General features: G+C 35.7%; 3 protein-coding genes across 9 annotated transcripts; 1 reads left to right on the top strand and 2 right to left on the bottom strand.

Annotated features, from left to right (window-relative positions):
* Positions 1-9417: 9417 nt before the first annotated feature.
* LOC122311640 (histone-lysine N-methyltransferase, H3 lysine-9 specific SUVH4-like) lies at positions 9418-37046 on the bottom strand. Of its 4 annotated transcripts, none has more exons than XM_043126258.1 (16): positions 36885-37046; positions 36239-36736; positions 35408-35437; positions 34644-34712; positions 19635-19686; positions 19408-19514; positions 18901-19080; positions 15923-16021; positions 13441-13539; positions 12462-12511; positions 12186-12274; positions 11672-11831; positions 11063-11168; positions 10795-10977; positions 10293-10529; positions 9418-9789 (listed from the first exon to the last, which is right to left on the bottom strand). In XM_043126258.1, exons 2-16 carry the CDS (start codon positions 36623-36625, stop codon positions 9676-9678), a joined length of 1962 nt encoding a protein of 653 aa, XP_042982192.1. In that variant the 5' UTR covers positions 36626-36736; positions 36885-37046; the 3' UTR covers positions 9418-9675. The 4 variants fall into 4 exon arrangements, with proteins under 4 accessions (XP_042982192.1, XP_042982193.1, XP_042982195.1 ...); XM_043126259.1 differs by having other exon boundaries at positions 36239-36610; positions 36885-37035; XM_043126261.1 differs by lacking the exon at positions 36885-37046 and having other exon boundaries at positions 36261-36372.
* A 7226-nt stretch (positions 37047-44272) lies between these two features.
* Positions 44273-53249, top strand: LOC122311101 (protein MEI2-like 4). 3 transcript variants are annotated; one of them, XM_043125488.1, is made up of 16 exons: positions 44274-44725; positions 44844-44988; positions 45343-45562; positions 45769-45814; positions 46783-47070; positions 47277-47707; positions 47839-47997; positions 48188-48304; positions 48393-48541; positions 48884-48981; positions 49082-49492; positions 50092-50743; positions 51895-51979; positions 52118-52186; positions 52265-52444; positions 52557-53249. In XM_043125488.1, the coding sequence occupies exons 3-16, from the start codon at positions 45482-45484 to the stop codon at positions 52707-52709; spliced, it is 2919 nt and encodes a 972-aa protein (XP_042981422.1). In that variant the 5' UTR covers positions 44274-44725; positions 44844-44988; positions 45343-45481; the 3' UTR covers positions 52710-53249. The 3 variants fall into 3 exon arrangements, with proteins under 3 accessions (XP_042981423.1, XP_042981422.1, XP_042981421.1); XM_043125487.1 differs by having other exon boundaries at positions 44274-44988; positions 45326-45562; XM_043125489.1 differs by lacking the exon at positions 45343-45562 and having other exon boundaries at positions 44273-44988.
* Positions 53250-53574: 325 nt separating this feature from the next.
* On the bottom strand, positions 53575-59255 carry LOC122311102 (OVARIAN TUMOR DOMAIN-containing deubiquitinating enzyme 1). Of its 2 annotated transcripts, none has more exons than XM_043125491.1 (10): positions 59099-59255; positions 57613-57840; positions 57335-57400; positions 57174-57257; positions 56922-57044; positions 55127-55179; positions 54939-54988; positions 54755-54855; positions 54048-54331; positions 53575-53865 (listed from the first exon to the last, which is right to left on the bottom strand). In XM_043125491.1, exons 2-9 carry the CDS (start codon positions 57778-57780, stop codon positions 54068-54070), a joined length of 909 nt encoding a protein of 302 aa, XP_042981425.1. In that variant the 5' UTR covers positions 57781-57840; positions 59099-59255; the 3' UTR covers positions 53575-53865; positions 54048-54067. The 2 variants fall into 2 exon arrangements, with proteins under 2 accessions (XP_042981425.1, XP_042981424.1); XM_043125490.1 differs by having other exon boundaries at positions 59033-59233.
* Between the last annotated feature and the right edge of the window lie 3274 nt (positions 59256-62529).

Here is a 62529-nt window from a genome sequence, read left to right as displayed (position 1 = left end):
AACTTATATGATTATAATTAACCAATTCAAAGTTATAATATTTTGAATTCAGGACATAGTGTCGCTTTCCACTTATTTTACAACAAAAAATGTCATTTAAACCATCGTAACTCAACTCATTTGGATATATAAGAAGACAAAATATATATATTCGTTCAATATGTTTTTTTAATTCGCTCCGTTAGATTATTAAACTTAACTAAGATCAATTCAGTTTAATTTAATTTTAAGTCGAGTATAACATCTAAACATTAAATTTTTAAATTACTAAATTCATTTTAACTTAAAATTTCTTTACATGTGAGAGTCACAATTTTTTTCAACCTAATATCTTTTTATACGTAAGACGCACAATTTTTTTTAACTTTTCATAAATATTTATAATTTTATTTTAATATTCAAACACATATAAACTCATCTTAAATAATCTCGTATAACTTATTCGACTAACTCAATTCTTACTACTGATAAAGAATTTAATTCAGCATCTAAACTCAGCCTAACATCACACTTTTTCAAGGTTTTGACAAGTTGGCAGACAAAAAATAGATTTTTCTAGAATTGGTTTGCTTTCTCTTGAAGCTTTTTTCTATTTTGTATTTTCGTGGTTTGAAACAGAAGTAGATGTGATGTTACTTTTAAATGTATATGAGAAATTGTGTAAATGAAGTTATTTTGTTTTTTATAATTATTGATAAAATCATTATAAGTACATATCCCCTGACCCTATGTATAATTATATAAGATTGGGGTACTCCTGAATCCTTTTATGGTACGCATAATCTTGTTTAATTTAATTTTTCTTTAATCACCCACTTGATCTTCGGACCTGCAATTAGGACTTTAGTGGCAGACAAAGACTAAGATGACTTCTACGACTAGTTTAGGTGATTGATTGGTACGGTCTTTGACCTTTACTCTCTAAACTCTTTTAAGGAATTCATCCCTTTGTCAGTAGAGTACCAGGTATTCCCATTCCCAACACAAATTACAAACATTTCCATCCTTTTCGTTACGAGATAAAGATAAGTTATTTTTTTTTTTAAATTAAATAAAATATTATTATAATATAATTTTTTAATATTAATTTTATTTTAAAATTTAAAAAAATTAAATTTTTTATTATATTTTATATAAAAATTTATAAAAATTATAATAATAAAATGAGATAAAATTAAATATTTTAGATAAATAAACAAGATTATAGCAACTTTAGATCCTCAACTCACTTCAATTCATCTCATCTAATCATTATAATTTTTTTAAATTTTAACATAAAATATAATAAATAATTCAACTTTTCAAATCTCAAAATAATAATAATCTTAAAAAATTAATATTTTAATAATATTTTATTTAACTTTCAACTTTTATAGTAACTCAATGCCCAAAAGTAGCCTTATTATTTTCACAAGTTAATATTTTTTAAAAATTATATTTCAATCATTTGTAGAATAATTCTTTTTATCATTCCCACATATCACCCACTATGCTTATTTTATTATTTTTCATTTTTTTATTACAAGCATGTGGTGGTGTATGGATAATAAATAGAACAATTCAATTAATTTAATAAGAATAAAATAAAAAATTTAAAAATATGTAAAATGTGTAGTGTGAGGTGATTAGTAACATCCCTCTATTTTATTTTATTTTTCATTTTTCTTATAATAAATATGTGGTGTATGGATGATAAATATAACAACTTAATTAGTTTAACAAGAATAAAATAAAATAAAAAAATAATAAAAATAAAAAACATATAAAATATTTAGTGTAAGACGATAAGTAGCATCCTTGGATTTGAGAAAAACTTGCCAATTCTCCTTTTCAGCTTTTAATAGAAACTTGTGTTAAATTCAAAAGAATTTTAGGTACCATTACCAGGTTGAGTTTAACTCAATCCAACTTATCTAATCTAATCATTACAATTTTCTCAACTTTTAATATAAAATATAATAAACAATTTAACTTTTTTAAATTTTAAAATAATAATAATGTTAAAAAATAATATTCTAATAATATTTTATTTAACTTTCAATTTTTAATTTATCTTCAACTCAACTAGTCATCTAAACCAAGCCTTAAATCATCTTACACAATTTTCATATAATCAGCAATCAGCCTCATAACTTTTATTAAAAAATAATAATTAATAACTAAATTAACACCATTTCTATAAACGAATCCAATAGCTTTCACAAGAGTTTTGATACAATCACGTAGCAATTCACAGGCTGCATTAAAGATTTTTGCATTGTTTACATGTCCGTTTTCTCCGTCGTTTCCGAATCACCTTGCCTTTCACCAAATAAAAAATAAAAAAAAAATACCCTGACATGGTGTTAGAAAATGACATGACACAATAAAAGTCCAGCTCACAGAAGAATTTATTTGTTAAGGAGATTTTCGTCAAGGGCCTCAAAGTCGACGAAGGCGTTCCAGTTCCAATATCCAGTATGTCTCCCCTACCCTCGGGTAGCTTAAGGCGGCCTGATCCAAATTCACGAAAATCTCCCAGTTGTTCAATATCGACCCATGACCCGCATGGGTTGGATATAATCGCTAATAAGGTGTGCCTAGTCTTACATGTCGTGAATAGGAGTATAAAAAAAAATCGATAAACCGGTAAATCGGACCAGATCGGAATAAACCGGTAGCATCGGTCCGGTCCCGAGGTTAGTTCGATCCAGTACCGGTTTTAGTTTTCTTAAAACCGATCAAAATCGATCATGTTCCAATTTTTCTTTTTCTAAAACCGGACCGGACCGATTTATATATATTTTAATTTTTTATATTGTATATAATATTGTATATATAATATATAACTATATATAAAATAGTTTTATATTCTATGACAAATTACTAATTAATATAATATTAAATTTTAAAATCTTATATCATTTTGCTTATTGTATTAATAGTTATATTAATATTATATAGTGCATATTAATAATTATACTAAGACTATATCACTATATATTATAATATACTATATTATTATAGTCTATAATACAATTATAATATATATTATAATATACGACAATATATTATCACTATAGTATTATATACTATAATATATTATATTATATAATACATAGTGTAGTACATTAAAATCGGTAAAATCGGATCGAATTGGACCGGAAACCGGTAAAACCGGAATACCGGTTTAGGAAAATAACCGGTGCGTAATCGGTTTTGAAAAATACAAAACCGATACATACCGGTTTGGTCTTAAATTTTGTCTAAAACTGAACCGGTTACACCCCTAACCGTGAAACTCCTGAAAAGGCCTTGCACCTGCAACACAAGGCCTTAGGAGTTGAAAGTGAACAAGGCATCACTCAGACAAGTATTCACTCCTAACAAAGATAAGCAGACAAAGAATCCATTACGCTCAGCATGCTGAAGAGGCACCATCACAGAAGTATAGAGGGGCCGCAAGACACGAATCGCCTCAAAGACGAGCACAATGAAGAAAGGGCCGAAGGCAGCCTCGGTCAACTTAAACTCCCGAACCACACAATCGTTGAGGACAACCAAGGAGGGGGAACCAGTCTCAGTCAAAACCACTTCTACACGGCGTAAGGGCCTATACGAAAGTGACAATTAGAGGCCACCCCTCCGTAGACTCCCTTGAAGAAGGCAGGATAACAGAGAGCTCGAGTTGAAGGTAAAACCCTCTGCGGTCTCCATAAAAGCCCCCCTCCCTATTCGGCACAAGCGCCCCCTGTTTCTCCTCCCCTGGTCGGCGAGGAAGTGTTTGAGCCTGAGCAGGCTTAGAATGTCAGAAATCTCCTTTGATAACCAGGCCTGGGGGAGAAGCCTAGCTCCACCTCAAATAGGGGGCGAGCCGAGATGTAAGGACAGAACGTGAACTGCACGAGAAGTTCTGAGATAGAAAAGCCCATCGGCTCAGCTGCAAGGTTGAGAGCATGCCTTCTTTTCAAGATATCTCATGGTAATAAAAACATGACATAACTTTCGGAAAGACATTCTCTGAAAGTCCCAACAAACTGCCAAGCGCATGTCTCTGTAACCACCGCAGGATGCAATACCAGAAGGTTGGCCTAAGACCAGAAGATCCATCAGAACAAGAAACTTCCAACAATAACACAAGAGAAAAATAGAGCTTTGAAGCGCTTGGAGAACGGGAAGGGAGAACTGATGGTAAATGACAAGGCAAAAGGGACAATATATAGGCAGGAAATGACGATTCGCATCCAAAAGTTCAAGGAGCATTCTCATCACAGAGCTTCGTCTAATCCAACTCAAATCTCACGAAGAGCCCTGCACAAATCCCATAACAAACATGGGTTGTTATCCCATGCCACAAATACAAAATGACCAACGGGCGTACATTAAATGACTAACTGCTTGAGATCATTGCAGATTCACAAATGGCACATTGATCACCGAACTGTTCTCATGGGAAGACTAAAAGATAGCGTACGATAAAGGAACCAAATGGGTAAGAACGCGAGGCGTCTCCTCAAAAGAAAAGGTCTACAGTACATGGGCGGACAAACAAATAAACAATATGAAAAAAGAAGCACAAATATCGGGAGGCAATCAGGACATAAAAGAAAAGATTGCATTAAATCGATAAAGCATACAAGAGCAAAGGGACACGTGGTGTCCATAACATTGTTGTGAATACCATACCTTTACTCTCTCTCTCTCTCCCTCTCTTTTTCTCATTTTTTCAAACTACAAGTTTATTTTTTACTATCAATTCAGACCATGCTATTTATAATATATATATATTTATGTATAATTTATTCAAATATAAACTATTATTTTGGAATATAATTTTTATATATAATTTATTCATATATCGACTATCACGAAACGATACATGAAATGGTACTGGTATCAAAATATTTCGTTACAGTGCCTTGACCGATACGGTATTCAAAACATTGGTCCATAATCCCTACGGGCACAAACCTAGAGTAAAAAGTTACAAAAAGAAAAGAAAAAGATAACAATGTCAAGCGAGGTCAAGACCGAGAAACTCTGCGATCTTCTCTAGAGTCAGAAGGGCCTATCTTGGTGGAGGTTAGCCCCTGTCCAAGCTCGGCAAGGTAAACCACAACCTCCTCCAAGCTCCCTCCCCCTAAATCAACACTAGCATCATCTCCGGGAGGAAGGTCGGGGGGATCATCTGGGCAGAAGGCATCTAGGATTAGCTCCCGCCCTATCTCGCCAGCATGGTTAAGGGCAGCCGCGTCAGGCTCAAGGTATTTGAACTTGACTACTCATAAGTGTACCTCTAATGCCCCATAATTCTTTTGGGAATTGAAGATGACACGATCACGCATCCTCTCTAGGCCCTCCAAGTACCCATGGGACTAGGCTTCATCACGGACATAAAGAGCCTTCCCCACTTGCTCGCTCAACCGCGTAGCAACCTCTTGCACCTACGACAAGTCACTCCGCAGATCCCGAATGACCATATCTTGGGCAACAATGAGACATCTCCACATTTAGTTCTAGTGGCTCTGCCACCACTTGAATTTGGCAAGGCGCCTTATCTAGAAGAGCACCCCAAAAGTGCATGATGATGACGTTTGCCCTCCAAGAGACATCCTTCATCCCAGCAGTGATTCTGGGATCCCTTGGGCCAGGCTAAAAAACTTGAGCCATAGAAGGAAAGGGTGCAGCGGATGCACCCAGATTTGAGGACTCACTGTCCCCACGACGCTAGGCCGGCATCGCAGAAGAAGAAGGGACAAAGGGTTGGCTAGACCCAGGGCATCCAGTGCTGACGGCCCTCGAAGCCAAGGCCTTGGGGTACGACAGATCATCCACATTGGGCTTCCGAACAGACTCTCTCGCACTTATTCTCAGGAGGAGGCTCTGCAGTTCATTTCCTTGAAAAATCCAACAGTGGACGAATGACAATACCCCGTGCGAAAGGAGCAACATGAGCTATCAGAAGAAGAAAAGTATCGAGGCTGTCCTCCCCAAGGAGAACTTCCGAGTGTACAAGGAAGGAGTTTTTGGTTACCTAGTACCTAATGATTACGATACGACACATCTTGTTTTGGGTAGCCGTTGGACACACAATCTTGTCGCTCGACACGACCCCTCAAAAGGCCCTGATTGGAAACTTAACCTAGCCAACCTAGCCCACGGGAAACTCCCACCCCTGACAAGATATGAAGAAGAACTTGTCGGTCTAATCTAATACCTTGCAGTACCTCGACTCCAGTACAACCAGGATATGCATTCCCCTGAAACTGTAAATTTCCCTTGTGCCCCTTTTCACATGTGGGTAAAAAAAAATTCATGATAAATTCAGCATGCTCCGAGTCTAACTTCGATAGTACCCACCACCGCAAAATACGACAACATATCAAAATTCGCCAGACGTTCGGATAAAGTTGAGAGGGAGGCAAGCCCTAGCAATACAGGATTTTGTGAACCGAGCAAGGAAAGGCAATTTCAATCCACAGGAAAACATGCTTGGTTCACGATAAATTCAGCATGCTCCAAGTCTAACTTCGATAGTACCCATTGCCGCAAAATACGACAACATATCAAAATTCGCCAGACGTTCGGATAAAGTTGAGAGGGAGGCAAGCCCTAGCAATACAGGATTTTGTGAATCGAGCAAGGGAAAGGCAATTTCAATCCACAGGAAAACATGCTGGGAAATAGAGCAACCCGCGCTGCTGAGCCGTCGGCACTCACGACCCCTTCACTAGGCCTCAGAACCTCAAGAACCACTGAATCTGAGATATAGTAAGTCAGCGCCAGCGATAGGAGAAAGTCGAAAGCGGCCTCGGAATGCCAGGAGCAGCTTGCGTAGCTTGGATCTAAGGAACCAACATTGGGGTGACCATCGGAACTCGTGGGGTTGGCATATTTCTAGACCATTCGGGTGACAAGAGTCGAACTATAATGTGAGAAGCGCGAGGGGTTGAAGGCAAAAAGGAGTAAAAGAGAAAATAGGTAACAAGAGTGTTGAAGAAGTTACCGGTTCTTGACGTACCACAAGCGCAAAGGAGGAAGGATTTATAGGCCCTGTATAACAACACATTCTCAAAATGAGGGAACATCTAACAGTCATCATTACGAAGGTGGAACGACAACCCGCAAAATTTTAAGATTGTGTCTCAGGGAAAAGCAACGAAGGAATCAGAGTTGGGCACGTGGAATCATCAGACCCCTAATATTCTCATTCAACACCTAGAGGAGTAATTGGCAGCAATAAGCAGGAGCAAAAATGAAATTCCCATCGATTAACCCGATAAAAATTGGCAAGTTAACTGTTAAGGGGATTTTTGTCGAGGGCCTCAAAGCCCACGAAGGCCGGCTCAGGCCCAACATCCAGCATGTCTCCCCGTCTCCCCTACGCCAGGTAGCCTAAGGCAACCTAACCCAAACCCACTGGAATCTCCCAGTGGTTCAGCATCAACCCATGACCCACATAGGTGGTCAGGTATAATTGCTCATGTTGAGAAGGGACGTTGCAGAAGAAGCACAGAAAACCACATCAAATGAAGGGAGAGGAAGCAAGCTAAGGGGAAGAAACCGAACTATCTAGCAACGCCAAAAGACCACACCGCATTAAATGAGTTTACCAGATAATCACGCTGTATTAAATTACTGATTCCAGAGGGTCATGCCGCATTAAAGACAACATAACGAAAGGAGTTCTGGAAGGATTTTCCCTTCTCTTAGGTCGTAGGGCATGGTCATCTGACTCTCATAGCAACATATAAAAGGCCTATTTGACAACCAAGTAAAGGGATCGAATCCTTTGGCTAAACATATTAATGCTCATTGTTTCTTAAATTTTTCACTGCTTAATAAATTCAAACTAACTTAAGCATCAAAGGTTTCCCGGACCACCCCAGAGCCACCTTTCCAATCCTCTATTAGTTGCTACAGGTCCTTAAAATAGAAGACCTAGTCCAAAGGTATACGAAACACATCGTTAACATTATTGTCTCTTGCAAAATGGAAAATCTATGAATTAGGGGTGTAAAAAAAAAAAATACTATAACTACAAAGGGATTACACAAAAGTAAACCTACAAACTAATATGGATTGATGTGGCACGTCAGATTGTAAAATTATTTTTATTATAAACCAGATCTAACAGATTTCATGAAACCATGTCAGTTTGTGAGTTTATTTTATGTAATCTCTTCGTGTTTACAGTAATTCTAAAAAAAATCGAAAAACTAGTTAAACAAAACCACAATATGTAAGTGGTTCAATGTTGTACCTATTCTTAAGAGCCTAAACAGGCCTAAACCGATGTGGTACCAATTTTCATATTTTGAAAATCAATTTAAACCAAACCAGACCAATATATATATATATATATTTATAATTCTTTATATTATATATAATTTTTATATTATATTATATGCTAAATTATTAATTAATATAACATAAAATTTAAATATTAGTATTAATATTAAATTATTAATATAAACTTACTTTTGATATGTATATATCAATTATAAATATATTTTTGACATAACAATTTATAATATATATTGTTTTTATAAATACACTTTTACACATTTAATCGTTTATATTCCTAAAAAGACTAACTTATATAGATTATAATCAAATTCAATACTATACTAGTGTATGTTAATTATTATAAAATAATGTACTTATATTATAATATAAATAGACTAATAGTTAGTATATGTAAAAATTATATTATTACTAACATATATAATCTGTAAAACTGAAAAAACCAGACCAGACTAAACTGAAACTGGAAAAATTGAAAGTTCTAATCTTGGTAATGAATCGGTCCGATATCGGTTATTAAATTCTCAAAACCAGTATATACCAATTCAATTCTAAAAAATATTCAAAATCAAACCAGATACACTCCTATCATGACTCACTGGTCTTTGTTCCGTAACGCCGTAGTAAATATAAGAATACCACCATTGAGTCCAGATGCTCAATTGTTGAGGAATCATGTAATAGAGTTCAAAGACAGATCCACATACCAGCCCCGGCATTGCAAAAAGGATTAAACACACGTAGCTCTTATAATACTTTTTTTTTTTCCCCTCAAAAGCTCTTATAATACTTATTTAAGTATTCAATATTACTCACACCAGCACTAATAAATATTCATTTTGTGTCACAATCTCTCCAAAACTCTATAATTCCAGCAAGGAATTTATTGGGATCTCAATAAATTTCCAAGTATCTTCTACAGGATTATCAGGTTCCCAACTCGCATAGAAACATGATATTCGTGCTTCTTAATGGCACAAGAGATGAAAAACATACCAGAAAAGAAAAGAAAGAAAAGAAAAATGCTAAAACATGAATGTGCGTGCGTGTCTATAGATATATATATATACATATATATAAATATATATATTAATTTCTCCAAGAAGCGAACTAATAATGTTAAAATCAAAATGAGCAGAACGGTAGAAACTTTCTTTCAGACCAACGCATGTCATTTACAGTAATATGTCCTCAAAAGGCCATCAGATAACCAACCAAAATGGCAGGGGAGAAAATAACCACGAAAAAATATTAGTCCCGTACTTAAAAAATTTAAATACAGAACTAAACTATATATATATGTTGGACGGTAATATATATCCACATTTGACTTTGGGGGCACTACACAGAGATGGGGATAAATAACTAAAATGGTGAAAATTCGTCTGCCTAGTACAAACGCTTTCGACAGTCGCCTGCACCACAGTAGCATGGCATAGTGATTATTTTTCCATCAGGCCCAATAACACTATCAAGTTCGTATCCATAGTCATAAGTGAGTTCCTGTTTTTAACACGAAACACTGTCATACCAAGGAAGTTGTTGATCTATGCAAGCTAAAACATAAACTAAAGTTCCAGCTATGGACTGGGTTCAAAACCCAATCCCAGAAATGTAGCATTTACAAATTATTAACACGACAGACTCCCATAAGGATAATAGCCAAAAGTGAAACTTCCATGACCTACATCTAAGCACAACAGACATTATAAGGTACGTGATGGTTCAAACACAGGTCGTAAGTTTAGTTACAATGTGTTTTCTATCTTATGTTAGTTATAGGCAGGTTACAAGTTTAAATCGAGTTGTGAATGTATTGACTATATAATAAATTATGAAAATAGCAAGTCCATCAAGAGAGAGAGAGAGAGAGACCTTAAACTATAGTCATAAAAAATACACAAAACACCGTGAACATGAGCCTTGATGTCCACAATTTCATTATGCTTCAGAGGCACATAACAATGAGGTGGAAAAACTAAAAATAAATCACGAAGAACCTTTACCTGCATAGGGACTATGTCATCTGCAGCAAATAACATCACTCGCGCAAGTCTAACATCATGGTGAGAACTCAAAACACACTGAACAAAGAGATTAGGCTCGCAACCATGATTAATGAATCTGGAAACATTGCCAGAAGCACCTGCATCTATGCAAAATTCAGGCTCACTTTCAGATATCTGGTCATATATTTCCTTAGCATGATTACTTAAACGTGTAGATGCATCACATGATCGCCTCTGCAAAGAAAAGACACTTCAGATGAATACTTTGAAACTTTATCAAAAGTGACCTAATATAATAGTTTCTGAACAAGATCATTCTATAATAAAATTGGATGGCAATAATTTTCCTATTTTTACCATTTCTGATATACTTCAATTGACACAGAAATATAAAGCTGCCGCATTAGAAAAATAAGTTTAAAATGTTTAATACATCCTAACAAGACAGAACAGAATCGCACAGCCACAAATTCTAATTCCGACATAACTGTATTGGTACCTCTCTTCCTCCTATCCCGTTAATTGTTTGCCAGCAATCAATATCAAATATATAGTCATTCCCAGAGACACTGTCTAATTCGCAATTTTTCCTGAGAATTCCAACATATTCACAAACTGGTGCACCAGAAGGAATAAAGTCCCTAGACCTAACTGCCCAGCCTTTATTCTCTGTGCGATAGACCTGCTCAATGGAAAGAAAAAAGGTTTAATCATCTGTCACATAAGCTATATACTAAGGAAAAATTACTAGATTTTGGTTAAATGACCTCAAGTTGGTACTTCATTCCCTGCTGAGAAGTACGATTGACACAATTTGGTCCACAGCCACATCTTGGACCACATTCGTACACAACATCCCTTGGTTCAACTAATCTGAAAAGAAACCAAGGACATAAATGGCTCACACATAAAAGAAAGACCAAACTAGTATGGTTTGGTTACCAAGATGAGATGATCATTATCACTTTCCCAAACTCCCACATAAAATATAATAAACAATTCAACCTTTTTAAATCCCAAAACAAAACTAATATTAAAAAATTATATTCTAACAATATTTTATTCAACTTTCATCTCTTCTGTGTAACCAAATGAGGATGACTTAACATTAATAGTAAACACATATCTTTAAAAATTCAACTGGCATGCTATAACAATAGAAAAACATGAAATGTGGCATGTAAATAAGAAAAGAAAGAGAACTGTGCATAAAATTGGTTATGGTGATTCATCAGCATGAGTGATAATTATTAAGGAATCATGTCTCTGGCGGTTATGGTTATACTTCCTTTCAAACCATCCTCTAAATTAAATTACCTATTTTTCGATGGTTAACATTTCTGCCATCGACATCAAACCAACTGCACAAATCTCACCTGCCACCATCTTGGCGCACATATGGGAAATCACCGCCATTAAGTCGAGCACAATAACACTTCTCAGCATTGGTACATTTTCCTTTGCAATTGCAACCAGGAGCATTTGGGGGCATAGTTACATTGTGCGCAACTTTGATAGACTTGATATATTCAAACCCTGCAATTCCAGATATTTGTCTGAATTACTGGAATCCATAATAGGTCCCACAAATTGTTTATCGGTAAAGAAAAAAAAAAAAAAAAATACTTTACAGGAATAAAAACAGCAACACGGAAGGTGGACATCAAAATATGTTAAGCCAATATGGGAGAACTCAAGGATAAAATGAACCTAAATTAAATTAGATGTCCTTAAGATCAGAAAATGCACATGATGTCCTAATGTCATCCAATGGAGCACACTTTATGAAGAAACATATAATTTCATATAACCTGTATGTTTCTCCATGACATTTCCTGTGTCTTATAATTACACAAACTTTTAGGAAAAATATTACATAGGAGAATTTACCTGAGGGTGCAACTGGAGGAACATCATTTTCGTTTGAAGCAGGAATACATAAATTTTCCTGACCACCGCAGATGTCCTTGCACACCAATCTGGAAATATAACCTACTTAAGTTCAAACATTGAATATAATCATTATGAAATATGACACACTCTTCATTAGTTTTTTTTTTTTTTTCGTTTTTTAAATAAGATTCTATCAAAGACCAAACAGCTGTAGCCCTAATTCATGTGAAGTATTAGTTCATCATTAATGCAGTAGGCTTACAGAAGTCGTACCCATCTGATTCAGAATGACCTCTAGAGACTTGCTGCCGAGCAAAACTAACCTGATTTAAGAAAGTGAAACTAGAAGTGAGAATAGTAGTACTATGAACAACAAAGAGATTTCTGTCATCGACGGAATGACCAGAAAGAGGAATTTTTTTTTTGAGAAAAGTATGACCAGAAAGAGGAATTAAGTACTTAAATATGATATAAATGCAGCCTAGAAATGCAAACAAAAGATAAATTCAACATACGACTAAAAAAGCATGAACAAAGAAGAGTCAGAACAAGAAACATATAAGAAGAATAAATCTCTGTTGCACTACCTAAGACAAACGGTCCATACATGCTAAAAGAAGTGATAATTCAAAATCAAGATATGAAGACACAAGATTTCAAGTTTCAACAAAATCTTCAGGATCACTTGATAAATCCTATTTGTGTTCGTATAAATCATGTATGAAAATAAGAAAACCGGGACTCCATGAAACTACCACAGATCATATATAAGAAAAGGCACGAGAGAACAATAATTTGCAACAACCCATTACGAGTTTTCCTCCAGGTTATATATTTTTGAGGTTACAGCATCCACTCCATGCCCAGAGCACGCAGGTTTGAGCGTCCAGTTTATTTGAACCATTAAGTGCATGTGGGGATACCAGACATGTTTTCAACAAGTATTTGAATTACAGTTTAAGATGAAATACTTAACTAGTCACTTTCGACATTCTATAAGTGATATTACAAACTGCAAACAAATTTGATTTTAATATCAGATCTACCATATCCCCCAAAGCCACGTACTGGATTGCTTAAAAGTGAAATGATTCCATAGCAATAAATCAAAGTGCTTACATACGGTTATTATCAACAAATATAGTTTCCATGTTCTCAAATATGGCTAGAAGCTCTTTCCTATCTATTTAGGTGGGAATTTCGGTTGTGTTTATACACAAAGAGCACCTGAAGAAACTGAAAAAAAAAATACCAGATTTGTGAGCAATTTGGGCTGTCCTTCAATTCGCTTTAAACGGTACTTGAAAACAATAAATCCAGCAACACCTCTCTCTTTCCAATAATGATCAACCTGAAAGACAGAAAAAGAGATAGAACACACACTTGACATTTGGTCAATATAAGAATTCGATAAGAATATAGGATTCAATATTAAGTAATTTAGCATATGGTGGATTTTGGGGAGGATGGTGCTCGAATGAGGTGAGCAGACCTCATGGGGGGTGGGGCTTTGGAAACACATCTGAAGAGGCTGGACAAACATCCATTGATACACACATTTGGCAGTTGGGGATGGTTCCAGAATCAAGTTATGGACTGATTTATGGTGTGAAGATCAGTCCTTAAGGAAGCTTATCCAACAATAGACAGCATCACACGAAGAAAGGAGGCTTCAATGGCAGAACTCATGGATCTTTCTAGTGGCTCTCCCCAATGGAATGTCACGTTCGTTTGAGCTGGCCAAAGACTGGGAAATTGACATGTTTACAGATTTCTTTAATCTGGTGTATAATTGTAGAGCGAACGGAGGAACTTATATGATTTTGTGGTCACCATCCTGGAAGAGAATATTTATTGTACAGTCGTATTATAAGTCCCTTATGAAACATTCTACAAGATCATTCCCATGGAAGAATATATGGAGGGCCAAGACCCCCCTAAAAGCTTCTTTCTTTTGTATGGACAGCTTCATTAGGGAATATTCTCACCTTAGATAATCTACGGAAACGCCAAATCATTGTGTGGATTAGTGATTTAGTGTTATATGTGCAAGAACATTGGGGAGTCAGTGGATCATTTATTACTGCATTGTGACGTAGCCATGAGTTTGTGAAATCATATATTTGCTAGATCGGGGCTCCATTGGGTGACGCCACAAAAGGTTGTGGATTTTTTGGCCAGCTGGCAAGGCATCTGAGGTACCACTCAAATTGCTGCTATGTGGAAGATGATACCAATATGTCTATGGTGGTGCATATGGATGGAGAGGAATGGTCGAAGTTTTGAGAATCGTCAACAGACAATGGACGATTAGAAGTTTATTTTGTCATACTCTACTCCATTGTCGATTGTAATAGACTTTAATGGCATGAATGTACATGATTTCCTTGTATCTTTAGACGCTTATGCATAGGTGTTGCTCTTGTATATGTTCCGTGTACTTGGCTTCACCTATTTTAATAAAATTCTTATTTATTGATAATAAAAAAGGTAATTTAGCACAAACTTTCCAATAAATAAAAAGTAATTTAGCATATAAACATATGAAGAAATATATAGTCTGACTGTGCCTATTGATTTCATTAATACAATCCTTGAATACTAATAAAAAAAAAAGGTTCATCAAAAGATAAATTGTATTCTCAAGCTGGTGTGTAGAGCACACCTAGTAAAGTACTTACATGGTACAATTTTATTTGGAAGATAGATATTAAAATTTTAATCTTACAAATCAAATCTTACCATTTAAGTGCTGTGGATGGTGTGATCTACACACTGGCTTGAGAATAGAATAACTCAAATATTGTAGTTGTAAGGTAAAATGAAACAACCCAAGAAAAGCTCTAGTCACATGCATTATAACCCTAAGAAGATGAGTTATTTGACTTTTTCCTAGAATCACTTATAAAACCTAGATTACTTAATAAGTAGCCGATGGACTTATCACCCATGACTACTTTTATAGAGTGTCCACTTAATGTAAGTTATCAATATTTTCAATGTGGATCTGAGATTTTATAAACTCCCCCCTCTTAAGTTCTTGATGTCCCCGTAAAGGACATGTCATGCAATTCTCCTGTATCACACGGTTGGCCTAACTAGGTAGCTCTGATATCATATGAAACGTTCCAAGGAAAGTGCTAACCACATCTGTCCTAGAACCTCAAAAAAGCTAAGTCAAATTGAATCTTCCCTAGAATCACTTATAAAGCCCAAAATCATTTATTAGTAGCCAATGACTTAGCACCCATAACTACCTTTATAACCCACCCACTCTATATAGGTTATTCATATTCCCAAAATGGGATTGGAGTATTACAAATAAGTTTAGTTTATCATGCATGCATCCTAATTTATCCATTAAGAAATAAGGCATGAGCACTTACAATATGATTTTCAAAACAAACATATTTATTAATTTTGGCAACTTAAATAAGGAATGTTGTTGCAAGTGGTGAGAAGTATCAGCGGGTAAGTGTACAATATGGAAGCATCACATATAAAAGATTTGCGACAATTCCCAACTCTCAAAATCCAAAACAGTGTAGAAAGAGTGGATATAAATTATATGGCCTAGGTCTGTACAGCCATTGAACACAAAAAAAAAAAATCATAAATATGAGCAGACATTAACAGTGTATTTTCAATTCACATTAAAACAATATCCATGGACTTCAAAAATCTTATAGATTCTTTCATTACAAACAAAAATTATAATCATAATTATGTTCTACCTTGTACAAACCATCATATGTGTAAACTTTGCGAATATTACCACTAGCACATTTATGTCCACGGATCACTCGAACAGATACATCTTGATCCATGCTGTTCTGCAAAAGATAATTTTTGTTTTTGAAGTATAAAAGATAAAACTACATACAATAAACATCAGTTAAGAAAAAACATCCTGCATTCCAAAAATAATATCATTCTAAGGTAAATGTTGGTAAAGATTTATCAAATTGCTCATTGCCAAACACAACTCAATAATGTGAACTTTATAGCCAATATACGTATCTCCATATACAAGTCAAAATTGCGATTAATCACAAATCACGGTACTATAAATAGCATTAGACTCTGTGCAAGTTTGCCTATACCCTAGCATTATATTCAGGGCTGTTGGCACAATTATATTCTCTTTGATGAAACTATGGGTTCTAACTTAAGCATTTGCCAATTATGCTACAAGCCTAAGTCGGTTAGCAAATCTATGATCGACGATACATTGTGCCAAATTGACAAAAATTCTACTTGTATGATTCACAACAACAGAAGGAGTAGATCAATAGAAATGATACATGAATTACTCTTATTTCCATCTCTAATGATGTGGAGCTAAAAACAATCTTGCAACAACCCATGGAAGGCCCAAGCTACATCTGGACCCATACTTCAAAAAGACCATTGAAGGTTACAATCGGAGTCCCTTGGAATCATTATAAAGGACTTGAACTTCTCGCTACCAAGTAATGTGGAGTTTCACTCGACGCTTTCCTATACTCAATCCAATTTGGGATATCACAAGCTACCCCCCTAAAATTCCCCGCATCATCGTCAGGTCATTGCATCGTAGGTGGCATCGCCCAAGTCCCATACTTATGTATGGATTTGTCTGTAATACAATTTGTAACAATCCAAGGAATGTCCAAACCACATATGAGCCCATACTCCAAAAGGACTAGTCACAATTACAATTGGAGTCATTGAGAATCATTATAAAAGACTTGAATTTTTTCCTCCCAAGCAATGCAGGATCACATTCACCCCCTTCCCATACTCGATCCAATTTGGGATGTCACAAATCCATTGCTTTATTTCTCTTAAAAAGTTATTCCTAAATTTTCTGAGTCCCCTTATTTCAATTGTCCTTTATGCTCCATTTGAAAATTGAAATCAATTACTCATTTCATTAAATTGAAACAAATGGAATCTAAAATCAATGTCTTTCAATTCATGAAGACCAAAACTAGGAGTTCATCTTCAATTCATCAATAAAAAGAAATGAGTTGATTACAGACTCCAATTAATTTGTTTGGCATGCACATAGTTTGAAATATAACATTATTTCATTAATGAGTACAATCAAGCAGAATTTCTACCACCACTCTGGCTAAATGTTGATTTACCATGTAAACTTATGCCAGATATCTAAAGAAAAATACCTTATTACAATCAGTCATTATAAACATGATGAAATATGGGGAAATATGGGGTAATATGGGGAAATTACACTTAGCCCCTCAAAACTATCAATCCTTTTTGCAATGGCACCTCCAAACTACAAATTTCGTTACTTAGCACTCAAACTAGTCACTTTTATATCAATTTGCACCAGCTGTCAAATTCTGGCATAAAAATGGATGTAAAGTAGATCGCATGGCTCACACATGCCATGTATCGAATTAAAATGACCAGAGTGGCCCTATTGCCCAAGATTAGTGCCAATAGTGCACATAAAATTAGTCATTTTAAGTCAGAAAATGGCACATGCATGTCACTTGACCCCATTTCAATCCGTTTTGACTTCAAAATCTGATGATGAATGAAAATTGAAATATAAGTATTAAATTGGGGTGCTAACTACCAAAGTTGGTAGTTTGGAGGATAATTTGAGAAGGTAAAGCAAAATTTTCTCAAAAATCAAATAAAATTTAATCACCCACATATTTTTTACATAAATAAAAATAGAGTGAGAGATAAGAAAATATGTGTTTTCAGGTGTGTGAAGGTAATTAATACATAAGGATAAAAAACATAGATAATGATATCTTTTGTGTTTGGCAAAAAAAAGTCTTATCTGAGATTAAATGAATAGGGAATCAGACCAATTTTGATGTGATCTGATCTTTTGTTCCCAGTTCAAATAAATTCTACTCCACTCATTTTAGTTGAGGTTCTGAAAAATGGTTGTAAATATAATTCAATAAAAACTTTATGGGTTACTGATATACCTTGAGATATTAAAGTACAAAAACAAATCTACAAATTGAAAGTATCACTGTTTTCTCCAATTCTCTTTACTTTGATGTACTACTAATATAAAAAAGTTCAAATTGCTAAATAACTGCAGAAATGGATTGGTAATAGTAAAATCCAACAACCTGAAATAGCTTACTATTTGGATCACACTAAACATAACGTATTTCACCGACAAATATTTCAATATTCTATTTGATGGTGAATAATCCAATTTAATCTTGGCACATTTTGAAAATCAAAGATAAACATAATAGTTAAAAAAGAATATTTCAAGAAGATCATTTGGAAATATAGAATGTTTAAATATCCCTATGAGTTTGGTAATATTTATTGCCTAAATAATCAAGGAAAATTACAAATGCTAAAGAACATGATACATATAGAGAAACATGTTTTTTTATATACAAAAACATGCTAAAGAGTAAGATGCAAATAGAGAAACATGTGAAGGGTTTCTCTAAAAACACATTTGTATTTGTAAGTACTATATCAAGGATGAACTCAAAAGTCAGTAATTAAACATAATTTTTTTTTTTTTTGGATAGGTAATAAGAGATTTTATTCCGAGTAAACTTGGTTTGATATTACTTTGACATTATGAGAATAACTTATCAAATTAATCACCTGAAGAATTACCAAGTTAAATACAAGTACTACCCATGTAATCAAACAAAAACATGAGTGAATATATAAGCAAAAAGTATAACTGTATTTTCATATTACACACCTTAAGAGCCAAATTACCACGACACATAACTTGATCTTTGATTTGACGTTTATTTCCAAGCAAATCATTTCCACCTTGACCCGTATACACAACTTCTTCAGAATTATCAACATCATCTTCATATTGGCCAGACAAGACAATTGAAACAGCAAGTGGCAAGGTAAAGTTCCTGTACTCCTTCTGCAATAATCCAAGAGACAATTATAAATATTTAGGTTATAGACACACGGTGGATTGCACCAAGAAACCATGAAGATAATTTGTTTTCAAAGTCACAACAAAAATTCACAATCCACCAAACAAAAGAGGATCCAAGACCTCTTTATTGATCATCACTACCTTGCCAGTATCATTTCCACATCCCATGCATAAAATTAATAATTCATTTATCAATAAATATATTTTGAACTCTATTTTAATTCTCTTTCTAAAAGGAGTTAAAATTGAATCAGAAATGCAAAAAAAATTAAATATAGAAATACCAGAAAATAAATAAAAACACACTACCATTTTACAAGATTCTCCAATATAATCAATTCCACTCAACCAGAGTCCATGAAGACCTACGGCCACCATTTCAACCCGTGAAAAGAATTGATGTCCAACATTAATACCTGCATTGTTAAAAGAACATAAAATTATATTTTTTACACAAGTCATATAACTATTAATATCACTCATAAAGGACCAGATAGCAAATATCTACAGCCCAATAGACAACTGAATTTACGAACCCGGTAGATGACCTATTTTCTTAGGGTACAAAATTTTATTTGACTTCACCATCTGCCATAAATCACAAAGCAAGAGTAAGGAACCGAAGTAATAAGCATGGGTCAGATTACCAAGGCTCCAATATATCAAAGTTCTAAATGCTCCCATACAGAAAAGAAAAAGAAATTAACCAGCTTCATTATTATATTCATTGCAATAATAAGAGCATGCGATGTGCACATGCAACAAATATATAGGAGCGGTTCCCCTCCCATTGACCACCAGTTTCCTCCCATTTTAAACCCAATATAAGATGTGTCCAATTTTGCACGTCGATCAACACTAATGGTTCAAAATCCTAAGCAATAGCATTAAGTGATGTTTGGATAGTGAGTTGAGATAAAAGTTGAAAGTTGAATAAAATATTGTTAGAATATTATTTTTTAATATTATTATTGTTTTGGAATTTGAAAAGGTTGAACTGTTTATTATATTTTGTGTGGGAATTGAGAAAAGTCGTAATGATTAGATGAGATGAGTTGAGATCAACTATGTTAGAATATATTGTCTATAATGTGTTTGTATAAGGGTATATGGGTCTCTTGTATTTAGGGCATATATATACACTTGTGTGTAAACTGTGAATGAAATAACAGAGTACTATTTCATCAAATCACGTCTACATGGTATCAGAGCACGATTCTCACAAATCTGAGTTCTGTATGGGTTGAGTATTTTTTGGGAGTAGTTTGTGAGCTCACTGTGTTCCTCGGCATGTTTCTGTGTGGTTTCTGTGTTTCCGGCGGCGGCTTGTGGTGGTTTGAAGTGCTTTCCGGTCACTTTCCGGCATCATCTCCGGTACTGGACACCAGGGGTGAACTCGCCGGCGAATTCTGTGGGTACCGAGCCTGGTTGCCGTCGTCTTCAGCCGCCAGAAGGGGTCACCGTCGCCGATCCAGTACTGTTTGGTTGCAAGTAAGCTCGTATTCTAGTTCTGGAGTATGCATAACCCTGAACCTGTATAAGGTTTTATAACTTTTATTCCAGGTTGGAATAAAATCCGTTTGGTAACACGGATAACTTAAACCTATCCTGGGTTAGGATAGGCTTATCCGAGACAGATCCAACGAGCCAGGCTCGGACCCGACCTGGACCCGATCTGAGACAGGTCCATATCGGCCATATATCGGCCGAAACAGACCCGATACCGGCTGATACAGAGCCGATTTCGGCCGATACAGCCCGGTTCCAGCCACTTTTAGGCCGATACATACCAGTTCCGAACCGGTACAACACTTTTTTGACCGGTTCAGACTTGTTTCACCCGATACAGGCCCGAGATTTGGGTTTTTAATCTGGATTTCTACTTTTCCAGATTGTATTTTCCAGTTTTTCGTCCATATTTCATGGTTTTTGTGTGAAATCTTTGTTTCTAAGTGGATTGTTTGATATCTTGGTATCTTTTCCATGGCAACTAAATTTGAGTCAATGTCACTTGCACCAAATATTAGTATGCCTATGACTTCGGTGAAGTTAAATGGAAAGAATTACATGTTGTGGTCAAGATCCGTTGAAATTTTTTTGAAAGGCAAGGGTCTTCGTCGTACTCATCTGATTGATCCAATTCCTACTTTGACTAGTTCTACATTTGCTCAATAGGAGCAGGAAGATGCTCAAATATTATCTCTGATGTTGACTAGTATTGAACCTAGTATTTGTTCAAGTTTAATACATTTTGACACTGCTCAAGAGGTGTGGGGGCATCTCAAACAGATGTATTCAGGTGCTGGAAACATAACTCGTATTTATGAGTTGTGTAAACAATTATTCATGTTGGAACAGAATGCTTTGGGCCTGGAAGAATATTATTCTCAAGTAATGGGCATATGTGAAGAACTCAAAATGTATCAACCCGTCACTTCTGATGTTCCAAGTATGCTAAAACAATGAAAAGATTTTAATATTGTTCGCTTTCTTGTTGGCTTAAAACCGGAGTATGAGTCAATGCGTTCTCAAATTTTGGCAAGTCCACAGCTTCCCTCATTTCCTGATGTATTCTCCCGACTTCAGCGAGCTACATTGTCTTCTGATCAGAGTAATGAGAGATCTGCTTTAACTGCTTCCTATGTTGCTCCTGCTAGGCGTGGAGGTCGGAGTGGTAGAGGTGCACGTGGGGGAAGAGATAATCACACTCGAGGTCGTGAATTTCGTAAGTGCACCCATTGTGGTCGCACTAACCACTCAGTGGATTATTGTTGGGATCTACATGGTAAACCATTTGGGTCTGCTAATCAAGCCACTTTCCAAGATGATCCACAGTCAACGAGCTCCAACCGATCTTCAGATATGATTAGTATATCAAAGGATGAGTATGAGCGGTTTTTGGGTCACACAGGGGCTTCATCTTCCACAGCTACTCTTACCCACTCAAGTATAGCATCCACATGTCTTGTCTCATCCATTCAAGGTCCATGGATCATTGATTCAGGAGCTAATGAACATTTGACCGGTTTGTCTTCTGCCCTGTCTAAGTTGAATACTGTACCATATGTAAAAAGTGTCACTCTTGCTAATGGTTCTCTTGCTAAAGTTACAGGCATTGGATCCACTAAACTCACTGACTCCATATCCTTGTCATCTGTCCTACATGCTCCGAGTTTTCCTTTTAGTTTGTTGTCTATTAGTAAGATTACTCAAAATCTACAATGTTCAGTGACTTTTTATCCCTCTTCATGTGTTTTTCAGGATCTCAAGACGGGGAACAAAATTGGTACGGGGCATGAAGCTGGTGGTCTGTATTACCTTGATGTTCAACAGTCACCCACTCGAGCCCTTACAACCCCCTCATCATCTGCTTTTGAATGACACTATCGCCTGGGTCATCCCTCACTTTCTCTTTTGAAGTGTCAAATTAGGAACTTGGGAAGTGTGTCTCCCTTTTCTTGTGAAGCGTGTCAACTTAGTAAACACCATCGTGTGTCTTTTTGTTCCTCGTATTGATAAACAAGCATCAAGTCCTTTTGAATTGGTTCACTCTGATATATGGGGACCAATCAACATTGAATCAAACAAGTTTCAATATTTTGTTACATTTGTTGATGACTACTCTCGTGTGACATGGTTGTTTTTTATAAAGGCCAGATCTGAACTTCTTTCCATATTTCAAGTGTTCTGGAAACACATTAAAACACAATTTAACAAAAAGGTTCAAATTTTGCGTTCTGATAATGCTAGAGAATATCTATCTAGTGCCTTTGCTACTTACCTAAGTGACAAAGGAATTTTTCATCAAACATCATGTTCATATACACCCCAACAGAATGGGGTGGCTGAACGCAAAAACCGGCATTTGTTAGATGTAACCCTAGCACTGTTGCTACATATGCATGTTCCTAAACGGTTTTGGAGTGATGGTGTTCTTACTGCTTGTCATCTTATTAATCGTATGCTTTCATCAGTTCTTAATGGTTCATCTCCCTTCTCCGTCTTGTTTCCATCATCTTCACATTTTTCTCTTCCACCAAAAATCTTTGCATGTGTTTGCTTTGTTCATAACCTTGGTCCAGGCTTTGATAAACTTGACCTCCATTCTACCAAGTGTCTCTTTGTTGGTTATTCCCAGACTCAGAAAGGATATCGCTGCTATAATCCTGCTCTTAGACGCTATTTCACGAGTGCTGATGTTACCTTCTTTGGGTCCATACCCTATTTTTCAAATACATCTTCGAGTGTTGAGTGTGATCCTCTACCATTACCTACTCTTACATTATCTCCCTCACAATCACCCAACTTTCCCCAATTCCTTTACAGGTTTACTCACGTCACTTGCGGTCGCCGGCTCCCATGCCCCAACCAGTCGTGCCTCCATCTTCAGATCCTGAGTTGCCTAGTACTTCAGACTCTCTACCTATTGCTCTTCGCAAAGGTAATCATTCTTGTGTTACTCAACATCCTATTAATCAATTTATTTCATATCATGCCTTATCCCCTTCATTCTCATGTTTTATATCTCAAGTTTCAAAACTCTCTATTCCTAAGACACTTCAGGATGCATTATCTGATCCGGGATGGAGGACAGCTATGGAAAATGAAATGGATGCTCTTCATCATAATGGCACATGGGATCTTGTTCCACTACCACCTAGTAAACAACTTGTTGGCTGTAAATGGGTATACACTATCAAATTTCATCCTAATGGTTCTGTAGAACGTCTGAAAGCCCGCTTGGTTGCAAAGGGCTGCACTCAAACCTATGGCATTGACTACGAAGAGACATTCTCTCCAGTTGCCAAAATCTCTTCTGTTCGAGTGCTAATCTCTCTCGCTGCTAATTTAGACTGACCCTTATTTCAGCTGGATGTACAAAATGCATTCCTCCATGGCGACTTGCATGAGGAAGTTTATATGGAGCAACCACCTGGATTTGTTGCTCAGGGAGAGTATCGAGGTACTGTATGCAGGTTGAAAAAGGCATTATACGGTTAGAAAAAATCTGATTTGGAAGGTTCTCTGATGCTGTATTGACATTTGGTCTTCACAGATGCCAAACAGATCACTCGGTATTTCACTTGCATAGTGATGCAGGCACATTTTGTTGGTTGTATACGTGGATGATATTGTAATTACTGGGAGTGACTGCTGGAATTATTAGACTAAAGCAATTTTTACATGATCAGTTTCAGACGAAAGACTTGGGCAAGCTTAGATATTTCCTTGGAATTGAAGTCAGTAGATCTAAAGAGGGCATCAACCTATCTCAGAGGAAATATGTACTTGATCTTTTAGAAGAAACCGGCATGTTGGGTGCACAACCTATTGACACCCCTATGGATCCCAATCGTAAATTCTTGAAAGAAGAAGGAGAGTTGTTTAGAGATTCAGGTATGTATCAAAGACTTGTTGGGAAATTGAACTATCTTACCATCACTAGACCAAACATCTCTTATGCAGTGAGTGTGTACTGAGTCAATTTTTACAAACGCCTAGGATCTCACATTGGGATGCTGTAACTCATACTCTTCGTTATCTCAAGCGAGCACCTGGCCTTGGAATACTATATCGACCAAATAGACATCTTAGAGTTGAAGCATTTTCAGATGCTGATTGGGTAGGATCTCCTTCAAATAGAAGATCTACTACGGGATATTGTACCTTTGTAGGAGGTAACTTGGTTACATGGAAGAGTAAGAAAAAAACAGTAGTAGCTCGTTCTAGTGCGGAAGCTGAATACAGGGCAATGGCACATACTACTAGTGAGCTGACATGGTTACAACACTTTCTTCAAGAGATTGGGTTTCCAGCTATTTTGTGATAATCAAGCTGCACTGCATATTGCTTCTAACCCTGTGTTTCATGAGAGGACTAAACATATAAAGATTGATTGTCACTTCATTCGAGATAAGATACTAAGTGGTGACATTGCTACACCTTTTGTGAAGTCCGCAGATCAACTCGCAGATGTGTTTACTAAATCCTTGTGTTGGAGTCGATTAAAACCTATTTGTTTCAAGCTGGGTTTATATGATGTATATGCCCCAGCTTGAGGGGGAGTGTTAGAATATATTGTCTATAATGTGTTTGTATAAGGGTATATGGGTCTCTTGTATTTAGGGTATATATATACACTTGTGTGTAAACTGTGAATGAAATAACAAAGTACTATTTCATCAAATCACGTCTGCAAACTCTAAATCCAAACGGGGCATGGATGAACAATCCCTTCATCTCTTTGTCTCTCACCCACACCGATAGTTTCTCCTCCAAGCTCTCCCCCTTTGAAGGCCAGAGAGAGAATCAAAACAGACACAAATGCATATTTTAATTTCTGATCAAGCTTTCTCTTTCTAAACAGCAATTTTTCCATATCAGTACATGCTGCTTATACAAGTTGAAGCAACATGGAAGATAATCCTTGTTTTGTTTGTTGTGTGCAATTGTATAGAGCAAAATAACCAAAGGTTTGAGCATTATGAGAAGATTGAGGAACTCAAGGACTATTGCCATGTTATGTTATTGGTGCCTTATGGCATGTAGTCTATCTCAAAATGGTTGCCAACTCGAATTGAAGCTATCTCTTGCCTTTATGCCATCGCCATCGGCAGCCCTTTGGTTGCACAGAAAGGGACTACCACAGCCGGCAACCTACCAGTTCTCAACAAGTAGTTGTCTCCCGTCCCAGCAAAGGTGATAATAGTGACGAGGCATCAATCTTAGCTAGGTTAACTTAGACACCCTCTTATGTTGTAAATATAGCCTTGGGAACACTTTCAGTTACAAGCGAGGTCCTCTCCAGAGTCTTGTGCACTTTAGAAGAAGAGGATGGGATCAAATTGCAGCTGGCATGTAAGGAGTTTGGGGGTTAGCGCTCCTTTCAATGAAATAGAGGATATTGGGTCTAAGCCGAGTCCTATCTGTTCTCTACCTCCAGCACCTTTATGGTTTGGATTACACTCAGATTGGGTTCTTTGTAAGGTTGATGAAATTCACCAATGTGTAGGGATTTCCTGTGAAGGCTTCAAGAAACAATTTAAAGCTCTCCTCATTGCCATTGAACCAGGACAGACCCTTCCAACCAGATCGACAGATAAGAAAGCAAGGGAGCTCAAGAGGCTTTCTTGTTCCATCAATTACAACAATAGGGGAGGCATAATGATAGGGCACATCTTGATGCCTCATGAAGCCTAAGATTCTGTCATGGAATGTTCGGGGAGCTGAATGACCCGAACAAGCGCCTACAGGTGAAGAACCTAATTCGGGAATGTAAGGTTGATGTAATCTACTTGCAAGAGACTAAGTTGAAGATTGTTGACAGAAATATAATCAGAAGTTTGTGGGGTTGCTCTTAGACAGGATGGGTTTCTTTCAATGTTTTGAATACCATACCGGATGGCATACCGGTCAAGGCACTGAAATGAAATATTTTGATACCGGTACCGTTTTGTGTACCGTTTCGAGATAGTCGATATATAAATAAATTATATGTATAAATATATATAAATTATATTCTAAAATAATAGTTTATATATGAATAATTTATACATAAATACATATATATATATAAATTATAAATAGTCTGATATGATTTGGGGGTAAAAAATAAACTTGTAGTTTGAAAAAAAAAAGTGAAGGCCGAAATACCGGCCGGTATTCAGACTGGTACGAATCAAGTACAATACCTGTACCGGACCAGTGGCCGGTACGGCATATTCCAGCCGGTACGGTACAGTATTTAAAATCATGGTTTCTTTAGCTTCCCAGGGAGCCTCAAGAGGTATCATAGTGATGTGGGATAAGAGAGTAGTTAATATGACATAGGAGTATGTCGGCGAATTTTTGGTGGCTTGTTCTTTCACAAACGTGGATGATGCTTTAGATAGGGTTTTGCCTAAGTATAGGGGCCTAACGTCGACAACAATAGAAGGCTTTTATGGGATGAGATCACAAGCTTGTGCAGTTGGTGGGACGGCCCGTGTTGTATTTGAGTGGATTTTAACATCACCCTATTCCCAAGCGAAAGGTCACGAGACTAGTATCGGGCCAACCATGGCTGATTTTTCATCCCTAATTTTTTAGCTGAATTTGGTTGATCTACCTTTGGCAGAAGGAGACTATAATTGGTCCAATGGCTGGACAGATTTATTGTCTCTCCTTCATGGGAGGTCCACTTTCCTAATTTATGCCAAAAAGTCTCCCAAGACTATGCTTCGACCATTTTCCCTCTTATTTGATTGTGTGGGCCTTCATGAGGGGCATAGATACTTTAGATTAGAGAACATGTGGCTGAAAGTAGACAAGTTCATGGATAAAGTTAGCTCATGGTGGTCTTATCACTTTTAGGGCACTCCTAGTTTCGTGTTGGCTGGGAAACTTAAAGCCTTGAAAAGTGATATAAAAAAATGGAACAAAGAAATCTTTGGGAACATTAATGACCAGTGGAAAATTCTTTTTCAAGAGTTGCAGAATTTTTTTTTTATAGGTAATCAAGAAATTTTATTCGTAGAAATAGGCAAAGCCCAAGTACACAGGTAGTATACATGAGAAGCACCTAGTTAGAGGTTACAATCGAAAATAGAAAGTCATGGACACTTAGTCCGTTACAAACTATGGCCCCTGCCCATAAGAACAATGACTTAAAAAAGAAAACTTTTAGCTCATCCGTTGTTCTCTTGTGATCTTCGAAACTTCTAGCATTTCTCTCCCTCCAAATATACCGATACATACATATAGGAACCATTTGCCAGATGGCCGCCACTTGTGAATTACCGTAAAGGCCTTTCCAACTTGCAAAAAAATCCACCAATCTAAGAGGCATGACCCATGACAATCCGATTCTCATGAAAAAATCATCCCACATGGTCCTGGCCACCTCGCAATGTAAAAGCAAAAGATCTACTGATTCCTCATGCTTCTTACACATACAACAACAATTCAACACTATTACCCAGCGTTTCCTTAAGTTATATGTGGTAAGGATATTGTCCAATGATGTTGTCCAAAAAAAAAAACCCGCTTTTAAAGAAGCTTTTGTCTGCCATATACTCTTCCACAGGAACATGGTCATTCCAAAACTCATTAGAACTTGGTAAAATGCTCTAACAGTGAACTGACCTTTCTTGGAATAGCTCTAGTGCATCTTATCACCGGTGGCTCCTGTCATACTTGCTGAATACAATGCTACAAAGAACTCCATAATAGTCTCCAACTCCCAATCTTGGGCTGCCCTAGTGAAATCAATATTACATTGAGAGGAGCCGTTGGAAAAGACCAAAAGATCAACAATCACTACATCCTTTTCTCATGTGAACTCAAAAATTGCAGGGAAGGTGCCTTGGAGGCTATGGTTACAACTTACCACACCATTTGTCATATCAAAATGTGACACGGGAACCATTGCCCACTACAATATGTTCATGTCCTCGAAAGGTCTCCCAATGTCTCCTAACATATCTCCACAATCCCACCCCATGTGTGCCTTGTACCTCATTTGAGCAACATCCTCCCAAGCCTCTCCAAATTGTGAAACTATAATAGACTTCCGTAGGGCCTGCCTTCATGTTGGTACCTCCACAGCCATTTACCCAATAGGGCTTGATTGAATTTTGTCAAACGGCAAATTCCCAATCCTCCCCCAGAAATTGGAGTACAAACAGTTTTCTTTTTTTTAATAAGTAATATTAAAGTTTATTGATGTAAAGAAAGGCATAAGCCAGGTACACTGGAAGAATACATGTGAATACACCACTTTAAGAGCTAGAAATTGTTACAAGAAAATATGGAAGCTGAGACCATTGAACTCTAAAGGCCCACAAAAACAAAGTCTTCCATAAAAAACTCCTAAATTCTTCTACAGATCTTTCCTGATCCTCAAAATGTCTATCATTTCTTTCATTCCAGATGCACCATAAGATACAGATGGGGGCCATTTTCCACAGTGTTGCAATTTGTGCTGTCCTTGAGATCCCTCTCCAACTTGCCAATAACTCAACTACCCTTCCCAGCATTGTCCATGCTAGCCCCATTCTGCTAAAAAAATGATTCCAAGTATCCCTGGCAAAATCACAATGTAGGAGTAAACGGTCCACTGTTTCCCCCACTCTTTTTACACATTAAGCATCAATCCATCATTATAAGACCACGCCTTCTTAAATTATCAATGGTTAGGATCTTCCCAAGGGTCGTCCAGACAAAGAATGCCGCCTTAGGAGGTGCTTTACTCCTCCATATGCTCTTCCACAGAAAGTTGGACAAAGGTTAGGCTGTAATAGTCTCATAATAAGAACCTACCGAGAATTTCCCTTTCCGAGATGGTCACCAAACCAACTTATTTTCAGTTGAAACATTAGGGGAGATGTTATGGAGCAGGTTAAAAAACTCCATCAGCATACTCGCTTCCCAGTCATGAGCCTCCCTAGTGAGATTTATGTTCCAACCTTGGGCATCATAAGTAGTACCCCACAAGTCAGCCACCTTCGTGTCTTTTTCCCCTGCAATGCAGAAAATAGCATGGTAAGCCACCAGCCATCATATGGAGTACAAACAGTTGACCAATTAACCAGATGAAATTTGAACTCTTCCCCCAATCCACTCACAAGAAATCCATCAGTAACTTCTCAATGCAGTTAGCTACCTTTGTAGGGAGCAGAAACAAGGACACAAAGTAGGTGGGTAAGCTTGAAAGAGTACTTTTAATCAAAGTCAACCTACCACCTTTCGAAAAATATAACCTCTTCCAAGAAACCATATTTGTGCTCCACCTTTACAACCACACCATTCCAAATCCTTTCAAATTTAAAGGAAGCACCCAATGGTAAGCCAATGATACTTTAGAAGCAGAGATGATACCTTGCGACCCAAGAAGGAAGCTAAATTCTCCGCTTCATAGACAGCCCCCATTGGTACTAATTCAAACTTTGATAGGTTAATTCTCAAGCCCGATGCAGCTTCAAAACAAAGGAGTAAAGCCCTCAAGGATTGAATGTGCCCAAGATGTGCACCACAGAAGATTAGGATTTCCAGAATTTTGATGAAAATGAGTCTAACAAGGCTCTCTCGGATGAAGACAAGGCAAGGAAAAGGGCTTTTCAGGCTATGCTGGAAAAAATCACCCTCATGAAGGAGATTTCTTGGAGACAAAAATCCCAGACCTTTCAATTAAAGGAAGGGGATAAAAGCACAAAGTTTTTTCACAGAGTTTCCAACTGCCACTAAAGAAATAATGCCATTGAGGTTCTCCACTCGAAAGACAGGGTGCTCACCGACAATGTAGAAATTACGGATCACATTGTTAACTTTTATGCTAAACTACTCACAAAACAACACACTTGGAGGCCGAAGGTAGACAGGCTGGTTTATTATTCAATAGATCCGGCATGTGTGACTTGGTTGGAGCGAGCATTTGATGAGGATGAGGTACTCAACGTGCTAAGCAGGATGGACAAAGATAAGGCACCAGGCCCAAATGGCTTCTCAACAGCTCTCTTTTAGGCTTGCTAGGATATTGTTAGGGAGGACATTATGAAGGTCTTTCTTGAATTTCACTCAACCATGAAATTTGAGAAAATCCTTAACACATCATTCATTGCTCTTATTCCTAAAAGGGCAAGGTCGGTGGAGGTGAAAGATTTCCATCCCATAAGCCTAGTAAGCGGGGTATATAAGATCATTTCAAAAGTCCTAGCTAATCAGATGAGTGAAGTCATGAGGAAGATCATCTCAAAGTCACAAAATGCTTCTGTCAAGTGAAGACAGATTCTTGACTTCGTACTCATTGCCATTGCTTGGCAATGCAGACTTAGAGTCAGGACACCAAGTATCCTTTGTAAACTAGATATGGAGAAGGCGTTCGATCACAACTGGGGTTTTTTTAGTGTATATCCTTGGTAGGCATGGATTCGGGGAGAGATGGTGTCAATGGATAAAATACTGCATCACAACCATTAGATTTTCGGTCTTGGTAGACGGCACTCCTGAAGCCTTTTTCAATAGCTCTCAGGGTCTGCAACAAGGGGACCCTTTGTCCCCTTTCCTTTTTTTTTTTTTTATTAATAGATGTGATGAGTAGAATGTTGAAGGCGGTGGTGGATAGGGATATCATCTCGGGTTTCTCGGTGGGCGGCTCATCAAATGGTTGTTTACAAATATCTCACCTTCTCTCTGCTAATGACACATTGATTCTTTGTGAGCCTGATCCTAACCAGATTCGCTCCTTGAGGGCACTATCGCTTTGCTTCGAAACTGTCTCCAGTCGTAAGGTGAAGTTATCTGAGTCTGAAATGATTCTTGTTGGCTTGGTTCAAAACTTAGGCGAATTGGTTGCCATCTTGGGCTGCACAGTGTCATCCTTGCTTGTGAAGTATCTCAGCCTTTCTTTGAGGGCTACTCATAAATCCAAGGCAATGTGGGATGAGATTGTCGAAAAAATTGAATGTAAATCAGCGGTTGGAAACAGATCTATTTGTCCAACGATGGTAGAATCACCCTAATCAAGAACACGCTATCAAATCTCGCAACATATTTCCTATCTTTATTTTCTTTGTTTGCAGGGGTGGCTAATAGATTGGAGAAGATTTTCATGATTTCTTGTGGGGAGGCCTAGAAGATGAGAAAACATTCCACTTAATCAAGTGGGAGAAAATCTGATTTTGCACCCCTCTACCTTGTGGCAGTTTAGGGATTAAAAAGTTGAGAATCTTCAATTATGCTCTATTAGGGAAATGACTATGGTGGCACCATCGCAAAGGGGACGCTCTTTGGAGGAATGTCATTGAAGTCAAATACGGGAGCATTTGGGGAGGATGGTGCTCTAATGAATTAAGAGGGGTGGGAGTTTGGAAATGTATCAGAAACGGATGGGTAGATTTCTCCAACAATTTCAGAATTGAGGTGGGAAGGGGAGCACGAATCATATTTTGGTCCAATATATGGCGTGGTTATATCGCCTTGAAGAACGCTTTCCCTTCACTCTATAGGATCGCGCTAGATAAGGACGCTTTAGTGGCTGATAACATGGTCACTTCCGCTGGTTCTTTCAATGGTTGGTAAGGTTTAATAGAGCTGTCCAGGATTGGGAGGTGGGAGACATTACAAAACTTTACAGAGTGCTTTATGCGCTGAACCTAAAAGCTGAAGGGGAAGATAGGTTGCTTTGGAAGCATACCGGGAACAACAACTTCTCGGTCAGATCCTTCTACGAGGTTTTGTCGCCGCATTCTTCTATTGTTTTCACTTGAAAGAATATTTGGAGGAGTAATGTTCCCCTAGGTTACCTTTTTTAGCTAGCTGGCCTCCCATGGAAAATATTGACTATTGATAAGCTAAGAAAGCAAGGATTCTTAATAATGGATTGGTGCTTTATTGTGTAAAAGCAATGGAGAAACAGCGGATCATCTTCTTTTTCACTGTGAAGTGGTCAAGGCTTTATGGGATGATATCTTCTCTAGGCTTGGCATTGCTTGGGTCATGCCTAGGAAGGTGGTTGATTTATTGCTATGTTGGAGAGGAATTCAGGGTAATCGTCAAATAGCGGCTATTGGGACCAAAGTTTTGAAATCCGTTTCGTTCAGCCTTTCGGTTGAGACACTGGAACGGAATATTTCGGTACCGGTACGTTTCGGTGTACCATTTCGGAATAGATAACAAATAAATAAATTATATATATAAAAACTATATTTCAAAATAACATCAATACAAGTTTTAAAAATATATATACTGAGAAACTTAATAATATTTTTTAATATAAATTTTTAAAATATACATATATATAAAACACATTTATTAATATATTTATTTTATTTTTAAAACTATAGTAAATCCCTAACTTGCATGCAGAATTTTTATAAACTATAATAAATTTAACTTTTATTTGAGTTGGTCGTTTGGTGAATTTAAAAACCACACATATAAATATATATATATATATATATAAACTTTGACTTGACAGAAAACGTACAAAACAACTAAAAAGTAGAAAATGATTCAAATTTTGGCAGAGGTTTGGAGTCTAGTGCACGGAAAGGGGTATTTGAATTTTAAAAGTACAATTTTATCCTTTATTTTTCAACTTATTTACAAGAGAGCTATTTCTTTAATCTGAATTTTAATTTCGAACCGGAATTACTATCCCGGCCGGAATACCGGAATCCGGCCGGAATACCGGAATCCGGCCGGAATTGACCGGAACGGCCGGAATTTGACCTGAAACGGAATAGATACCTACTCCATTCTGGTCACTGTTCCGGCACGAAAAATTCCAGCCATTCCGGCCGGAACGGAACGGTTTTTAAAACTTTGATTGGGACAATGGTGCCTCTATGTTTAATGTGGTGTACTTGGAACAAAAGGAATGGTCATTGCTTTGACAATAGGGAACGGTTGATGGAAGGGTTTAGGGACTTTTTTCTGTCAAACATTGTTACTTTGGGCTTCAACCATTGTATTGAATGGGACTAGCCTTAATTACTTTTATGTTGATTTTCACAGCACTTAGCTTGTAATTAGGTTCACCTCTTGGATACTTCCTATGTACCTGGGTTATGCCTAATTACGTTATTAATAGAATTTCTTACTAATAAGAAAACATTTTTGGACTAGGTTGAGTCATGCCACAACGGGTGATGGAACTTTTTCATGTGTTGGATGATCAATTTCACAATGAATCAACGGAGTAAAGTTTTGCAGAAAATTATCTCAATCTGCCTAATGTGGTGTGCATGGAAGGAAAGGAATGACCAAAGCTTCGAGCCTTCGAGGGTTTTGTGAAGATTTTGGAGGAGCTTAAGATTTTCTTTTTTAGAACATGTTATCATATGTTCCTCCAGTTTTAGGTTTCAGAATTTGATTAATCCCTTTGCTCTTTTTAACAAGGCATATCTATTGTATTGTGCCTTTTTGGGTGCATCAACAAAATTATCTCACTTACTAAAAAAGAGCTTACAGGAGTTTTATGTTCTTTTAATCTTTTGAGTTAGGTGTCTCCATGTATATGCCTTGTGTACCAGGGCAACACCTATTTTAATCATTAAGAAAGCTTAACTTGCTCATCTAAAAACATGGGTTGCAACAATGCAAATACACCCTTGATAATGGGTTTCCAGCCATTATTCTTAGTTGTTCCATATAACTTGCCCTTTATTTTAGTGAATTTTAAGCAGAAAATTGATAAATTGCTGGTGGCACGCGATTTCACCAGAACTTTGCAAATTTCACAGCTATAATACTGTAAAGTTTTTTTTATGACGAGGTATCCGAGAACTTTCACTGCCCTAGATATAATACTGTAAAGTTAGGAATCACAATTTGGAAAGTTTAAATGCACCTCAGCCTGATAACAACATTTCTTATTTGATGTGATTTTAACATCATCATGATTTTTTGCAAATATAGCAGCAATATGGTAGCCAATCAAACAAACTAAGTGTAACAGAGAAAGCATGTCATTTTCATTGGTTAGCTAAACCATAGTTCTTCAATGACCAAGGCTGAAAACTTTCTACCACATGCAATATATGGACATGCATAAGCCAGTTACTTGCCTCGGAAATTGCTTTCAAATCAGGTCGCTTTGAACATCTCCTAAGAGAATCATCAGATGCATTCCCATTCTGCAAACATTTGTAGCATTAATGTAAAATAAGCACGGAGATAAACAAACATCAAGAGGCAAATCCAATATCTTCTGCTTTAATATGTGCATGGCACAGAATCACTAGAAAACCTATGGATCATTGACCAGTGTAGGGCTGGTGAATACATTATGAAATCTGAACGCAGGAATTGACAAATTGACAAGAACTAGCATTGAAATTGGAAGATCATAAAGAAAAAATCAGAAAACACAATACTACAGGAATAAGAAGGGATACAATGAATGATTCAGAATTTTAATAACAAATTTGATAAATCATCTCAACTGCTAGTAAGGATGCATATCGCACATAAAAGTTGAAATGTAATGAATAAATCAACAGGATGGTTAGAATGTTTACACAAATGAAGAATTCAAACATAGTTTAACTGACTAAGCACATTGCATATAGAAATGAAGTAGTACAACTAAAGCCCGGTATAACAGCAGACTGTGAAGATTCAACTTCAATTTGTGCTTTCTCCAAAATTTTCAATGTCTAAAAAGCATTAAAAGTGAGGTAGAGTGCAAGTCAGTGCAAGAAACTAGAACTTCTTGAGCACATTGAAACAAACTTGAACCAAAAAAAAAAAAAACTAAACTAAAAAGTAGAAAAAGGAAAAGCAAATTGAAGTTCAAAAATTCTCATATTAGAAAGTTTCAGATCCTTACCTTAGGCTTCTTGCACCTCTTATCCTCTTCCTGTGCATACATAGACAGACTAGTAAATAAAAAATGACTTGATCAATTTTTTTTTTGTTATAAGTAATAACTTTATTGAATCGAATGAAACTAGGCGGAGCCCACGTACACAGTAAGTATACAAGATGAGACACCTAATTACATTCTAGAAAGCTGAAAAGAAAACAAAAATTCATGAACACTCCCTCCCTTTAATACAATAGCAGAAAACCACTGAAAAAGAGAAGACATCAAAAAATTCCAAATATCCCCCACTGCTCTTTCCCTATTGTTAAAACATCCATCGTTCCTTTCTAACAATACACACCACAATAAGCACAAAGGAATCATGCTCCAAGACTCGATCAAATTATTGAAGTAGACAAAACAGCAAGTATTAGAATTTTGCAGATATATTAGCCTTTGTGCTCGGTTGGACGCTTAGAATATCTCAAAATTATGTGAATAGTAGTGAAATGGTTTGTAAATAGTAGTAAATTGGTTTGAGTTAAAATGTTTTATTGGATTTTGGAAAAAGAGAAAGAAAATTTTGAATAAAAATATTTAAAATTAAAAAATTGTTTAAATATTTTTTTTGTTTTAAAATTTGAAAACAAGTGTGGAATAGAATCATAGATAATATGCGTTATCTAATATATCAAAATAACGCATGATAGCTTTTATTAATTAAAAAAAAAAACATAATAGTTTCTATCATTTGAAATATTAAAGAAATAAATAAACCATCTGAAGGCAACTTGACCACAATCACATACATAACAAATAGATACATCCATTGACACGCATTATTATAATAATCACCTGAACAAAGCGAAGATAAAACCTGTTAAAAATTCTAAGTGTCCTTTTCACGTTTGCAGCGCTTTTATTCCAATCATCAACTTGAGGAGGACAACCAGAGTTATGACCTGTCCTCGGATCACTTGTACAGACAATGTCTTCCACAAACCCCGCTTCAGTCATCTTCTCGCTAACTTGATCTTTAAGGCCATCAGATAATCTCTTTCTCTTACAACCACCGAGAGGCTTTTGATCCTCCAGTGTCTTTTGAAGCCTTGGAGTAGCCATTCGCTGTAATTTTTGTAGTCTTGGGCTACGTCGCACCGGACTCTTCGGTTCGATTTTTTTACCACTTTGCCCAACATTCTTCTTCGCAATATTACCACCAGAATCCTTTACTACGACCATTGATTATGTAGAAAATCAAGACCAGAATTAAGAAAGAGTTCCACGTTAATCTGGTTCTTGATTTGATATATAACAAATTACTTCAAACAGCTGCTCTAACTTGCAAAACAGCTACTCCAATTACATATAAAAAATGACAATCAGAAATCTCAAAAAAAAAAAAAGAAAAAAAAAAAAAAGATGAAGAAGAAGAAGAAAGAAACCAAGCAATTATCACGTTCCTCGGAAAAACAAGGGAGAGAAAAGTCAAGATCGGTACCTGTGGAACGAGAGAGAAGAGTACCGTGCGGGTGAAGAAACTTTAATCTCTAGGGTTTCTCATTTTAATTTTTCATGCATAAAACCTAAATGGGCTGGGAAAAGGAAAAGTTTCGAAGGCCGGCCAGCAGCGGGAAAATAGCAATAGTAAGAGCATCTGATTGGCCAAATGAAAATGTTGGTTAAAATTTAAATTATTTGTATAAAAAGACTCGTTAGCTTGTATAAATAATAAATTTAAGACATTTTAAATTTTTAATATTTTCATTATTTGTATAGTGATTGTTAAATATAGAAGATAATTTTCATTTATCAAAAATTAAAATATTATTTTTTCACTCTTACACTTTTATTTCACCAATTAAAATATTAATAAAATATTCTATATTTTTATTTTACTTTCTCACTCCTACACTTTCATTTCACCAATTAAAATATTAATAAAATATTCTATATTTTTATTTTACTAATTAAATATTAAAATATTATACACTTTCATTTTAAATGATTAAATGATCTTTAAAAATATGTTTTTTAAAATTTTAATATAATTATTAATAGTATTAAATTGGTAGAATTATTAAAAGTGATAAAAATAATGTTTTTAAAAAAATATTAATATAATAATATTTTATTATTATATAAAAAATAAATAGTTAATCTAATGTAGAAATTGAATTTAGATGAAATAAACAAATATAAATAAGTGTTGATATTAATTAAATTTAAAAATGAATTTAACCAAGTCAGTGAGAATACTCTAAATAAAAAGAAAACGGACCCTTTAGGTGGGTCCTGTTTGCATTCTTTATTGAATTTTAATATATAGTTACTAAAATTTTTTGTATGATTTCTTTTCTTTTTTAACATAGATTTAATTATTTTCTAGTTTTTCATCAATAGGCACTTGGGTAAGTTTAAGTATTGAGGAGTGTTGAGAATTGTAATAAAATAATAAATAATAATAATAAATTTGTAAAAATTAATAAAAATAAATAATAATAAATAAATAATAATAATAAAATAATAAATAATATTGAAAAGTGTTAAATGAGACACTCTTAATATCCAAACGCAGGAAAAAATGCATTCGGCGATCATCGAAGTCCAATGTTCGACCTCATGATCCCTAAAACATCTCGATCTTAAAATTCACGTTGTATCTCTAATACAGAGTCACGTTTTTCTTTTTCTGGGAAATACCTCCCAACAAGATGTATATTAATTTTAGAAAAATCGTACCCACACAATTTTTTTTATAACTTTTTATATAATTATGTTTTAAATAAATAATATTTTAATAAAATGATTTATAAAACTAACATCCATCTTATAAAAATATTTCCATTTTAAAATATAGCTATATAAAAAATTTTAACTTCGACAAGATGAATATTGATTTTAGAAAAATCATAGCCACGCCATTTTTTTATAATTTTTTTATATAATTATGTTTTAAATAAACAGTATTTTAGTAAAATGACTTGTAAAAATAACATCATCTTATAAAAATATCTTCATTTTAAAACATGATTATATAAAATAAAAAATTATGTTTATTATAACTCTTGATTTTGATCCTTGATAGCCCTTTATATAATATGATATATATACATGTATATTTATATATATTTTCGATGACTTTATTTTTCCATTACATTGTTACTTTTTACCTTATTTTCTTCCGATTTATTTTTAAAAATCTTCAATGAGTTAAGAGTAGGGATTTTGTGCTTATTAAAAATTTTAATTAAGTCAAATTAGGCTGTCTTATGTCTCTTTTGGGTGTTGGGATGAAACGAGATGATAAATTTATATATAGTAATGAAATAGTTTGTGAATAGTATTTAAATTGTTTGAGTTATAATATTTTATGAGGTTTTGGGTAAAAAGAGAAAAAAATTAATAAAAATATTATAAAATTAAAATATTGTTATAATATAAATTTTGAATATTGTTTTGTGATTTAAAAAATTTTATTTATTTTTGTGTTTTTTTTTTTTAAGTTTGGGAAAGTTATAATGATTATATAAAAAAATTGAATATTTTAAATTAAAAAGTATTTATATTTGTGATGTTTAAATGTTGAGATGAGATATGATAGGACCATCTTGCAATCCAAATAGGGCCTTAGTGTGATTCTGCTTGGCTACTGAGAATTTTCATATGAGAATTTTGAGTTTTAAGATTAAATGTTAAAATATTATATTTTAATAATATTATTATTTTTAAATTTGAAAAAATTAAGAAAAAGTTGAATTGTTTATTATATTTTGTATGAAAATTTAGAAAAGTTGTAATGATGAGATTAAAATTTTATGTTTGAGATAAAAAATTTCAATAGCTAAACAGTACCTAATTAAGCTTTTCATTTTCTTGTTTTGAACTTCCTGAAGATGATGTCGGGAAAATTAGAGTCGTCTCTTTTTGGGGTATTTTAATTTGTAGCAATTATTCTTTTTAGAATATCTGCAAGATTTTCATTTGTCTTTACTTTGGTGATTGTTAAATTCACATTTGCTTTAAGTTTTGCTTTTATATCAAACACTTTGGCTGGTCTGTTGGTTATTGGGATTCTTTGTGAATATGTAAAATTACTTCACAAAACTTACATTAACATCAATTTGGATGTTAAAATGGGTTGAGTTTAGTTATGAATAGTAATATTTTATGATTTCATTGAGATGATTTTACTTTTTTAGGTTCAAATGAGTTTAATTTTTGAGATTAAAATATATGAAATATGTTTAGATAAATTTAACTTTTTTATGAGAAATTGAAAATGTAGTGTGTCTCATCAATAATTAGTTTGAGATGAGTTGTGTTTGGTTCAACAACCTGAACCTTGCATGAATCAACCCAATATGATGAGTGACTAAATTTTTTCCGTTTTAACTTGACGTATGGCACTCATGTTGGGACTGAGGTTATGTTTGAATATTGAGATGAATTGAGTTGTGAATATTAATATTTTTTGTGTCTTATTGAGACGAATTTAAATATTTTTTATGAAAAGTTAAAAAAGTAATGGATCTCTTTAATGATTAGTTTGATTTAACAATCAAACGTAACCTAAATGAAATAATAAGTTTTATAAAAATTAGATAGAATGAAAAGTTGTTTGGGTAATAGTCTGTGAAGATAATGAAAGTAACTAAATTCACTAAGATAGTCGGGAGAGTGAGGAGTGATATGAGATGAAATGGTAATTTTATAAATAGTAGTAAAATAATTTGTAAATAGTAGTGAAATAATTTAAGTTAATTATTTTTTGAGTTTTGGGAAATGAGAGAGAATAAGTTAAATAAAAAATATTATAAAATTAAAATATTGTTATAATATAATTTTATAATATTAGTTTTATTTGAGAATTTGAAATAATTGAATTATTTTTTATTTTTTATTTGAAAGTTTGAGAAAGTTGTAATGATTGGTTTAAAAAATTATATTTAAATTATATTTGAGAATGGGATGAAATGAGAATTTTGGGATAGATTTATTTCCAAACAAGCCCTACAAATTTGTTGTTTTGATAAAATAAAAAAAAAAAAAATCATACGTATTTTGTATTCAATTTGTTGAAGGTTTTTATTTTCTTTTTTTTCAAAATCAATACAGATGATTAGATTAAATCAATACAGATGACTAGATTAAAAAAGAAGAAGCTTTTCATAAGTTTTTGAGTTTAAAAGATGTTGAGACAAAAAAAGGATAAAAAAAGGGAAACTATATTTACAATACAAACTTACGAGAAACTTGAAAAGTTAAAGGTAAACAAACTAGGGGTTGTTTGGGAATGTAGATGATTTTATCTCATTTTATATTATTTTAAATTTTTTTACATAATTTTATTCCAAAAAATCATTCAAACACAATTATTTTTTAAATCTTTTATTTTTTTTATCTAATTATTATCTAACCATTACAATTTTTTTAAACTTATAAATAAAATATAAAAAATAATTGAATTTTTTTAAATATCAGACTTAAAATAATATTAAAATAACTAAAACTATTTAATTACTGTTCACCATATGTATTATCTCATGTCCCGCATCCCCTGAACTTTGTAACAACTGTGCAATAAATTGCCATGGTACGGTGCGGACCAACATTAAGCAAAAGCGTTAACTTTAATATTAACGGTGTCTCCTTGCGGATAGCGTAGATAAGGAGGGAGCTTCCTGAATGGGCCAAATCGGTGGCCATACGTAAATAAAACAAGACCGTAAACAAACAGCCCTTGATTCGAAACATGGTACAACTGTATAGAGATTCGAGTTCAACGGGAAAATTGTTGGATGACACACGTGGAAGGAAATGTGCCTCAATATCGGATAGGAACAGGACCGTCCCTGAGCAACACTGATCATTACTCCCACATGTTCCTTCCAATCATTCTTTCTATTTTATTGCCTTTCCCCAGATCAATTCTTTAATCCCTTCCCGCTCTCAGTCATGTTCCTTGTAGTGCAGACACTACTTTTTACTGTCCAGGTTAAGGGCTACTTTCGTAGATTCAAAGCTGCTTCCAACTGTATCTCGAATATTTCAACTTCTCTAATATCTGATGATCAGGGATGAAATCCCATATTTTGATGAAATTAACTCAAGCTTGACTTATCTGCTCAATAATTGAAATGGGTCGGTTCGGCCGGAATTGAATTAGTAAAAGCTACCATCCTTTAATGAATAAAACTGCCTTTAATGTGACCTTCAGAAGGTGAAAAATGTTGCATGCATGTGTGCACGCACTTAAAGGTGTCACATACCACAAGGGACAGTAATACAACGCATTAATTTCGTAAGAGGGAGAACCTCATATCCCTTCCATACCACCTGCTGCGATTGGTTTACTGGGTAACTGCATGCATGTAAGGAAGTCATGAAGAATAAGGTTATGTTTAGAAATTAAATTGTTTTCAGATTATTTTATTATTATTTATAAATGATCGATATGTAATACTTTTAGTATCCAAAACGGAGGCGGGACCGATTCCATTACCAACCATTTCACTTTTGGCTTTTATCACCATTCCACTTTTATGTAATTTTCATACTTAAACTGGGACGAGCTGGGATGCAATATATATATATATATATATATTCTAAACAATTCTCAACCTCTCCGAATTATTATCCCATAATAAGCATACGAATCAATTAAGAGACATGTGGGGCTTTGCTTTGGAAATTCAGATAAAGTCAGGGCCCGCGCGCCGCGGGTATGTTGCCTTTAATTTTTCTACATTTTTTTTTTTTCTTGTTCCTGGGCATGAAGCTGACCAGTACTAACTATTTAAGACGATGTTCGGCAATGTGATTTTTTAATTTTTTTTCCCTGGCCAAACATTTCCCTTAAATCAGAGTACTCAAGGGATTTCTATACACAGAATGGTTAGTACAAGCACGTAGCTGCTCATATATTGAGAAGGAAAACACATACAGAAAGCATTAATTTGAAGTAGTTCGAATTAGCTTGACCGTAAATGTACGACTTTGAGATAAATTTTGTTTTTTGCTATTTGGTTTGGAAATTTGGAATATCACTCGACCACGTCGTACAATATTGTCGAGACTCGAAACCAGCTTGCAGACTTCTTTAAAACCTCTGGGCAATTTTCGTACACGTAACTCTTTGTCACGTCTAACTCCAAAGACGAGTTCAAACAGCAAATGGAAGCTTACCAAGCCTTTCTTGTATAATCCATCCGAAAACAATAATCCACAGAATATAAGACCAAAACAGTGTGTTGCAACCATAATATAACGTACACTTAATCTAAGATCTTGTTCGGTTGTTAAATCAAATTTAAACTTATTTTAAATTAATTATTGATGTAACTTATTATTTTTTCAATTTTTCATAAAAAAAGTTAAATTCTTTTCAATTTATTTTATATATTTTAATATAAAAAGTTAAACGCATTTCAGTTTAAAAAAATTAAACATGTCTAATTAAAATTCACAAAATATTATTATTCACAGTTGAATTTAACTCATCTCAATATACAAACGTAATCTTAAAATAATAATTTTGGATCCAATTGTTGTATTAGAGCGAGTTTGAATTCATAAATAATTTTAAATGAAAGATGAAAGTTGAATAAAATATAATTTTTTAATATTATTATTATTTTAAAATTAAAAATAATTAATTAATTTTTTATATTTTATATAAAAATTTTAAAATATTATAATAATAAAATATGATGAAATCAAACGAAACGCTTTGTGAATCTTAATGCCCAATCACTCACATTCTATGGTCATTGTAGAGTCGGAAGCGAGCATCTGAATCTGTTGGGTGAACGTTAATTACGACCACGTGTCTATCCAATCCGAGAGTTTCACCTTTTTACTCAACACATCATGAAAGGTGTTGGCATGACCTTTTTACTCAACACAATCCAGTCCCTACACATAACATCTCTCTACCAATAATCCAAAGACGTGTGGCAAATAAAATCTTGGGAAACCCATCTCTTCACCACAATTTTGAAACCTCATTGCGGCTCTGCTGCACCAGATTATATCCCGGACATAATCTGATGGCAATGCCGATTTCACTTACACCGCACGTATCTCAAGGACCCTCTGATTAAAGATAGATCCGAACAAAACAAAGGATAAGCTATGATTCTCTTGTCTAAATATTATTTATTGAATAAAAAGTAATAAATGTAATTTATAATTAAATAAATAAAACAAAATTAGTAAATCGTACAAATCTAAGAGAAAAATATATTATATATAATTATTTTTATGTATTTTTTTATATGGGTGTTCTATGCTCACTGTTGGAGGCTCTCGTTAGACTATTTTTATTTTTTTATTCTTTTACATCATTTTTAAATGTTTTTAAATATTTTTAAAAATAAAAAAATTGATAATATTATTAAATAATATTTTTTAAATTAATAAAAAAAGAGAGCGGAAAGTTCCAATGGGATTCCAACCTTTTTCTTTTATATATTTTGATGATGTAATTAATTGTATTATTTATTTTATATTTTAAAAAATAATAAAATTAATCACATCATTAAAATAAATAAAAAATATATAAAAATGAATGTAAAATACTTCTTAGATAAAAAAATAATGAAGAATGTTTTTTTTTATATATTTGTTGAGACAGAGAATGTTAATATCTGTACCAAACACTCCCGAGTTATTTTCGGCTCATGTTTATGAATTATGGATTTAGATCAGATAAAGACCGTTACCTAAACCATCGCCATGCCTTTTTACCTAAAAGCAACAAACCGTTTCAATAGCTCAATCATTTATCTCGAGGGTATTATCGTCGTTTCATTCTCAAAACCAATCACCCACACGGCTCGGTTCTGCCAGCATGGCAACGAGACAAAAGAGATTATATCGAAACACACAGGAAGACTGCCCTTACAGTTTGCCGACCACACAGCGGGATTCGGACTTGACACCGTTAGACGGTAAACGGCGACCCGTTTTCCCAATACCACCGTCCCTTTTTGGATCTCCGTTTGCTCACAGACCAAAATTCCAAACTTTTTCTGACTTTCTCTCTGGCGAGCGCTCGGAATCTCGCCGGAGAGCCTCACTGGATCGCCGGAAACTCCATTGATTGCGAGGAAAGGTTTCGAAAACTCCAGCGGAGCTGAAGAGAAGAGAAGGGGGTTGAAGTAAGCTTGTGCTTGTGAGAAAATATGATGGCATAAAAAATCATTTGAAAAATAGAGGGGGAGGTGGGGGATGGTGGTTAACGTGCAATGCAGGGAAAAAAGGCATCAAAGCTTTGGAGGATCTTACACGGCACAGATTCTTAGATGATCCCCTTCTCCAATCCCCTTGCCTTTTGCCGTAATTTATTCGATTTCTCTGTCTCATTCCCACCTCGATTTTTATAATCCTTTTCGCTTATGTCCCTCTCCCTTACATGTGTATATATATCTTCTTCCTCGATTTTTTGCGGCTCCAGTTGCGATTTGGAACAGAATTTCTGCTCTTGAATTCTCGTCGCAATTTGATGCGTTTGGGTGCAAACTTGTTTTCTGATCCATTTTATCGCTGCTCTTTGGAGTTCAACCATTAGATTTTGGTTCGATCTTGGGCAAGTCGTGGAGGTAAACTGTGCCATCGGATGTTGAATTATGAGATTTCCGTTTTATTTTTGTTTAATAATCTCACTCGTGTAATCTGCTTTTGATCTTACTGATCTTCCCAAAAGTTGTAAAGAATTTTGCGATTAGTTAGTTGCGTATTCACATGACTCACAGTTGATGCCGGTTATTAATTTCTGTTTCTATTTTTTCTTAGTTTATGCCGTTCATCCGAGATCTTAAGCTGATCCAAGATAGTAGGGTTTTAATATTATGATTTACCTTAGCTAAAATGTTTATATGCGTGCTGTGCTGCTATTGGCTTGTCTGGCTGTGAATATCGTATCTCAATTGCTGACAGGAATAACTACGGTGCAGATTTTTTTTCCGTTCTTTTGTTGGGGAGAATTTTGAATTTATATAGAGACGTGAATGTGGCTGTCGACATCGGAGGTGGAAATTTTATTCTGAAGTCGTTTATTTATTTGGAAGGATTTCACCACTCTTAGGTATTGCAATGCCATCTGAAATAATGGACCAACCTGGTTTTTCATCATCATCCTCGTATTTCTCCGATGATTTATGTTTTTCCAACGAGGTACTGAACCACTGCTTGCCTGCAAATGTTCTGATTCTGTCTCAAGTTTATCTTCTGATGGTGGAATTCAAGATTCAATGTAGTCTAGGCGGGATTTGTCTGTCTATCAGTGTGTAGTTAAGAATCTGAAAAGTTTGATACATCCTCTCTGTTGAGTTTGTTGTTCCAATTGTTCTCATATTTCTTTCCATATTTATGCTTGGCAGAGGCAGTTTGGTTTTTGGAAGTCGGATAACATGCATGGTGGCTTTGGTGAGTTCCATCAACTTAGAAAATGAAGGTCTTACTATTTTGGTTCATAAACAAAATGGTTATGCATTTTCAGTGGCTTTGTTTGCCCTTTTCGAAATGAATGTACAATTTGTCACTATCAGAATGTTTTTGAACTTGAGAGCGTTATAATTTCAATTCAAAGCATATTCTCATATATACTAGATAGTCACTCTTGTCTCTCCTCCATTATATTTAACAAATGAAGAGACCTTGACTGTTTTCAGTCTTAATACAAGCATGAATGGGCTCCCCCCTAAATTTCCTCATCCATGTAGGACTTGTTATGTAGATTCAAGAGGGGAAGTTTGGGTAAGCTATAGTTCCTTATCTTTCTCATGTCTTTTAGTCTTGGCTGTGTTCAGTATTCTAGTTTAAATGTTGTAAGAGTTGCATGCGTCAGATAGTGTACAACCAGGAAGTAGGAAATATCTGAAATCTAAAGAAAACAAGGCCTATGCAATGAGCTGTTTAATGGATACCATTTTTTACAAAGGTGTAAATATTTTAGATATTAATTAATAGATTGTTCTTATTTAATAGAGTTTTCAATTACTTATATAGAAAATCTATTAATTAATTGGTTAGCATGCAAGATTCATATCCGTAACTAAGTGGGTGTGGTTACTAGTGTAAATTTTTTTTGGTTCTGAAATATGGTTTTTCATCTTTTTGAGGAATGCACTCTGTTGTTTCTTCTTGCTTAAAATTGACACCTGTTGTGGGGTGGGGTAGGGGAAGTGAAGATCATGGAAAATATTTTTTTAGTGTTGCTTTCATTGTTTAAGTGCACTTACGGGGGAAGCACACAAACAACATGCTTTCGAATCTCTTTTATTGATGTTACATGGTAATTTATTATGGAATTTATATTTTGAATGTGCTGTTTTGAATTGAATATCTGAGAAGCTGGTTCTTAAGTAGTAAACTCAATCTAACGTGATGAACAGCCAACAACAATTCAGTCGCCTCATCACCTATGGAGAATCTTGTTCCAGTGGAAAGCCAGATAGTGAAGTCCCCGGAACATCCTGAGTCTTTCTTAATACAAGATGAGCAAGTAAAATTTAGCTTACATAGGCATGCAGTGGGAGCAGGGAGAGCATCTAGTCATTCATTGGCTTTGAATGTACAGCCAGCATCTTATGCTATGGAAGGCAACAAGAGTAGCATGATGGGTACTCAGTATGAGAGTAGTCTCTTCTCGAGTTCATTATCAGATTTATTCAGTAGGAAGTGTAAGTCACCCTTTTGCTTCACTGTCTTTATAATTGCACATGGCTTTGTGCTGGTGCCAGCTCTTATCCTGAACTTTAGACCTCGTAATAAAACCATCTTCATTGAGTTCTAGATTTGGTATCTTGGCTGTAGGTTCCATTAGAATATTTTTTGCTGAAGCGCTAAGTTTATATAATTTAATTTTGTATAATTCTTCTTGATGCAGGGAGATTACCATCAAACGATGCTCCATATGGCCATTCTGTTGATACTGTTGCCTCCCACTATGAGGAAGAGGAACCTTTTGAATCCCTTGAAGAAATTGAGGCCCAAACCATCGGAAACCTCTTACCTGATGACGATGACTTGCTTTCTGGAGTGACAGATGGGCTTGAGTATATTGTCCAACCTGGTGGGGATGATGCAGAAGAGTTGGACCTTTTCAGCAGTGTTGGGGGTATGGATTTGGGAGATGATGGTTCATATGATGGACAAAAGAATTCTGACTTTACTGGGGGAGTTTCTAATAGTCAGCCAGAGGCATCAAATGGTTCAATAGCTGGCGAACACCCACATGGCGAACACCCTTCCAGGACATTGTTTGTTAGAAATATAAATAGTAATGTTGAAGACTCGGAGTTGAAGACCCTTTTTGAGGTGCGTGTTTTCCTTTGTTTTTACTGGTGTTTTAGTTCACACGTCATGTGTATTTTCACTTGGATATTATTCTTGAAAGAATATTGGCTTTTTTTTTCTTTTTTTAAAAATTTCCTTTCATGAATCTGCAGCAATATGGAGATATCCGCACTCTCTATACAGCTTGCAAGCATCGCGGTTTTGTTATGATCTCCTATTATGATATTAGAGCAGCCCGAAATGCGATGAAAGCACTTCAGAATAGACCAGTGAGGCGCAGGAAGCTTGACATACATTACTCGATTCCAAAGGTGAGCTTCTACATTTTCATGCCTTATTTATGCATGTTGTTGTTTTCATTAACCTAAAAATATCGTAGTTGTATGTTTTCAAAATGATGTCATATTATCATTATATTGTCGAGTAGTTCATTAGTGTTTTATTGATTTCTACATATCGATTTTCGCTTGACTTCTTGCCTTGTGGATTGTCTTTTGGAAGGATAACCCTTCTGAGAAAGATATCAATCAGGGTACCCTCGTGGTATTTAACCTTGATTCCTCTGTTTCAAATGATGAACTTCGTCAGATTTTTGGTGCCTATGGAGAAATCAAGGAGGTAAATTTGTGGGTCCTGTCTATCATTGACTTACAAGACTATGATGTCGGTTCTAACGCATGGTCAGTTCTTGTTCATGTGTATGCAGATTCGCGAAACCCCACATAGAAGTCATCACAAGTTCATTGAGTTTTATGATGTTAGAGCAGCAGAGGTTGCTCTTCGTGCATTAAATAAGAGTGATATTGCCGGGAAGCAGATTAAGCTTGAGCCAAGCCGCCCTGGGGGATCAAGACGGTAGTATTCTCCATGCACAATACTTCTGCTTTTACTGTTTGTATACCATTTCTCACTTTTGCCTTTTACTTTTTTGCCCATGTTGGAATAAGAGTTCGGTAGGATTTTACTTATAAAAAAAAGTTAAGTAGGATTTCATTTGACTAACCACTAATCGTAAGCATAAGGTCGCGGATGTATGCATTGATATGGTTTCTTCTTTTTACTTAACTATGTTGCTAAATTGGACAGAGTATGGTGCTTTGATTCCTGCTGAAATGACCTTTGTGTTATTCGTTGTTTTGGATCCACTACTTACATATCTTTTTTATCTTTCATTTGGGTTTTTGTTTGTTGCTGCAGTCTGTTGCAACCATTTCCTTCGGAGTTGGAATGTGATGAACGTGGCCCTTACCTGCAACAAAATAGCCCTCCTATTGACTCAAACAGTGGCTTCTCTGGTATAGTAACTGGCAATAAAGTTTCTCTCTTTAAGTGGTAATTTAGTTGGGGGAAAAAGGCTACTTATGTGATTGTCATCTCACTAAGTCTTGTTGACAGTCTCAGTCCCGCATGGGGAAATTGCATCTAGTGGCATGGATCATGGAACTATTTTGGGGGTGCACTCTGCAATACAAGTTCCCTCCATAGAAACTGCATTTAATCATGGGATTTCTTCTAGTGTACCGAACTGCTTACCCTCACTGGTGAGACTTGGATCAGTTGGCAATCAACCTGGCCTTACTGAGTCTGCACATTCACCGGCACAACTGAAATTTGACATTCGTGGCACGACAACTTTTCATCCTCATTCACTTCCAGAGTATCACGATGGTTTAACTAATGGCATCCATTTGAACTCGCCGGGTACCATGACTACAAACATCAATCCCAGTCCACCAGAAAGATTTGATAACAGGCAGTTGCACAGACTAAACTCAAATGCACATCCAATTGAACTCAATGAAGCTGGTAAGTGCAATAAATAACCAGGTGCATTTTTTTTTAATGATTTTCATGATGTATATTCCAGTTACCTAATTTTGTTGATGCCATGTGGTTGCTAGTAACTATATTCGAACTTTTCTTGTGAAGAAGAAAAAATAAAGATCAGTTACTAAAAGAAATAACAAAAAACACAAACAATAAAGGAAAACTTGACTCTGACAACTGGCTTTCTCAAAATGGCGTACATTCTTCCTTGACAGTGCAAGCATATCTGTTCAGTCTTCAATATAGTTTATTACTTATATAAAAAAAAATATAGTTTATTCTGGATAGGTCTTAATTGTGCCCCTAGTTCCCTGAACTGCATCCGATATCCCATGTGATGCCAGCAGTAGGGAAGGCAAAGTTACCTCTCAAACCACTTGATATACTTGGATAACCGTTCATGTAGTGGCATTGGATATGGTAATTTGGTACACTCTCACTTTGCTGCATACCTGATCGAGCCTTTTTATAGCAGTGTCATTCTAGATTATACCCTTTGGTTTAAGTAATTTGTTGTTCTTCTTTTTTTCCTGTGTTTGTTGATTTGTATGGTTAACTGGCTTTCCTCTCTTTATTAGTTTTTGGTTCTGCGGGTAATGGGAGCTGCCCACTTCCTGGACATCATTATTCATGGAATAGATCCTACCACCCTCAGCCTCCAGGAATGATGTGGCCAAACTCACCATCATTTGTCAATGGAATTTGTGGATCACATCCCACACCGCGATTGCATGGACTTCCTAGAGCACCATCTAATATGCCGAATTCAGTTTTACCCATAAATAACCACCATGTGGGATCAGCACCCTCAGTTATTGCTTCACTCTGGGATAGACAACATGCCTATACAGGGGAATCCCCTGAGGCTTCTGGATTTCATCCCGGTTCTCTTGGGCACTTGAGGATTTCTAATAACTCGCCACATGCAATGGAATTTGTTTCTCACAGCATCTTTCCTCACATTGGTGGAAACTGTATGGACCTATCAGTTCCCCCCAAAAATATAGGACTCCAGTCCCATAATCAGAGGTGCATGGTATTTCCTGGTAGAGGCCAAATGATTCCAATGGTTAATTCATTTGATCCTCCAACTGAACGTGCTAGAAGTCGTAGGAATGAAGGTGGCTCTAGTCAGGCTGAGAACAAAAAACAGTATGAACTTGATATCGACAGGATAATGCGAGGGGAAGATAACCGGACAACACTTATGATAAAGAACATTCCTAACAAGTAAGAGGCTCCTTGCTTGCATTCTTGAGATCATATTTGTAATAGTTGCATATTACTTCTTTCCAGTAAAATTCAGCAGGGCTTTGACATCATTTAATAGGGTATTAAACTGGTATGTGTAAGGTGCACAGCACATATGATCCATGGGGCCTTTGAAACTAGGTAGGTCTTAGTAGTAAGGTAAAGGAAACTACATAATAGGGAGATAGGTTTTCTTTCAGTGCACCCAGCAGGTGCCAAATCCTCAAATCCTGACATGTTACCCATCTTTTCATCACTTTAAGAGGATTTTTAATAGATGAAGGCGTTAACCTGGGATTCTTGATCTTTGGAATAGAGAGGGAAACTTACTTATGCACATGTCCATGCACAGGCTCTTTTTGTGTTTTTGCCCAACCACTCAGATTTCTATGGTCTTTACCTCAATTTCTTTAATCCAGCGTATCTTATCTTTATGGGCTTATGGATTAACACTTGTAAGCTCTTTGGTTTCAGACTGCAAGTTGATTGTAGGTTCAATCATTCACTTTTTTTTTTTTTTGAAAAAAAAAAAAATCATTCAGTTAAACTCATGCAGTTCGCTTTCAAAATTTAAAATCCTTTCCCTGAAGAATGGGTCTGGGGTGGGGGGGAGCAGCCGACTTCATATTTAGTTGATGGGTTGCATCTGTGGGTATGGAGTCTTCTTTGGATCGTTCTTTTTCTATAGCAAACAATGGAAATGACCGAAACTGTACTGAACTACTGTTGGATAGGCACCACCCCAGCCAGGGTTAAAATTGCCCTGAAGGCGTTTTGTACTGTTGGACCAACAGGTCATTTCATGGCTCGCTTTATGTGGTGGTTTTAAGACTATATAAATCAAGCTAATTTAGACAGTGGACATGTAGTGCAATGCATTAAAGCATTTCAAGGTAGGAATTGGAGTATAAAAAAAAATTAAAAAAATGGGATTATATATTTTTACCATGGTAGACTGTCATATAAATTGCTTATAATTCACAATTTTTCCAATCTGGCTGGCAAGTAGGAGGAATCCTCTCATTGGTTAGTATGGTCAACTACATTTCCTTTTTGGCAATTTTTCAATTCTGGGATTAATGTGGTTATAATTGTGGGTATATACTACTGATGAAAAAAATTAATTGTAGGTATACATCGAAGATGCTAATGGCTGCAATAGACGAACGCCATCCAGGAACCTATGATTTCATTTATCTTCCAATTGATTTTAAGGTAAATGCAATTTTCAGTGCAATTGCCCTCTAATTTTGTGGATGAGGAATTGTGATATGGGTAGAACAAGATTTGCCATATGATTTCTACATGGAATTCTTATTTGTAACATTGACGCAGTCTCAACATTTCTTGCAGAACAAATGTAACGTGGGGTATGCATTTATCAACATGAAAGACCCTAGCTTGATCATTCCATTCTATCAGGTTCATTATACACGGGTCTTAAGGTGAAAAATATACGCACAAAGGCTAAATCTAAAAGAAGATTTCCAATTTCTGCAGGCATTCAATGGGAAGAAATGGGAGAAATTTAATAGTGAAAAGGTAGCGTCACTTGCATTTGCTCGCATACAAGGTATAGCTGCTCTCATCGCACATTTCCAGAACTCAAGCTTGATGAATGAGGATAAGCGATGCCGACCAATTCTGTTCAATACTGATGGCCCCAATGCTGGTGATCAGGTATGCAAATTGCAACAAAACACACAATTTTAGATCCAAATTACTTATTTATGTATTTCCTTGGATACATGAAGATGATCCGATCTTATGCCGACGTTTTTCTGAACTGCAGGTTCCCTTCCCAATGGGGGTTAATGTCCGTACCAGACCCGGAAAAGCTCGGACCAACATCCATGAGGAGAACCAAGGAAGCCCACCAAAAATGGGAAATGGGGAGGATTCTGCTGGAGATCCATCTTCAGGTTCTTCAAAGGAGTCAGACTAACCTATTTTTGTGGGCACTAACCTTACATTACTGAGTAAGCTAAATCTTCCGACCCAATTACCGGTGACATGCTCTGTATGGCCGAGGAGGGGGGAAACAATTCTCTGATGCTTTTGATATGCTACTTAAAAAAACTTAGAGGACCGCCTGACCCCATAGCCGAAGTGTGTTTCGGCTTTTCTGATCAATTTTTGTGACTGTTAAGAGGGAAAGGAAAAAAAGAAAAGAAAAAGAGCGTCGGGTGGAGCTCCAAATTTTGGATGGATTTGAGAGGATTATTTAAATGACGTACATATGTAAAGGAGTTTCTGAACAATGAAGAGATGTTTCACTGCATTTCGAGGAGGCTTCGGGCCATACCTCTTCCCTTTTTCTCTATCTTTTTTTTTGTTTTTTTTTACATTTTTTCCTCCCCTGGTTTTGTTGTTTCTTGATTGCCGTGCTTGGAACCTATATGTAATCGTTGAGGTATTAAGGCCAGAGAGCTTTTGTTAAACTAACTTTATATTGTATTAACTATTAAGTTTTACTTTTGAGATATGTGTATTCGTCTCGAACCTTTATATTTTTGGGAAGTCACCTACAGATCCTCGATGATCTCAAAGTGAGATAGATACCTTGTTTTTTTCTTCTCTATGATCGATTTTGATAATATCTAAAAAATTCTTCACCCCGCAAATAGTTCCCACAAAATGCATTGGACCACAACATAACATCTAACCAGGCTTAAAACCGTGTGGACCTGAGACCCTAAAACGGGGTGAGCCCTGACACCTACCATGATTATAGGGAACTGAATCATAAATCTCAATACAAGTAACCAAACGAATCGTAGACTTCCCCCAAAAGAGTTAACGACATATAGTGAACTATGGGTTAGTTAGTTTCAACCCAACCAGCTAAACCGTTATGTTTTAATGAATGCAATTCCATGGTTCCCGCAATTCAGAATTGAAAGCTACAACCGTGCCAAGTTTCAGAGAAACTCATGTTTATATCCCATTGTCCTCAAGTCACACAGCTCGGAAGTTTTTGAACAGTCTCAGAAAAAGTTACAGCATGAACTAAAATACAGAGCTTCCCGCAGTAGATGTCCTATCGACAGAGATTTAGCCTGAGAGCAGCCCCATTGGTTGATAAGGACGTCAAAAACAACCTGTAATACATATATGAACATAAACTCAAATAAATATAATCTCTTTAGAACTCAATTCCAGGTGTGACAGAATATATAACTATTGGCTTCCGTTTTTTCATTTTTTTAGGTCTAGATTACAGCTTATCCTATAAGGAGCCATAAAGTGTACAATACCCAAGAGAGACGTAAGACAAGCTTACCATCAAACATGTAATGAGCATCACTTCGGGTAGAGAATATCATAGTGACCAGGGCGATATAGCAAAGTGATAAAGGGGCTAACTGTCTCAGAGCTACCACTTGCATTTGTGACATCACCAACAGCAGGAATAAAATCATGATGATTTACACTAACACCACCACTATCACAGGAGCTGCGATCAAGGTACACAACACGGATTGGCACACCCAATGCATCTGACAGTGCAGTAATGTGCACATGGTCGCTCTCTTCACCCATTGGTTCCACTGATGACTTGCAAAACTACACAAAACAGATAATAACACGTGAGAGAGAGAGAGAGAGAGAGAGAGAGAGAGAGAGAGAGAGAGAGAGAGAGAGAGAGAGAGAGAGCTTAAAACTACAGGCCTGCAGTAACAATGAAAAGTTTTAACCATACTTGCCGGGGACCAAATTATCTCCTTAACGATTAAAATGTAATGGTGCAGTGGCATATAGTAACCCAACAAATAACATTTTAGTTTTAATTCCAAACATCAACAATTACTTGACTTACTCTTAAAAGGACATAATGATTCATCTACATAACAATGACTCTGAATTCATACAGATACTTATAATGGGTAATTACACAAGCCACTAGCAACAAAATTTAATGATGGGTTGAAAGAATGCAAATGTAATGCTGATGAGTACGCCACCGAATCTTTAAGACATCGAACAAACCTGCTCTACAGTTGTATTTGTTAAACCCGTTATAAAAGGTTCAAAAAACTCTGAGCGCCTTCTTATTTCACCAGAGGTAACAAATCTGAAAAACATTACAACTATCCAACAAAATTTGTCAGAAATGTGGCAAGGATGCCAAGGAACAAACTCGATCAAGGAATTTTGGTCTAAAGTCACTCACCATAATCAGATATTGACTGATCTCGACTCCTGAGTAAAAGCTCATCTTGACTGCAGCAAATAATAGATCGTGTTTATTTTCCACACTGAAAGAGTAACTTGATTTAAACTATTGCAGACGGCACAATGTTTGGCCATCAAATTACATCTGTGAACAAAACAGCCTTGAAAGGAACAAGTTCTCAACACCTTATTGAAGTTTCATTTCCTTGAAGAACGCTTTCCAGCTGCTCAAGGAATAACTGAGATTTTTTTTTTTTCACATGAGATAGAAACAAAGCATGTTAAAAATGAGTGACTATTAAAACTTCCATCATAAAACTACAGACCACTGGTCAGCATTTTATGATTTAAAGCATCATAAAAAGCTTTTCTTTTTTTAAAAAAAAAAAAACATTTTTTATATGTAAAGATTTCAAAAAAAATTAAGCCAAAACAACAGCATATCTATTCTTCCTGCAATATACATGTGGAAAATTAAATTTTGAAGGCGGCTCATGCCAATGATTGCCCAATACTTTATGACCCCCTCATGGTCTACACAATACATATCCTAAGCACTCTGACCAAGTTTCCAAGCAGCCTATGTTCTTGGATAACAAAATCAATCATTTCCAAAACCAAGGACATGTCATTTATTCCCATAGCCAATTCATACAAGAAAAATAAAACTGTAAAAGGTCTATGTCATTGTCTGCCCAAGGCTTCATGACCCAACAATACTTATTAAAAAGAATAGAAAGAAAGGAAAACAAATTGATTCATGAGCCTAAGCTGATCCCCATAATAAGTAATAAACAGTCAATTGGTCAATTCCAAGTTGGAGAACCAGTACCCTTTAGTATGCCACCAATGTAAAACAATAGTCATTTGTGGACAAAACAATCGTTCATGTTTAGAAGTCTGTAAAAGAAGACATGGAATTTCAAATCTGCAGGCCCCAAAGTTTTGTGTCATTTCTTTTATTAATGGAAAATTATAAAAACGATGGCAAAATATGTTTACTTACAAAAGGATAAGTCAAACTTTGATACCTAGGAAGTATCAAATCAGCATCCTTTCATCAGGTTTGGTGGAATTCAGTCACTAAGAATCAAGATATTTACCAGTTAAACTAGTCGTGTCAACATTAATTATTCCCACATGCTATGCATAACGAAGGTATTTTAAAAACACGGACCAGCAAGTTAGTGATAAATAATAATGTGTGTGATACCCCATATGATAAGGATAAGGGTAGGTGGTGAATGGGATCCCACATTGCTTGGGAATGAGAAGTTCTTGCTCTTTATAAGATTCTAATGGGGCTTCAATTATATCATTAATTAGTCCTTTTGAAGTATAGGTCATGTGATTTGGGCCTTCCATTAGAGCGTTACAAATGGTATCAGAGCCTATCTCAACCAGAAATGTGGGACTTGAGTTGTGCCACCGACGACGACCAGGCCCGACAAGGACGTCGGGGATTTAAGGATGGTAGATTGTGATAGCCCATACGATAAAGATAAGGGTAGGTGGTGAATGGGATCCCACATTGCTTGGGAAGTAGAAGTTCTTGCTCTTTATAAGTTTCCAATGAGACTCCAATCGTATCATTGACTATTCATTTCGGAGTATAGGTCATGTGGTTTGGGCCTTCCATTGGAACGTTACAATGTGAAATGACGTGCTAAGTTCAATCTATGTGTCCACTCTACACCTCCTATGCAAGTATAAAATTCCACATGTTGAACCCTACTCATTAAGGTGAAGTCTAGACCCAGTGTTAGGATAATAATACGATGGTTTTATCTATCTCATTTGAAAATAGTGGCATTATATCCACTCTAAGGAACTGACTAATATGCAAGCATATAAAGAGCAAAAAGAGAAAAAGAAATCAATGTAATAAACATATAAAGAGTTTAGAGAGAGAGAAAAAGAGAGAGAGAGAATTACTATAAGTTCACCACAAAAAAAAAGGTCTTTTTGATAAGTAATTTACCGCAAAAAAGTCTTCAAAAGTGAAGTCTGCATAACCCAAGCTCTGAAGCGTTTTTCTACATTGCTCAACATTAACTTTGACATGATCAACTTCTTTACGATCTTGTGATTCCAAAATATGCTCCTATGTGTGTGGCACAGCAATTATTTAGTAGCTAAAATGACTTCCTTACTTCCTTTCAAGAAAAAGCTTAGGGTAATCACCCAGAGTACATAGATGAAAAGAGTCTGTAAGATGCACATTAGGACATACAAGGTATGAAAACATAAAGCTTCGAAAGAAGCAGTTTCCATCTCCTCTTGTTCGCCGAATGGCATCATATTTTTCACCAAGCACCTGCATAACGAGATATAGAAATTGATTTTAGTGAAAATAATAACTGCAGGTTGAAATGCAGAACACGCAACAAGAACCTTAATTTTTTCCAACAAGATAGGGCTCCCCGATTTATATTCAGCTGCCAGTGAAGACAGTGGCTCCTGTCATCACATCACCATCAAATCAAGATAATGGCACCAGTCAGAATCTATAAAAGCTACAGTGATTTTCTTAGAAGAAAAAAAAATAAATGAGAATAAATTATGAGAGATAATTATGAGTTGTAGAAATTATACTATAAATCTAAATCTAATTATAATTATGAAAGAATCAGAACATGTTTTGTCCAATGCAAGAACTTGGTTGCTCTTGCCTTATCGCCTACAAATGGGGTTTTATCCGCTTCCTCAGCCCGGATTGCAGATTGCTGCTGCATAATATCATCATCTCCAAAATTTGGCCAATCATCAAACTCAGGTGTCGGAGTGGACGCCGCAGCCTCAAATTCCCCATCTGCTTTGGGGCCTTCCTGATTCTGCATTGTCTCTTAGTGAAACTACAGATTACTTATATGTGTGGCAGAAATATGCTTAAGAACTGCCTGTGAGAGATAAGACCATCTCCAGTTAGTAAAATGCCTTTTTGAAACCCCAAAACTAGTTTGAAATGCTCATTCAACAAAATAGCTTTGATAAAGCAAATAGAACTGCTTTTATTTACATGTTTAGAAGTATGCAATAAAAGTAAATGTAATAACCCAAGGAAAGTCAGGCTGAATCTAAGCTTACACTCCAAAGAGGCGTAAAAGTTACAATCAAGCCATTTGGAATCTCAAGTAAACCATGGTAACTTCTCCTCCTAACAAATGTGGGATCTCATTCACCACACTCTCATACTAAATCTAGGGTATTATAATCTCCTCCCTTGTGTCTTTGATGCCGTCCTCGAGTCATTTTCTTATAAGTGGCATGGCTCAAGCCCCACATTTATAGCTGGATATTGACTTTGATGCTATTTGTAACATTCTAAGAAAAGTTCCAACTATATCTAAGCTTATACTTCAAATCGACTAGTAAAGATTACAAATAGAGCCCCTTTAAATTATCATAAACCTCAATAATTTCCCTATCTTAGACAATGTAGGATCCAATTCGCCACTCTCTCGTACTAAATCCAATCTGTTACATTCAAGTACAAGAGGTAAAGACATGGTGATAGAGGATAAAGTCTAATTTGGAAAACCAAGAAGCCTGCCTACAGATGATTCGCACAGTTCAATGCCACTCGGAAATATAATCATATAATCTACTTCATGCGGATCAATCAATCAGTAAAGTACGACGTCCAATTTGTTGTTTTCATTTCAAAAGGTCTCGCGAACAACCATATAGAACCGGAAAATAACATTCCTATTAAATTGAAAAAGAAACGTGACGGATTCAAGTTAATGACATAAAGGTTGTAAAAACGAAAAGAGTAAAGTATCTAATCTGAAGTCTCGCCTCTCCACTCTGCTGAACTGTTAATTTCTTTACAATCAAGTGTGTGTGTGTGTGTGTGTGGACACGCAAACATATGGATCCTCTAACTAAAACTCTTAACATTTCTTGAAGCGTATTGACGTATGAATTACACGTAAAACTAAAGAAATCGAAATATTCAACGAGAAACTAACAATCAATTACGTGAACTTTCATAATATTCCGATGTCATTTATTATCTAAATCCTCCAAAGTTTGTGACCTAAAATCGAAATGTAACTTGAACACTTGCATGAGTATGTGAGAGCATACCTAATCTCGTCAAATACGGAGTAAGAATTGATTAAATGTTTTGATCTCTGAAAGTTTCTGTTATACCTAAGGATCCAATTCGAAACGAAGGTGGAGACGGCGCTCTCTGGCCCTCTCGGGCCGATCTCCAAGTAACTCGAAGCGCTTCGGTTTCGCTCGATTTTGATTGACTACAGACGAAGTCCTCCGCAGTATTACTTTCGGCACCCTTTTATACTACTGGTTTGTTTTTTATTTTTTTGTAATTCTTTTTTCATTTCATTTCCCTCATTCACTCCATAATTCATACAAGTAAATTCATACAAGTATTAATTTTTTAAGGTAATAATTGTTATAAAACTATCGAAAAGAAGAGAGATAGATTTGTTATAAAATTTTCTAAAAGGAGAAAGAGATAGAGGTCAGAGAAGTTACGAAACTTATGAATTTCTTAAAGAATTCAATGATATATATAGGCGTACAAAGGGGACTATGCTAACTTACTATGCAGTACTATACTGACACTATACACTGTACATATGTCGACCATTCACTATGACAGTTACTATGTAGTACTATGTTGGCACTATGCACTGTGCATATGTCGATCATTCACTATGCTAGTTACTATGCTGGTACTATGCACTGTACATATGTCGACCATTCACTATGCCAGTTACTATGCAGTACTATGCTGGCACTATGCACTGTGCATATATCGACCATTCACTATGCCAGTTACTATGCTGGCACTATGCACTGTGCATATGTCGGCTAGCTCAAGGTGGTCATACAATTTATTTTACAACAATGTTATTTTACAACACTCCCCCTTTGGATGACCACATATAATGAATATGTCTCGTTAAAACCTTACCAAGGAAAAACCCTGTGGGAAAAAACCAATGGCGAATGAAAAAGAGTACAATATTCATGTGTACCGTAAAATGCTTTAAGATTGCCTCATTAAAACCTTGCAAAGGAAAACCCAGTGGGATAAAACCTTAGCGAAGGAAAAAGAGTACAATCAGTATAAGTCTTCAAGACATTACTCCCCCTAAAAAGTGCATGATAAAAGGTCTTCAAGTCTCTGCATTCCAATGTTCTGCACAATCTTCTTAAATATTGCAGTTGGTAATGCTTTTGTGAATAAATCTGCCAGATTATCACTTGATCGTATCTGCTTGATTTTAATTTCACCTTTCTCTTGAAGTTCATGAGTATAAAAGAATTTTGGTGAAATATGTTTGGTTCTATCACCTTTGATATATTCTCCTCTAATTTGAGTAATACAAGCAGCATTATCTTCGTATAAAGTTGTTGGGCTATCATTAATCACTGGAAGACCACACTTTTCTTGAATATGTTGGATCATTGATCTTAGCCAAATACATTCTCGACTTGCTTCATGAATTGCAATGATCTCTGAGTGATTTGAAGAGGTAGCAGATAGTGTTTATTTGACAGATCTCCATGATATAGCAGAATTTCCATAAGTAAATACATATCCAGTTTGAGATCTACCTCTGTGTGGATCTGAAAGATAACCTGCATCTGCATATCCAACTAATTGTGGATTTGAACCATGTTGATAAAATAATCTCATATCAATCGTACCTCGAAGGTATCGAATGATATGTTTAATGCCATTCCAATGTCTTAGAGTTGGTGCGGAACTATATCTTGCAAGTAAATTAACTGAAAATGCAATATCAGGCCGAGTGCAATTTGCAAGATACATTAGGGCTCCAATTGCACTGAGATAAGGTATTTCAGGACCAAGAATTTCTTCATTGTTTTCACAAGGACGAAATGGATCCTTTTGCACATTAAGTGATTGAACAACCATTGGAGTACTCAGGGGATGAGCTTTGTCCATGTAAAAGTGTTTCAAGACTTTCTCTGTATAATTTGACTGATGAATGAGAATTCCATTTGGCAAATACTCGAGCTGCAGGCCGAGACAAAATTTCGTTTTGCCAAGATCCTTCATTTCAAATTCATTCTTTAAATATGTAGCAGTTCTTCTGATCTCTTCAAGAGTTCCAACAAGATTTAGATCATCCACATAAACCGCAATAATAACAAATTCGGAGTCTGATTTCTTAATAAAAACACATGGGCATATTGGATTATTCTCAAATCCTTCTTTCAATATATATTCGCTAAGGCGTTTATACCACATGCGTCCGGATTGTTTTAACCCATATAAAGATCTTTGAAACTTAATAGAATACATACTTCTGGATGTACTCAGATTAGAAGCTTCAGGCATTTTATATCCTTCAAGGATTTCATATATATGTCATGATCTAATGATTCATATAAATATGCAGTGACCACATCCATCAATTGCATATTCAATCTTTTTATAACTGCCAAACTGATCAAATATCTGAATGTGATTGCATCCATAACAGGAGAGTATGTTTCCTCATAATTAATCCCCGGTTTCTGCAGGAAACCTTGTGCAACAAGTCGTGCTTTATATCGCACAATTTCATTGCTTTCATTACGTTTACGTATAAATACCCATTTATATCCAACGGGCATTACACCCTTTGGTGTTTGTATAATTGGTCCAAAGACCTCTCGCTTTGCTAGCGAGTTTAATTCAGCTTCAATAGCTTATTCCCATTTTGGCCAGTCATCTCTACGTCGACATTCTTTGACAGTTCTTGGCTCAATTTCTTCATTACTTCTGGTAATGTCAAGAGCCATTTTATATGAAAATATGTTGTCGACAACAGTTTTATTTCTATTCAAAATTTCTTCTGTACTCATGAAATGTATCGAGATCTCATTATTTTCATATACCTGTCCCTCTTCAAGGGAAGACATTTCATGAAATACCTCTTCAGGAGGTTCTTTCTCATGAGATTTACTCTCTTCAGGAACATCAATTACTCTTATGGCCTGTGTTGGTATGGACTCTTCAGGAGTACCAAATTCATTTTGTATTTTCCTATTCCGAGGAATTTTGTCCTTAGCACCAATAGGCCGTCCACGCTTCAGGCGTATCTTAGATTCGCCTATTGCTATTTTGGCAACTTGTCCTTCAGGGACTGCAATCCTTGCTGGAACATTAACAGCAGGAATATATGATTTTACCACACATTTAGTGTCAGTAAATACATCACATTCGGTAATTGGTTTGCAACACTTTGCAAATGAATAATCTTTTGAACCTCTAGATTACATTCTTTTGTACGAGGATCAAATTGGGAAAGAGCTTTATTTTCCCAAGTAATTTCCTGTCGTGCTTCAGGCACCGACTTCTCATTACCCAATGTTGGAAAAATGGATTCGTCAAAATGACAATCCTCAAAACGTGCCTTAAACATATCCCCTGTAAGAGGCTCAAGGTATCTTATAATAGATGGAGAATCAAACACAACATATATCCCAAGTCTACGTTGAGGGCCCATCTTTGTACATTGTGGAGGTGCAATTGGAACATATACAGTACATCCAAAAATACGAATATGAGAAATATTTGGTTGCTGACCAAATGCAAG

Source organism: Carya illinoinensis, chromosome 5 (genome assembly GCF_018687715.1).
Source record: "Carya illinoinensis cultivar Pawnee chromosome 5, C.illinoinensisPawnee_v1, whole genome shotgun sequence".
NCBI classification, from domain to species: domain Eukaryota; kingdom Viridiplantae; phylum Streptophyta; class Magnoliopsida; order Fagales; family Juglandaceae; genus Carya; species Carya illinoinensis.
Note: the sequence above shows the minus strand (reverse complement) of the source record. Positions and strands in the feature narration are given on the sequence as shown.

Coding starts and splice junctions, on each gene's coding strand:
- LOC122311102 (XM_043125491.1), bottom strand. CDS start 57,780: ATGCAGAATCAGGAAGGCCCCAAAGCAGATGGGGAATTTGAGGCTGCG. Junction 57,401..57,612: donor CCCCATTTGTAGGCGATAAG/GCAAGAGCAACC, acceptor ATGTGATGACAG/GAGCCACTGTCTTCACTGGC. Junction 54,856..54,938: donor TCAGTCAATATCTGATTATG/GTGAGTGACTTT, acceptor TTTGTTGGATAG/TTGTAATGTTTTTCAGATTT.
- LOC122311640 (XM_043126258.1), bottom strand. CDS start 36,625: ATGGTCGTAGTAAAGGATTCTGGTGGTAATATTGCGAAGAAGAATGTT. Junction 11,832..12,185: donor TCCTCCAGTTGCACCCTCAG/GTAAATTCTCCT, acceptor CTGGAATTGCAG/GGTTTGAATATATCAAGTCT. Junction 10,530..10,794: donor ACGGGATAGGAGGAAGAGAG/GTACCAATACAG, acceptor TTTTCTTTGCAG/AGGCGATCATGTGATGCATC.
- LOC122311101 (XM_043125488.1), top strand. CDS start 45,482: ATGCCATCTGAAATAATGGACCAACCTGGTTTTTCATCATCATCCTCG. Junction 45,563..45,768: donor ATTTATGTTTTTCCAACGAG/GTACTGAACCAC, acceptor TATGCTTGGCAG/AGGCAGTTTGGTTTTTGGAA. Junction 52,445..52,556: donor GCCCCAATGCTGGTGATCAG/GTATGCAAATTG, acceptor TCTGAACTGCAG/GTTCCCTTCCCAATGGGGGT.